Source organism: Myodes glareolus, chromosome 6 (genome assembly GCF_982192425.1).
Source record: "Myodes glareolus chromosome 6, mMyoGla1.1, whole genome shotgun sequence".
In the NCBI taxonomy this organism is placed as follows: Eukaryota; Metazoa; Chordata; class Mammalia; order Rodentia; family Cricetidae; genus Myodes; species Myodes glareolus.
Genome location: NC_142031.1, coordinates 10,566,939 through 10,639,027, shown reverse-complemented (window position 1 = coordinate 10,639,027; position 72,089 = coordinate 10,566,939). Strand labels below are relative to the sequence as shown.

Here is a 72,089-nt window from a genome sequence, read left to right as displayed (position 1 = left end):
CTTTCTGTGTCAGCTGGCCATATACTTGAGTGTGAGCTGGCAAATTTGATTGAGTTTTCTTCTTATGTGAACATAGATCTGGGAGTGAGTCAGTACAAAGTTGTACATGGCAGTATCTTTTGGTAAACCTGAAATATAAAGCAGGAGGATTGTGTGAGTGCATTAATCTTGAGTTGTTGTTCTCAAAGCCTCCATTCTGGTCACTGTAGCTTGGGAAGCCTATTGCCAGGATTCTTCTGGGAAGGATCATCACTGTCCCATCCAATTCCAACAGTTTCTAGAAAATGAACATAAAAAAATTTGAATAAGAAATAAGAAACACAAATGATTTTTAAGAATGTATTTCTTTATTATATATAGAGTATTCTGTATGCCTGTATCCCTACCAGGCAGAAGAGGGCACCAGATCTCACAACAGGTGGTTATAAGAACCGTGAGGATGCTGATAATTTAACTCATGACCTGTGGAAGAGCAGCCACTGTTATTAACCACCGAGTCATCTCTGCAACCAAGAAGCATAAATTTATATATATTCTAGTGGTGAAATTTCAGAAAGAGCAACAGTAAGATGCCTAAGACTTTACTGTTACCTGAGTGTACAGGCAAGAGGGAACATAAAAGGGTAGCCACACAGACAGTGACATTAAATATTTGCACTCCTGCCCACAGTAGAGGAGTGCTCCCCTGATTCCTCATCCTCTCCAACAAAAGCTCTCCTCAGTACTTTTGATCTTAGCCATTTTGAAAGGTGTAAGACAGTATTTCTGAGTTATTTTTATTTACATTTCCATGGTGATTAAGGAAGTTGACCAATTCCTTAAATGGCATTCAGCCATTTGAGATTCTTCTGCTGAAAATTCTTTGTTTAGATCTGCACTGTAGTTGGAGGCTGCTTGTTTGTTTCTGGCTGCCCAGCCCCAAAATAACCACACACAAACTATATTATTTAAATCCCTGCTTGGCCAAACACTTAAACATATTGCTAGCTAGCTCTTTGGTTAACCCATTTCTTTTATATTAACCAATTTCTTTTATATTGTACCATGAGGCTCAAGGCCTACTGGCAAGGTTCCAGTGGACAGCTTGTATCTTTGCTTCTGCCATCTCCGTGGCATCTTTAACACCATCTACACTGGATATATCTATATCTATATCTATATCTATATCTATATCTATATCTATATCTATATCTATATCTATATCTATATCATCTCTGTCTGTCTATCTATCTATCTATCTATCTATCTATCTATCTATCTATCTATCTATTTATCTATTCAAGACTGGCTACTTTTTTAACTTAAAAAAAATACCAATCCAAGATATTCATCAGTACATATCATATTCATCTTTTTTGGGTCTGGGTTACCTCACTCAGGATAGTGTTTTCTATTTCCATCCATTTGCATGCAAAATTTTTAGACCTGGATGGAGGAAGGAGGACCTTGAACTTCCCACAGGGCAGGGAACCCTGACTGCTTTTTGGTCTGGAGAGGGAGGGGAAGGGGGGAGGGGGAGACAAATGGGATGAGGTGGAAATTTTTAATAAAAAATACCAATCCAAATTCCCATTCCCTCCTTCCCTCCCATTCCCATCCTTTTCCCTCCACAGTCCCTCCCAGATTTGATCAAGGAAGAAATCCTGAGAAATCTCTGATAGGAGTGGATGGCCCAGATGATCCAACTTTTCAAAGAAACTCTGTTGGAGCTTCTTCTGAGTTTTATATTCAGAACAGCCTCAAGATTGCTGACTGAGATGATCAAACCTCATAGAATATTCCAGTCAGGACTTGATCATAATCCTAAATTTTCTTTAGGTCCCTATAAGATTATCAGTATCCCCAGTCATGAAGAAGTGGCCTAGAAAACTATGTCCACATTCCCAAAAATGAATGATGAATGCTTATTATTGTTTAGAGGGTTGACTTCTTGTATTCATACAAGTTGTTATGAATAATGGTCTATAAAAAAGCTAAACAAAGGAGATTAGATTCAGAGTTCTTGTTTTGGGAATAAAAAGTGGGGAGAACTGTAGAACAAGGGTCTTGTACCCTGAAGATTTGTCACTTGTATTGGTTTAATAAATTGCTCATTGGCCAGTAGTCAGGCAGGAATTATAGGCAGGGTGACCAGAACAGGTGAATTCTGGGAAGAGGAAAGGCTCAGTCTACAGTTGACAACCAGATGCACAGGATGCAAGATTAGATTGCCTCACTGATAAAAGATACCAAGCTATGTGGCTAACACAGATAAGAATTATAGGTTAATATAAGGTGTAAGAGTTTGTTAATAAGAAATCCTGGGCTACTAGGTCAACCAGTTTTTAGTTAATGTAGACATCTGTGTGTTTCTTTGCAACTGAATGGCTGTGGGACCAGGCAGAACAGAAACTTCTGTAAACAACAGCCCAGATAATAGCTTTTTAAAATGTTTATTTTTAAATGTACAATAAGATTTGAGAACAGTAGTCCTGTTTCTCTCATCTCAAATACTAAATAAGATGTGTCACCACCCACAGCGAAACACTTGCCCTAAGTTTTGTCCTACTTTCTCTGTGGTCCATTTCCACTAAAAAGAAACTCTCCAGCCTGCACTCGGCAGAACACTTTCACACTGGCAGTTCAGGTTCTAGAATGTAAACAAAGTAGATGACTAGGAAAAATGTATAAGAAGAATTTACAGATAAACACAGCATCACTTCTCAGTTTCTCTTTACTTCAAAGATACTCAGCAGTACTTCTTTGAAGGCACTACTGGATTACAAAATGAGCAAAACAATGTAGGGAATTAGAGATAAACCAGAAGAAATGGGTCAACACAAGATTTGATCTGTGAGAACTGAGGGTCAGGGAAGGAGATCACGTTTAGAAATCTAATGCTCATTTCTCATTAATAATAATTGGCTGGGAGGAAGAGTGATAGGTCTTGTGTAGTATTAAAAATGAGGCACACAGGTCTGCTTTTCTCTCTGGATCTTTCTGAATATTAGAAAATAAACATTTAGCATGTAAGCGCACTTTGGTCCTGTGATGTGCTAGATGGTTTTGGAGCAGCAGAATTCAGAAAATTTTTGAATTTGGACTGATTATTGATTTTCAAGTCAATGGAAGCACAGGCTTTTGTTAGATATTTGTACCTGTCACTGTTGTAGAATAGGCCCCACTGTGTGTGCTGTGTGGAATTCAGTTACTCTAAGCACAAATCTGCTTTTCCCTGACATGGACTTTGTGTTACAATTTCCAGTGTGGAGCAATGAATTCTGACTTTATGAGTCCACCTGAACTCACAAAACCAGAATTCGTGAACTCACAAATGCATGTCTTGCTCTGGATCATTTAATGAAATCCACAGACATCATTTCTAAAGGTCTTAACATAAACAGATTGTTAAGGCAGTCATGGGACCAAATCTTCCTAAATTGGCACCTTCCCGGAAGCTTAATTTCCACAAAAATTTATGGTGTTGTGAAACTAGTGGAACTATACTTGTATCTATCAATTAAATTTCATCACATGGGCTGTGGACATCAGATGCAGAGCCCCAGGGAAGAAAGTACAAAATTTTCTCAGTGGGTGAGGAAACAACTGCACACACACACAAAGAAAGGAATAATGAAAATTTAAGGAGCCTCTCATTTTCCACAGAAATAAAAGCAGTTGGTGATACCTGGGTTCCCATTAGATGTGGTGATCAGCATGGCATGTCACAATCCAATTGCCCAGGTTTAAAGCAGAAAAACATGCTCACTTTGATTGTTCTCTCCTTGCTCCAGAACATTTTATCTCAGGAGCCCAGTTTCGTTCATCCCAGGTGCTTCTGGAGACTGAAGCAGAGTAAAGAGAGGGATGGAGACTCGGCACATTACACCTTCTTTCTTGACCCCGCATATAATCCAGGCACGGCAGAGTATTTGAGAAACTACTTGTATAAACAGTAAGTGCCTTTGTATTTTCTATGTAAGTGTCATCATAACTATCTCATGATGTGTCAAGAGAACGAGGATGAGAACAACGTCTTGAATCTTCTGCCCTCTTCTCCCAACTTCCACACCAATAAGCAACACCAAATTATTTTAAAACTAAATGCTATTTTTCTGCCTTGAAATTTTTCCTTATAGTATTCTGTTTTTCTCCCAGTTACCCTCCAAATTACCAGACAGGAAGCTATGTGAAGAAGGACTCTATACCTTGTTCTATCACATATCGTCTGGTCCTTCATAGTTCCCATAGCACAGTAGTAGGTTATATCTCATCAAAAGAACCCATTTAATTTCCATGAATGCCATCTTAAGTGGGTATGAGTAAACGGCCATAAGTAGAGTCAGCTGATGGACATTCTGTCAGCGCGTCGGTCCTATATGCATTGCTAGAGCAACTACCATTTGTGGCACAGCTAGCTGTGGGGAGTTCTCACAGAGAGTTTCAGTTACTCTCTCAGATGCTCTGCATGTGGTCACACTAAGCCTGCTAAAGATGCATCAAGAGTGGAAGTAGAAGACCGGCCCACTCTGAGTTTCTATGAGTTCTTGTTTCTCCATACTTCACATATATACATGCAGAACCACTGGCCTTTAATTTCAAAGTCTATTTCTTTACTTATTGTTTAGAGTGAAGAAGGAATGTATGGAATATACATAGTAAGTTTGCATTCTTTGAAAAGTGAACTTGTCACTAATAGTGGTGACTGCTCACTTCCCTTTTCACTTGCCTTAGTAGCAGCTGTGGCATTTGATTGTTGTCAACACCTGATAACACGGATAGAGGGGTTACCTACTAGCTCACCTTTGCCATTATTTAAGAGGCATGTATCTTCTCTATATCTAAGTTGTTTATTCTCTGATACTTATATCACCTTTAACTCTTACATTTTTCTGTAAGTCATTTTATTAATTATATCTGTCTATTTTACCAATTTAGGCCTTATATATATTTTGATTTTGTGAATTGCTGATAGCTGGTTTCAATCACAAAACTTTAATCAACCAAGCTACTCTAAAAGCTCAAATCATAGATGTCTCTTAATATTTAATGTACAGTAGTTAGAGTTTGATTTTTACAAGTTCTATCTTGTGAAATTCCTGTTATATGTTACTGAAATTTTCTTTTTTTTCTTTTTTGTTTTTGTTGTTTTGAGACAAACTTTCTCTGTAGCTTTGGAGCCAGTTCTGGAACAAGCTCTTGTAGACCAAGCTGGCCTTGAACTCACAGAGATCTGTCTGCCTCTGCCTCTGGAGTTCTGGGATTAAAGATGTGCACCACCACCGCCCAACTAATGTTGCTGAAATTTTCAGTGAGACTTTTTCTGTGTGGAAATAAAGAATATCATAAATTATTTTTATTTGGAAAATGTATAGATAAATAATTATGTTCATATATAAAACTTTGCAATGGTACAATTTCTAAGTGGTAAACAGATTGTATTTAACTCTGAATGAATTATTCAAATTAAATATGTATGTTTAATGTTTAGTGATCAGATGATATGCTATCAGTTAGAAGGAAACAGCAGTTACTATTCATTCCATAAACATAAACACAAATTGGTATTATTCTCTTCCAACTGACTTCTTAACTGTTGACTGGCTTTTTTTTTATTAAAATACAATTAACAGGGTAGAGTCCATAGTCCCACAGCAGTTACACATTTTTATTACATAAAACTCCATAAATATTTTGTATACCTTTTACAAAAGCATCTTCTATTTTTCAAAAATGTAATACTGGCACATACAAATCTCAGGAGGATATCAACATGTGTTAGTGTAACTGGAAAGTAGTTAAAAGATAATTTCCAGAAGAAAAATTGCATTGATCAGATTCACCCAGTGTAAATATATGACATGCTGGTGTAAGCATAAAATAGGTAAACAAAACTATTGAGGAGATAGTGCAGGCCCTTAATCTCTGTACTCAGGGCCTAGAGCAGTTATACCCTGTGCATTTGAATCACATCTAGTCTACAGCAAAGGCTCATTCAAAACCCTGGAATTCAGCTGTACAGGGGTGGCACATGTCTTTAATCACAGCACTTGGGAGGCAGAGGCAGTTGAATCTCTATGAGATCAAGACCAGCCTGGTCTATAAGAGCTAGCTCCAGGACAGGCTCCAAAGCTACAGAGAAACCCTGTCTTAAGAAAAGAAAAATTAAAAAAAAACATAGAATTAATTCACTATAAATTGCCTAAATGTACACTAATACTGTCCACATGCACAGATGTATACAGACATACATCTTAACATCATGCATCTCTGGTATTTGAATATTTTTTTAAAAATATATCTTTAAAAGGATTTTATGCCTGAAATAGATAAACCAGAAACTAAAAAAGAACAAGATGAAGATTGATAGGATTGGATATGTTAAGTATATCACCCACTGACTATAAAGAATTGTAAGTACAAGAGCCAAATATTGCCCAGACTATTGTGCACTCATCAGACAATTCAGTTAATTTCAAAAGAAAATACAGAAAAGTCAATGGCTCACACATTCCATGAATTTATAATGCACAATAATTTAAAATTGAAATCATGACTGGGTTTAATGTTTGGTTAAAGCCTGTGGCCTTATCTTTACCTTCTGAGCAAGCGCTCAAAGCTCAAACACCAGAGATGAACAAACCTCTCTGTGGAAGATGACATTGGTTCATCTTCTTTATTGGATTAGCACTATCATGAAATTTTAATTTCTTTTCAGGCTTCCAGCGTTTTATGTGTTCTGAGTATCACAACATAGAATATTCATTTCAATCATTGGCGGGGGGAGGGGGTTGGGAATACCATGAAGTACAGATAGTTCTTGTACTGATTGCGCATGATTTTCTGTAGATCTCTGTCCTTATTAAAAAAAGTGTATCATTTTACAGAACACCAACGGAAAACTATCAGTTTGTATTGGCCTTAACATTTTCCTTGGATGAAGTCAACAGGGATCCTCTTCTTTTACCAAATATGTCTTTAGTATTTGACTTTCTAGCAAGTGGTTGTAAGACTGTGTCACAATTATGCAATTGCATTCAATCTTCTCTCAATTTTCATGATAATCTTCCTAATTATATCTGTATAATATGGAACACGTGTGTAGTTGTGCTCTCAGGACCAAACTGGGTAGCATCTTCAATAGTTGGGAAAACCTTGGACTTCTACTATTCTCAGCAGGTGAGGATTTTTGTGATGGTTATGCAAGAAATCCTTTCTTCATTGGCGCCATCCTCAGATGCTAAGATTAGTATGAGGAGCAGACTGGCCTTACACTTATTTCAAACTGCATAGTCCATGGAAACAATTCAGAGACTTCATGGACCATCTATATTTACATTATTGAAATAGAGATGAGGGAAGAAGTAACAGGAAGGGGGTGTTTTAGAATTCTTTGCAGAAAAGTGTGTTTAACAAGTCCTTAGCAGTGTACGCTACTTCACGCTGTTCCTTGTTTCCTAGATCCTTCAGCTCACCTATGGACCCTTCCATCCTACCCTGAGTGACCATGAACAATTTCCTTTTCTGTATCAAATGGCCCCTGAGGACACATCTCTACCCATGGCCATGGTCTCCCTCATACTTTACTTCAGCTGGAACTGGATTGGGCTTGCCATCTCAGACAATGATCAGGGTGCCCAGTTTCTCTCGTATTTAAGAACAGAGATGGAAAAAAATATACTCTGCTTTGCCTTTGTGAATATGATTCCCCTCAACCTACATTTGTACATGTCAAGAGCTGAAGTGTATTATAACCAAATCTTGTCGTCATCCTCAAATGTTGTTATCATTTATGGTGACCCAGACAGTACTCTAGGTGTCAGCTTTAGAACGTGGACATCTCGAGGTATACAGAGAATCTGGGTCACCACCTCACAGTTCGATGTCACTACAAGTAAGAGTGACTTCTTGTCTGAATTGTTCCTTGGTACTCTGACATTTGCACACCACCATGCTGAGATTTCTGGTTTTAAAAATTTTATCCAAACAGTGAACCCTCTTAAATACTCAGATGAATACCTGGCAAGGCTGGAGTGGCTGAACTTTAACTGTGAAATCTCGGATTCTATGTGTAAGACACTGAGGAATGGCTCATCCAACAGCTCACTGGAATGGGTGATTGCACAGACATTTGACATGGCTTTTAGTGATGACAGCTATGATATATACAATGCTGTTTATACTATGGCCCATGCCTTCCATAAGACTCTTCTTCAGTCAGTGGGCAATGAAGAAGTACCCCATACTGACTGCTTGAAGGTGATATTTCTATTTGTTGATATTCGTTGTCATCTATATCAGCCTTTAATAGAGTCTCAGATGCCCCATTTTAGTAGGTTAGGATATATTTCCCCAAATACAAAGATTTCTGAACATTTTTCTCTTGAGGAAGAAAATCTAGTGGTTTGTAAAAGTCTCAAATGCAAAGACAGTGGAGTGGGAGACACAATTTATCAATCAAAATCCGTGATTTTGTTACAGAGCACTGAATACCATGACCCCTGCTCTAATACTGGAAACATAGGAGTCTTCCTCATCAATCCTCTCTATCATAAAATAGAGCTTTTGTTCCTTAATTGACAAATATGTGGTAGTCAGTGTAGGGGATGGTTGTCACAAGTGTTTTAAACTGATTCTGCACTAAATCTAGGCTCTGGAAAGCTCACATGTGTTTGAAGGGATAATTCTTATTGTTTATGAGTGGATATTTGTGTGTTTCTATGTATCTGCGGGTTTATCTGTGTTGAAGTTATGTGTGTGCTTCTATCTATCTGAATATCTTCCTGTCTGTAATAAGTGATAATAAATTTGTCTTTTATCAATATCTTTCTCTATGAGTGTGTTTCTTTGTATCTCTCCCTATGTGTATTTGTCAGTGCATATGTCTGCATATGCCTATGTGTGTGTGTAATTTGTGTGTTTTTGTGGATGTGCTTGTACATATGTATATCTGTGTTTCTGTGTACATGTGTGTGTTTTAGTGATTGTGTTTGTACATGTGTATAGCTGTGTTTCTGTTCCTGTGTATGTGTGTCCGTCTTTGTATTTGAGGATAAATTTGCCTGTGTCAATGTCTCCTTTGTGGGAGTTTGTGTCTGCTGTGTCTCCTTGTGCATGTTTATCTATAAATTGGTGAAAATTTTCATTGGCCTGTGTATGTTTTGTGGGTTTCCGTTTCTTTGTGTCTGAGTGCATAAGTCTGTTTGTGTGTGCCTGTGTGTTCATATCCTGTCTTGGCTACATGTGTATATGTGTGTGAATAGTATGTGCCTGTATTATGTATGCATATGAGTCTGTGTGTATGTGTTTGTGCACATTTAATACTTATAATTATAATTAGTGTCTGCATGTATGCCTGTGCTTATGATTGGTAATTCCTCTGATACAAAATAAAATTCTAGGAACATTATGATAATTTTATTTATTTACTTGCTTTCACTGAGACTTCTCACTGGACATCTTCTATAAAGTTGTATTTAAGATGAAGTCATAATATATTTTCTGACTTCAAGGAGGGGCAGATTCACTAAGGAATGCTGCCTGTCTTTCAGCTAAACTCCATACTTAGGAAGACCCACTTCACTAATCCAGTTGGGGACAGAGTGAATATGAACCAGAAAGAAAAACTGCAGCCAGAGTATGACATTTTCCAGATTTGGAATTTCCCAAGTGGTCTTGGACTTAAGGTGAAGATAGGAATGTTTAGCCCATATTTTCCACACGGTCAACAGCTCCATTTATATGAAGACATTCTAGAGTGGGCCACAGGAAGTAGACAGGTAGGTCTGACCTGATGAACTGATTTACATTACACAGCAGTAACGCTGTCACGTGGGTTCACCTGTGCTTCCATGTAACTTAGTAAAAGTAGATTGTCACTTTAGGAGCCATTTTCTAGCCTCCTACAAAATGTTTCTTCTTTTCACTTTTTTGATGTGATATTGAATGAATTGTTTCAGGATTTCATACATGCATACAGTGATTTTTATCATACCAGAACATGTTTCTGGTTTCTAATATAAATATAAAACTGTTTTTTAACCACTGTTTAATCTTATTTCCTATAATTGAGAAATGTTCTCTTGGTACCATTCTGATTACTACACAGTGATTTTTTTTCTTTTCTGCTGCACCTCTGACAGATGCTGAAAGAATGTGACTAATTGTAAGGGAGGAGTAAAGTAAGCACATGCAAATTATTCATTTTATTATAAAATTTGCTTTAAGCCTTTTTACCAACAGGTCCTAACCATGTGTTAATATAACAGTTTCCTAACCCATTTAGAAACCCTGTAGATTATAACGTTGTTGTGGATGTGATTGATTTGTCTGCATGTATTTCTGTGCAGTGCTAGAATGTGTGGTATATGTTCATGTCAGAACAATGATTTGGATTTCTGGGAAACTGGAGACAGTGTGATGCCACACAGGGGGAACTAGAAGTCAAACTTGAAACTGTGTATGAGGAGCAATTGTAATTGACATTTGAGCCTTTTTTCTAGTCCTGATGTTTATCCTGTAAATGAAATTGTTCACTAGAGGAACATTGCTCGATTTCATTACTTCTTTCGTAGTTCACTCAAACAAACAAGTGAACAAGTGTGTGTCTAGTTTCCTTATCTCTGTGGGTGGGAGGTATTGGTAGTAAAGTAATTTGGCTTCTGAAAGTTTATAAATGATATGTTCCATTATGGGTTTTAGGCATGATATAGATAATAATTCTCATGAGGGTGGAATTTAGGTATCCAATTCAAACTTCCCAACTACAAAGTGACTTTTGATCTGAGGGTTTCACTACTGAATTTGATCTGAAGGCTTAACTACTATCCATTTAAAGACCACCAATGAAATTTCACATGTGCTCTAAACAAGCCTCAGTTGAGCATTACAAAAACATCCACTGGAGGAATATAGAATATTAAGAAAGTTTCAACCATTTCTATACTTCCAAATGTGCATATTTCAATGCAGAAACAAATGAATAAAATATGAAGCATGCAAGCAAGACAATTATTCATGTCAGAGTCATATATTTACATGAGAACAAATTCAATGGTTTAATTGGCTGACGAATAAAGCTGTTTTGGCCAATAGATTAGCAGAGCAGGGCTAGGCAGGAAATCTGTACAGAGATAGAGAGAGTAGGTGGAGTCAAAGAGATGCCATGTAACTGCCAAAGGAGGAAGATGCTGAATCTTACCAGTAGACCACAACCTCATGGTGATACACAGATTAATAGAAATGAATTAATTTAACATGTAAGAGTTAGCTAAATGATGCCTAAGCTACTACTCAAACAGTGTTGTAATTAATATAGTTTCTGTGTAACTTTTCGGGTTTGGGCAACAGGGAGACAAACAGGAAGTTTCTGCCTATATAAACTAATACAGAGACAGAACAAAGTTCAATGATGAACATAAATTACAGGAATTAAGAACCACTCTAACACCGCTATAGAAGACACTTGAAGAACTCCTACAAACTGAAAAGAAAGAAAAATACAAGTGATAAAGGTATGTAAAGACAGCACTAGAACACCAGACAGAAAACCGTTAGAAAAGTATCAATATTGTGATAACGACAATGAATAATATAATTAATAAATAATTCTCAATGACAATTTATTGCTAAACTTTATATTCTCTAATCAAAATACACAAATATCAAGGTTGTCTGTAAAGGCAGCAGTCATTTTGTTTCCAAAAACACACCTTAGTTACAAACATGAAGAGAGACCCCTTTTATAAATATGGGGGAAATAATTTTGAGGAAATGTAACATAATAAAGAAAATTAGAGACCATTCATTTTGATAGACATGGATGTAAAATTCTCAACTAAACCTGAGTAATAAAACTCAACAACACAACAGAAAGATCTGCTCCTGTGACAAAAATGACTGAATTCCAGGGACACAAGCTTGGTTCAACAAATGCATATCAGTTATATAAATGTGGCACAGAAATAGACTCATGAATAGAACTAGAGGAGCATCCGAGTATGTGCAGAAAGTGCTCGTAAGAAACAATTTCAGCATTCATTCAGAGTTAAAATTAAAAAATAAAACCTGACACAAAAGAAGGAGCACATCTTGACTTAATAAGGTTTTCTTTATAGTAATTAATATTTTCCCAGCCTAATCATATGAAATAAAATAAAAATCAATAAATAAGAAACTTAATATGGAGCTAGGCATCCCTTCAGGGCTGTTCACCTTCTACTCTGGAATGTAAGGGAGATCCTAGTGGCCTGCAGGTGAGGTAAGAATAGGAAAATGGCTGGGAGGTACTGATAGCTGCCTTTGCTTCTGCAAAACCAGCTTTCTGCTATGGGAAAGGGATAAACTATCTTTTTATTACTATATAGTAGGAAAGTAAGAAACAACTGAGGAAATAAAACAGTTTTCCTGCCCAGCTATGGATTTCACAGGTAGCTGTAATACACACTTTTCTGATTTCTAGCTTAAAACCCCATCTTAATCTCCCTTCTGCACCTGCATGCTATTTGGCTCTAAGGCTGCCATCCTTTTGCAGTAAGAATGAATTCATTTCCTCTAAAAGAAAAATGTTTTCTATGACAATCTACTATATGAAGAGAAACTCAAAGAATTGTCACTAAAATCCTAAGTGAGGTCAGGTGTATGTGGTGGTGCACATCTTAATCCAAATTCTTGGAAGTCAGAGAAAGAGAATTTCCTGTCTCTTTATGGCAAGTCTGGATTACATAGCAAGTCTAGGTCACCTATGATTGCATATAGTAGAGACCCCACCTGAAAATCATGGGCAAAATTGGACAAGGTTTTAACATTTTCTCCACTCTTCTTCAAAATAGTCCTTAATATCTTAGCAAGTATAAAAGTAAGCTGTGCTGAGTCAGCTCAGCAACATTCCTGATCAGCAAGGGGCCCTGACTTCTAGCAGAGGGCCATCGGAGGGCTCAGCTGCCTTCGTGCTGGGCCTGGGCTGTAGGTGCTTCCCGGCAGGAGGCAGTTCCTGTGTCTTAAAAGCCTGCCTGAGAACAGGTGGGGCCGGAGTCAGCTCAGTGACATTCCTGACCGGCAAGGGGCCCAGACTTCTAGCAGAGGGCCATCGGAAAGGTGAGTTTGCTTCTGGCCTGCTGCAGGGGCCTGGTGAGGAGGAGCTCGGACTTTCACCGACCCCATAGACTCCCAGGTCACCTTGCAGTGCTGGCTCCACCTTGCTAAGCTCTCCCGCCTGCCATCCCAGCTTCCATCCAGGTACAAATTCCTATATTTCTCCCTTCCCCCTGTAGCCATAAAATTTCCCCAGCTCAGGTGCCTTCAGGCTGGGCCTGGGCTGTAGGCGCATCCTGGAAGGAGGGAGTGCCTGTGCTTCAATAACCTGCCTGAGGAAAGGTGGGCATTCTGTCAGTGAAGTCCATGCCCAACAAGGTAACCTGACTGGTACCAGAAGATCCAATAGGGAACATTTGAAGGAAGAAATGGGCAGACACCAAGGCAAGACCTTGTCCAACAATCTGAAAATCAACATGAAAACACCATATCCCAACGACCCTACAATAGAAGGACTTGAACACCTTAATCCAGAAGAAGTGGGAAAAAGTGCCATTATGAAAACATTAGAGTCCCTGAAACAGGATATGAATAACTCCCTTAAAGAATTGGATGAGAAGTATAACAAAATTTTGAAGAAATGAATATAGAAATGATTGAGAAATATAACAAAAAGTTTGAAGAACTAAGTAAATCCGTGAATGATACCCTGAGAAACCAAGAAAAAACAATCAAACAGGTAAAAGAAACAGTTCAAGAATTGAAAACTGAAATGGAGGCAATGAAGAAAACACAAACTGAGAACCGGCTGGATATGGAAAACCTAGGTAAATGAACGGAGACTACAGAATCAAGCATAACCAATAGAATACAAGAGATAGAATCTGAGAATGAATCTCAGATTTTGAATATACCATATAGAAAATAAATGCTCTGGTCAAAGAAAACGGCAAATCCAACAAATTCTCTTCACAAAACATTCAAGAAATCTGGGATACAATAAAAAAAAAACCAAATCTAAGAATAATAGGGATGGGAGAAGGAGAAGAACTGCAGATCAAAGGCCCAGAAAATATATTCAACAAAATTATAGAAGAAGACTTTCCCAATCTAAAGAATGATATTCCTATGAAGGTTCAAGAAGCATACAGAACACCGAATAGACTGGATCAAAAAAAAAAAAAAATCCCCTCGCCATTTAATAATCAAAACACAAAACATACAGATTAAAGAAAGAATATTAAGAACTGCAAAGGAAAAAGGTCAAGTAACTTATAAAGGTAAACCTATCAGACTTACACCGGACTTCTCTATGGAAACCATGAAAGACAGAAGATCCTGGATAGAGGTACTGCAGAAACAAAGAGACCATGGATGCAAACCCAGACTGCTATACCCAGCCAAGCTATCGTTCACTATCAATGGAGAAAACAAAATATTCCAGGATAAAAAAAAATTAAACAATTTGTAGCCACAAATCCAGCCTTACAGAAAGTAATAGAAGGAAAATCGCAACCCAAGGAATCCAACATTGCCATCACTGCCTACAATAACCCAGACATCTAGCGACCCTTCACAATCACAACTCAAAGAAGAGAAACACACAAACTCTACTACACACACACACACACACACACACACACACACAAATAATAACGGGAATCAACAACCACTGGTCATTAATATCACTTAATATTAATGGATTCACCTCACCGATAAAAAGGCACAGACCAAGAAATTGGATAAGAAAACAGGATCCAACATTCTGCTGTTTACAAGAAACACACCTCAACCACAAAGATAGACACCTGCTCAGAGTAAAGGGTTGGGAAAAGGTTTTCCAAGCAAACGGACCTAAGAAACAAGTGGGTGTGGCCATTCTAATATCTAACAAAATTGACTTCAAACTAAAATCAATCAGAAGAGATGCAGATGGACATTTCATACTCATAACAGGAACAATTCATCAGGAGGAAGTCTCAATCCTGAATATCTATGCCCCTAATATAAAAGCACCCACTCATGTAAAAGAAAAACTTTTAGAACTCAAGGCAGTCATCAAACTACACACACTAATAGTAGGAGACTTCAACACTTTTCTTTCATCAATGGACAGGTCAATCAGACAGAAACCTAGCAGAGAAATAAGAGAATTATTTGAGGTATTGAATCAAATGGACTTAACAGATATCTATAGAACATTCCACCCAAATAGGAAAGAATATACCTTTTTCTCTGCTGCTCATGGAACCTTCTCGAAAATTGACCACATACTGGGTAACAAAGCAAACTTCCACAGATACAAAAATATATTAGTAACCACCTGTGTCTTGTTGGATCACCATGGAATAAAGTTAGAATTCAATAACAATTCGAACACCAGAAAGCCTACAAATGCTTGGAAGTTGAACAGTCAACTACTGAATCATCCCTGGGTCAAGGAAGAAATACAGAAAGAAATTAAAGTCTTCCTTGAATTTAATGAAAATAAAGACACAACATACTCAAACCTATGGGACACAATGAAAGCAGTGCTAAGAGGAAAGTTCATAGCACTAAGTGCCCAATTAAAGAAAACGGAGAAAGCACATATTGGAGATTTAACAGCAAACCTGTAAGCTCTGGAAAAAAAAGAAGCAGACTCTCCCAGGAGGAGTATAAGACTGGAAATAATCAAACTGAGGACTGAAATGAACAAAATAGAAACACAAAAAACAATCCAAAAAAAATCAACTAAACAAAAAGTTGGTTCTTAGAGAAAATCAACAAGATTGACAAACCCCTAGCCAAACTAATCAAACAGCAGAGAGAACACTCAAATTAATAAGATCAGAAATGAAAAGGGGGACATAACCACAGACACAGAGGAAATTCAGAGAATCATTAGATCTTAGTACGAAAGTTTATATGCCACAAAGTTGGAAAATATACAAGAAATGGATTGGTTTTTAGATAAATACCATTTACCAAAGTTAAATCAAGACCAGGTGAACAATATAAATAGACCTGTTAGTCGCGAAGAATTAGAAGCTGTTATCAAAAACCTTCTGACCAAAAAAAGCGCAGGGCCAGATGCTTTCAATGCAGAATTCTACCAGAACTTCCAAGAAGAGCTGATACCTATACTCCTTAAGGTATTTCACAATATAGAAACAGAAGAGTCATTGCCAAACTTTTTTTATGAAGCTACTGTTACCTGATACCAAAACCACATAAAGACACAACCAAGAAAGAGAATTACAGGCCAATCTCACTCATGAACATTGACGCAAAATTCTCAACAAAATCCTGGCAAACCGAATCCAAAAACACATTAGAAAAATTATCCATTATGATCAAGTAGGCTTCATTCCAGAGATGCAGGGCTGGTTCAACATACGCAAATCTATCAATGTAATTCATCATATAAATAAACTGAAAGAAAAAAAAACATATGATCATCTCGTTAGATGCTGAAAAAGCATTGACAAAATCCAACATCCCTTTATGATAAAGGTGTTGAAGAGATTGGGGATACAAGGAACATACCTAAATATAATAAAAGTTATTTACAGCAAGCCGACAGCTAACATCAAACTGAACGGAGAGAAACTCAAAGCCATTCCATTAAAATCAGGAAGAAGACAAGGCTGTCCACTCTCCTCATACCTCTTCAATATAGTGCTTGAAGTTCTAGCAATAGCAATACGACAACATAAGGTGATCAAGGTGATTCAAATTGGAAAGGAAGAAGTTAAACTCTCGTTATATGCAGACGATATGATAGTATACATGAGCGACCCCAAAAACTCTACCAAAGAACTCCTACAGCTGATAAACAGCTTTAGTAATGTGGCAGGATACAAGATCAACTCCAAAAAATCAGTTGCCCTCCTATACACAAAGGATAAAGAAGCAGGGAGGGAAATGAGCGAAACTTCACCTTTCACGATAGCCACAAATAGCATAAAATATCTTGGGATAACTCTGACCAAGGAAGTGAAAGACCTATTTGACAAGAACTTTAAGTCTTTGAAGAAAGAAATTGAGGAGGATACCAGAAAATGGAAAGATCTTCCTTGCTCTTGGATTGGGAGAATCAACATAGTAAAAATGGCAATTCTACCAAGAGCAACCTATAGATTCAATGCAATCCCCATCAAAATACCATCAAACTTCTTCACAGACCTTGAGAGAATAAAAATCAATTTTATATGGCAAAACAAAAAACCCAGGATAGCCAAAACAATCTTATATAATAAAGGAACTTCTGGAGGTATAACCATCCCTGACTTCAAACTCTATTACACAGCTACAGTATTGAAAACAGCTTGGTACTGGCATAAGAAGAAAGAAGTCGACCTATGGAATCAAATAGAAGACCCAGATATTAACTCAGAAACCTATGAACACTTGATTTTCGACAAGGGGGCTAAAGGTATGCAATGGAAGAAGGAAAGCATCTTTAACAAATGGTGCTGGCATAACTGGATGTCAACCTGTAGAAGAATGAAAGTAGATCCATATCTATCACCGTGCACAAAAATCAAGTCCAAATGGATTAAAGACCTCAACATTAATCTGACCAATTTGAACCTGATAGAAGAGAAAGTGGGAAGTAGTCTACAAGACATAGGCACAGGAGACCACTTCCTAGGTAGAACCCCAGTAGCACAGACAATAAGAGAATCAATGAATAAATGGGACCTCCTGAAACTGAGAAGCTTCTGTAAAGCAAAGGACACTGTCAGTAAGACAAAAAGGCTACCTTCTGACTGGGAGAAGATCTTCACCAACCCCTCATCAGATAAAGGCCTGATCTCCAAAATAAAGAAAGAACACAAGAAACTAGACACTAAAACTCTAATTAACCCAATTAAAAAATGGGGTGCTGATCTGAACAGAGAATTCTCAACAGAAGAACTTCGAATGGCCCAAAGACACTTAAGGTCATGCTCAACATCCTCAGCAATCAGGGAAATGCAAATCAAAACAACTATGAGATACCATTTTACACCAGTCAGATTAGCTAAAGTTAAAAACACCAATGATAGCCTATGCTGGAGAGGATGTGGAGAGAGGGGAACTCTCATCCATTGTTGGCGGGAATGCAAACTTGTGCATCCACTGTGGAAATCAGTATGGCAGTTTCTCAGGAAACTAGGAGTCAACCTCCTTCAAGACCCAGCAATTCCACTCTTGGGAATATACCCAAGAGATGCCCTATCATACCACAAAAACATTTGTTCAACTATGTTCATAGCTGCACTATTTCTAATAGCCAGACCATGGAAACAACCTTGGTGCCCCTCAATAGAAGAATGATTAAAGAAGGTGTGGAACATATACACATTAGAGTTTTACTCAGCGGTAAAAAAACAATGACATCTTGAATTTTGCATGCAAATGGATGGAAATAGAAAACACTATACTGAGTGAGGTAAGCCAGACCCAAAAAGTGGAATATGGTATGTATTCACTCATAAGTGGATTCTAGCCATAATTAAAGGTCTTTGAGCCTATTATTCGAGATCCTAGAGAAGCTAAATAAGAAGGTGAACCTGAAGAAAATCATGTACTTATCCTCCTGGAGATTGGACATAGACAAGAGTGCCAGGTAACCTCGGGTGCATGGGGGGGGTGGGAGGGTTGTTGGAAGGGGAGAGGGTTAGAGAGAAGGGAGTAGGGGAGGAAGGGGGAAAGCTTGGGGCACTGGGATGGGGAGAGGGAGGAAGGATGGATATGGGATCAGGGAAGAATAAATTTCAACTAAGGGAGTCATTTTAGGGTTTACAAGAGACTAGATTATAAATGGGATCCCAGATCCAAGGAGAGATCCCAAGATTGTTCTCTGGACAGAGGAGAGGATGCCTGAACCGGCCTTGGCCCATAACCATACTGATGAATATTTTGCTTATCACCATAGAACCTTCATCTGGCGATTGATGGGATAGAGACAGAGACCCACATTGGAACACTGGACTTAACTCCCTAGGTCCAAACGAGAAGCAGAAGGAAAGAGAACGTGAGGAAAAAAAGGCAAGACCAGAGGGAACCTTCATCCGACGATGGATGGCAATACAGATGGAGACCCACATTGGAGCACCGGACTTAGCCCCCCAATGTCCAAATGAGGAGCAGTAGAAAGAAGAACATGAAAAAGGAAATCAGGACCGCGAGGGGTGCGATCACCCACTGATACAAGGGGACTGAACTAATGAGAGTTCACCAAGGCCAGTTGGACTGGGACTGAACGAGCACGTGATCCAACCAGATTCTCTGAATGTGGCCGGATTCTCTGAATGTAGCTGGCCCGGAGTCTTTCTGAAAAGCCATTGACAATGACACTGGGATTTGTTTCCTCTGCATATACTGGATTTTTGGGATCCAATCTGGATACTCACCTTCCTTGACCTGGAGGGAGGGGGGAGGAACTTGAACTTCCCACAGGGCAGGAAACCCTGACTGCTCTTAGGGATGGAAAGGGAGGAGGAGAGGGAGTGGGGGGAGTGGGAGGGTTTTGGGAGGAGGGGCCGAAATAGAAACTTTTATAATTTAATAAACTTTGAAAAAAAAAGTAAGCTGCAACCATGAAAAACAGAAAAGAAGGGAATAAATGTGTCCAGTGGTAACACACATGTTTAACCTCTGCATTCAGGATGCAGCAGAGGGAGATCCCTGTGAACTCTAAGTTAGCCTAATCTATACTAGGAGTTGAGATCTACCACCATTACACAGTGAAACCCTGTTTCAAGGAGAAAGAAAAAAGGGGGAAGATTTGTGCATAACTAGGTTGTGAAGAATATGAAAAAATCTATGTATAGGAGACACTGCAGTTTCAATACAGAACTCGGCACTGTGCAATGGATGGAAAGTAAAAATGTGATATTAGCAGATTTCCAAAGCAACATATAGATCCCTGTCACCAGGTTTTTGATGATATGGAGATATTTTTATTATAAATTTTAAGAAATCTTTCAATTAACTTTAAGTTATTTAACTTTTATCCAGGTTCTGCAGTATCTGCAGACTTCTGTAAATCACTTTATTCTCAGGAAACACTCAACCTTCCAGCTCAGTGCACATCAACTCAGCACTTCACTAGAAATACACCAGGCTTTACCTAGTCTTCTGTCTCTTTACACTCTGTCATACTTTGCAGGGTGATTTTAGTGGAGTTCATGTGTTCTATCTCAGATTTGAGGAGTATTTCCCTGTTTTAGATTTCTCCATTAGTCCTAGCTTGTTATGCTATTGCTGTGATTAAACAGACCATAAGCAAAGTGAGAAGGGTGGGTTGGTTTGACTCATGGGTTATAGTAGAGGGAAGACAAGGCAGGAATCTGAAGACTGCAACTAAAGTACAGATCCTAAAGGAACACTGCTTACTGGTTTCTTCTACTTGATTTCTCGTACAACTCTGTCTAGGGACAGCACTGCCCACTGGGCACTCCTACAGTAAATACCAATCAATAAAATGTTTTACAGATATTGTGACAGGCTACTCCAATGGAAAGAACTTTTTAAAGTTCCCTCTAACTTTCAAATGTACTTTGTGTCAAGTTGCGAAAAATTAAATAGAAAAACCAGTTTGCATGCTCTGTAGTGTTTATCCAGAGGAAACACATCATTCTTCTTCTTAAATTTCCAGCATTGTGAAGCACTGAACTTTATACTAAATTGATTCTACGCATTCATATAATTTGGCATTCTATAATATGATAAGTGGAAAACTTATTGATATTTTAACACAGTAATTTAAAATAGTTATGGAAGGAGTAGGCAAAACTCCTAATAACAGCATGTTTTCTAATTTTCCTCAGATGCCGCCCTCTGTGTGCAGTGCTGACTGTGGTCCTGGATTCAGAAAGTTCAGGCAGCAGGGAATGGCAGCCTGCTGTTTTGATTGCACCCCCTGCCCAGAAAATGAAGTTTCTAATGAGACAAGTGAGTATTTGCTGTTGAGATAAACCCTTCACGTGGATCATCCTCTCTAACATACACAGGGCTGACCAAAGGGTCTAAAAGTCCACTGTAAAAATCAAATCTATCACTTTCCTACATTTGATTTATTGGAATGTAATCAACATCAATGTCCCTCAAATTACACCATATAGTATCACATACATCTTTGACTCAGAAAACTCATAGTATGTGTCAGTTTCTCAAAGAAACAGTTTTGATAATCAAACTGTAGTGCAAGGAAATTCTAAACACAGCCTTTCCTAGTGATTGTTTAATCTATTTCCATGTGTGTATGTGTCTCTACAGACATTTGTAGACATCATGGATATGTAATAATCAGTGAGAACCAGAATAGGGAAACTTTGATTATTTCCTGTCAACTACTCCTTCTGTTTGAGTTTGCTTCTTTTTGCTTGGGAGCTTTCAGGTGTGCTGTTAAGTTGGTATGCCAGATTTTTCCAAATTCTTTATGGGGACTCTTAGCACTGCGTTCAGAGTATTTCATAAGTTTGGATATGTTGCGGATTCATTTTCATTGAATTCTAGGGCATCTTTAATTCCATTCTTTATTTCTCTGTTGATCCAGTGGTAGTTTAGTTGAGAGTAGTTCAATTTCCATAAGTTTTTAAGATTTTTTGCTTTGTGTTGCTGTTGAACTCTAATTTTAACCCATAGTGGTATAATACAAGGGGTTGTTTCAATTTCTTTGTATCTATTCAGAATGTTTTTTATGTTCAAGTACATTTCAATTTTTTAGAAGGTTGCATAAGATACTGAGAAGAAGGTATATTCTTTTATGATTTGGTGAGAGGTTCCATAGTAGTCTATTATGTCCATTTGTGTTATAAATCTGTTAGTTCCATTGTTTCTCCATTAAGTCTCTATCTGACAGACCTGTTCATTTGTGTGAGTAGGGTGTTGAAGGCTTCCACTATCAATGTGTGAGGTCACATGTGTGATTTATGCTTTAGTAATGTTTCTTTTACAAATGTTGGTGCCCTTGTATTTAGTGGATAGTATTTCAAAATTGATACTTCATCTTGATGGATTTTTCCTGTGATGAATATGAAGTGTTCTTTTTAATCTCTATTGATTAAACTTAGTTTGAAGTCTATTTTGTTCGATATTAGGATAGTTATATCAGCTTGCTTCTTAGATCCATTTAGTTGGAAATCCTTTTCCCAACCCATTACTCTGAAGTAATGGCAGTCTTTGAAGTTGAGATATGTTTCTTGTATGTAACAAAAGGATGGATTCTGTTTTCATATCCATTCTGTTCACATGTCTATTTTCATTGTCTAATAAAGTCCATTAACATTAAAAGATGTTAATGACCAGTGATTATTAATTCCTGTTACATTTTGGCTCTAGTGGTGGTGGTGGTAGAGTGTGTGATTTCCTACTTTGGGTTTGGCTGTTGTGAGATACCATTTGCCTGTGTTTTCATGGATGTAGCTACATTCTGTGAGTTGTAGTTTTTATTCTAGCACTTTCTGTAGTGCTGCATTTGTGGATAGGTATTGCATAGCTCTGATTCTGTCATGAAATACCCTGTTTTCTTAGTCTATGGTGATTGAAAGTTTTTCTGAGTATAGCAGTCTGGGAAAGCATCTTAAAAACATTGGTTCCTTAATGTTTGTAAAGACTCTGTGCAGGACCTTCTGGCTTTTAGGGTCTCCATTGAGAAGTCAGGTGTTATTTTGATATATCTGCTTTTATATGTTACTTGGCCTTTTTCATTTGCACCTCTTAAATACTTTATTTATTTTGTATGCTTAGTGCTTGGTTATTACGTGATAAGGGGACATTTTTCAGGTCTAGCCCATTTGGTGGTCAGTAAGCTTCTTGTAGTTTTGTAGGCATGTTCTTCTTTAGGTTGAGAAAGTTTTCTTCTATGATTTTGTTGAAAATATTTTCTATATTTTTGAGTTGGGCTTCTTCTCCTTCTTCTATTCCTATTTTTCTGAGGGTTGGTCTTTTCATGGTGTCCCAGATTTTCTGAAAGTTTTATGTTAGGAATTTATTGGACTTAATATTTTCTTTGACTTATGAATCTATTTCCTCCATTGTATCTTCAAAGCTTGTAATTCTTGCTTCTATTTTTTGTATTCTGTCTGTGTTGCTTGAATCAGTAAGTAGTTCCTGTTTATTTACCTAGATTTTTCAATTCCTGAATTTCCCCTGCTTGTGTTTCCTTTATTGTTTCTATTTCAATTTTCAAGTCTTGAACCATTTCCTTCCCCTGTTTGACTGTTTTGGCTTGGCTTTCTTTGTTTCTCTAAGGGATTTATTGGTTTCTTCTAATTTTTGTTTGTCTTTTCCTTGATTTCTTAAGAGAATTTTTTATTTCCTCTTTAAGAAGCTTCATCATTTTTATAATGTTATTATTAAGGCTGTTTTCTTGTGTTTCTGCTATATTGGAATATTCAGGTCTTACTGTTGTAGGATCGCTGGTGATTCCATATTACTCTTTCAGTTGTTGAATATATTCTTATTCTGGCATTTGTTCATCTGTTCTTCCAACAGGTGTGGGTCATGCCTGTGCCTTAATAGTCTGTTGTTCCAACTGGTATAGCTTCTGTCTGTGCCTGTTTTCCAAATGGTGTGGTTTGCACTTGTACCTATGTAATCTTTTATGGTTAAGGGGACTGCTGGCCATGGAGAGGATGTTCAGGTGCCTGTTTGCTGTCTGATAGGACTGATGGTGTACCACAGCAGGGAAGTTCCATCAGAATTGAGGACAGGATCCAGCTGCCTTTCTGGTGCTGCTTTTTCCAACCGATGTGACTTGTGACTGTGCCTATGTAATCTACTGGGTGGGACTAGCCATGGGGAGGATGTTCAGATATGTGTGGTTTGTTGGTGGAGTATGCTTTGGAGGGACAGAGTCCAGAGGGTCGAAGGAGTAGTAGTGTAGCCTGAAGGAAGGTCTCTGACCTACTTGCCAGCTCTTGAGAATTGCCTGGTTGTAATACAACAGGTGGGCAGGGCCCAACTGCCTTGCTCGTGCTGGAATGAGATTGGGAGGGTCATGCATGGGATTTGCCTTAAGGTTTAATTAGGGTCTGAATATTGGGATTGTCCAGCTCGAATGCTGATCACTCACTAGTTTTCCCAACTGCAGTGGTTTGCACCTGTGCCTATGTAGACAGCTGGCATTATGAGGAAGGACTGGCCATAGGTGTTCAGGTGCATGGGATTTGGAGGTGGAGGATGTCTTGGAGGGACAGAGTTCAGTGGGTGGCAGGGGTAGTGGTGAAGCCTGGAGGCAGGTCTCTGACCTGCTTGCCAGCTCTTGAGAATTGCCTGGTTGTTGCTTCTTATGAACAATACTCATGAGTGCAGCATCCTTATTATCAGATGAGGATACAACTAAGGGCATATTTATTTAATTACTTTGCATTTTCAAAGATCAAAATTATATTTTTATATAATCTTCCTTTCTCATTTTCCCTCCAACTTACCCCATATAAACATGATCAACCTCATGTTCATGAACTCATTATTTGCTTTACATATACACATATAAAACTTAATGATTCTGAAGGTGCTTTACTCCTTCCAAGCATTGCAGACATGTCTCTAGCAATCTCTGCCCTTCTCCTGCATTCTCTTTGCCTTGCTATAAATAGTTAGATTACATTGTTAGTTTGAATATAATTTGCCCCCATAAGACCATGGGGAGTGGTCCTATTAGGAGGTTTGACCTTGTTAGAGAATATGTGGTTTTGTTGAATAAAGTGTGTCACATTAAAGGCAGAGTTTGAAGTCTCTTATTTGCTCAAGTCACATGCAGTGAGTCTGTTTGCTTCCTGTTGCCTATGGATCAAACATGTAGAATTTAAATCTGCTTCTTTAGCAGCAGGTCGATCTGCAAATCACCATATCCTACCATGATAATAATGGATTGAACTTCTGAACTATAAGACACCAATTAAATGTTTTTCTTTAAAGAGTTGTCATGGTCATCATTTCTTCTCAGTAAATTGGGAACATGGGAACCATGGAAAAAGGTAGAAGGAGAGGAAAGAGAAAGGGAGGAGAGCAGAGACAAATGTGTAGCCCAATAAAAAAACTAAAACATGAATCCAACTCAAAAACAAAAACAAAAATAAACAAACAAACAAACATAAAACTAAGACAATTACATTCCTAAAGTTAGCCACCAAGGTCTATTGCCTTCTTAGCCACTTCCTCCTCCTGAGGCTGACTATTAAGTCCAGCTATCAAAGTGTGAAGTCAAGCTAGGGAAAATCTCTCATGACTGGTGCCCTAATTAACCTGATAACCAAAGTGCTAGGAAGATAAGCACTTCTTCCTAGAATGTGGTAACCTTTTTACATTTATAAAATGCAATTTTCCTACAGGGTATGCCCGTTTCTACTCTATCCATAGGAAGCTCTTTGCCCACCTGACCCAAATACCCCTTCCTCCTCGCCTTTGTTTCTTTTCCTTATCCCTCATCCTCTATCTCATGTCTTTCTACTACAAATATCAGTACTTTCTTTATACCATGACAAATGGCATCATTAGCATGCATTTAGTAGACAGTGTAATGATTGTTTGCTTTTCATTTCACTAAAAGATAGTGAATGAGTATTATGAAATGGAAGCATTGCTTTGCAGCAATATCTTCCAACTACATCCTCAGCATGAGTGCAGATATTGCAATGCTTTATCAACACACATAAATGAAATGTCCTGTGAATAAAAGTGCTCAAGCTGCACTAATCATACATTCCTTTCTCCATCAGATGTGGATCAGCGTGTAAAGTGTCCAGAGGACCAGTATGCCAGTACAGAACACGTCCATTGCATTGACAAAGCTGTGAGCTTTTTGAGCTATAAAGACCCCTTGGGGATGGCTATAACCTTAATGGCCTTGTGCTTCTCTGCACTCACATCTGTGGTTCTTGGGGTCTTCGTAAAGCACCATGACACTCCACTAGTGAAGGCCAATAACCGGAATCTCAGCTACACCTTGCTCATCTCACTCATCTTTTGTTTCCTATGTCCCTTGCTCTTTATTGGTTATCCCAACACAGCTATGTGCATCCTGCAGCAAATCACCTTTGGAGTGGTATTCACTGTGGCCATTTCCACTGTGTTGGCCAAAACAGTTACTGTGCTTCTGGCTTTCAAAGTCACAACTCCCGGAAAAAGGATGAGGTACTACTTGATTTCAGGGGCACCCAACTTCATCATTGTCATCTGTACCCTCATCCAAACTATTATCTGTGCAGTTTGGCTTGGAGTTTCTCCTCCATCTATTGACATTGATGCCAAGAATGAGCATGGCCACATCATCATTGTATGCAACAAGGGCTCAATTATTGCATTCTACTGTGTCTTGGGATACCATGGCTCCCTTGCATTAGGAAGCTTCATTGTGGCTTTCTTGGCCAGGAATCTCCCTGACACATTCAATGAAGCCAAGTTGCTGACATTCAGCATGCTGGTGTTCTGCAGTGTCTGGGTCATCTTTCTTCCTGTCTACCATAGCACCAAGGGCAAGGTCATGGTGGCTGTGGAGGTCTTCTCCATCTTGGCCTCTGGTGCAGGCTTGCTGGGGTGTATCTTTATTCCCAAGTGCTACATAATTTTGTTGAGACCAGAGAGAAATTCTCTTCAAAAGTTAAAGGAGAAAATGTCCTCCTGAACTATTTCATAAATTGAAAGTGACAGCTATAGTTTTGGGACAAAACCACCTATTAGAATACAACATAAGATGTATACATTAGCTAGTGAGCCCCCAAGAGCCCTACTTGCTTGAACTTGGGAGTCATGTTTTTCTGCTGTCTTAATTCTGTTGCATCCTTCAATCCTTCCTTTTCCCCCCATGGTTCCCAGTACTCCACTTAATGTTTAACTGTGCATCTCTGTGTCTGCTTCTATCAGCAACAAGAGGAACTCTCTGTGGTATTGATTGGACTAGGCACTGAACTATGAGTATAGCAAAAGAATTAGGAATAATTTCACTGATTTTTGCTTCTGTTTTAATCATTTGTGCTTTTTTCTACCCTAGTAAACTGAGTAATTCAGCTTCTTGTTTCTGATAATCCTTTTCCTGGATTTCTTTAAAGGATATATAAGCTTCATCTTTAAGAACCTCCATAATTTTTTTTTACCACTAAGTAGTACCATTTTGTATAGATGGACCACATTTTCCTCATCCATTCTTCTATTGGGAGGCATCTAGATTGTTTCTAGATTCTAGCTATTGTGCATAATATTACTATGAACATAGGTAAGCAAATGTCTTTGTGGTATGATTTTGCAGCCTTTGGGAATATGCCCAAAACTGATATTACTGTGTCTTGTGGTAGACTGTTTATCAGTTTTCTAAGAAACTGTCATACTGATTTACAAAATGGCTGCACAAGTTTTCACTCCAACCAGCAGAGGGGCAGGGAAATCATTAAATTTTCAGGCAAATGGATAAAACTAAAAAAAAAAAAAAATCATCCTGAGTGAGATAACCCATACTCAGAAAGACAAATATAGTATGTTATCTCTCATTGGTGGTTATTAGGAGTAAGGTATGGGACAACCAAACTACAATCCACAGACCCAGAAAATGTAGATAACAAGGTAGGTCGAAAGAGAGACTCATAGATGTTACTGGGAAGAGGAAGTAGACAAGATCTCTTGGGTAAACTGAGGCCTTTGGGGTGGGGAGAGGGATTAGAAGTGGAGAGAGTAGATGGGTAGGCTGGTTGTGTTAGGTAGGTTAGGGGCAGTATAGGGGGTAAGAGTAAGAAAAGTGACGTATTGATAGCAGGGGCCATTATGGGGTTGAGAAGAACCCTGAGGTCGGGGAAGAATTCTGAGGTCAGGGTAATCCTCAGGAACCTACAAAAATGGCCCCAAGCAGAACTCCTAGCAATAGTAGAGAGTGTGCCTGAACTGGCTATCTACTCTGATCTGACTGGTGACTACCCTAGTTGCTATCCAGTAACAGGGAAGCAGATGCAGAGATCCATAGAGAAGCCCTGTGCTGAGCTGGAGAGTTTTCTAGAAGGAAAGAGGAAAGGACTCTATGAGCCAGGGGAATCATGATGGGGGAACCCACAGAGACAGCTTACCTGAGCTCACAGAAGTTCCAGGATGGTGGACCCACAGTTATGGGGTTAGAGAGTAACAGCATCTAAGTAAAGTATTCCTCACTGGCAGGCTGTGTATTGTGGTTACAAGAAAGAACCAATCACTTTATTACTTACCTTCAAAGGTAATCTGATAAGCAATCTTAAAGGAATCACAAACCTAAACATTTACACATTTCTTTAGGGGTTTTAGGTCTATTTAAATTGTTTATCTGGTTATTTGATTGTTTTTTCGTGGTTTTCTTGGCTTTCTTTAAGAGATTTCTTCAAGATTTAAGATAAAGATTTAAGATTTCTTTAAGAGATTTCTTTAAGAAATTTCTTTAAGAGATTTCAATTTTGTAGGAAGAGGGGAAATAGGAATAGTGCTATGAATACTGTATAATTTAGAACCCAGGATATAACCTGGGCTTTTATGAAAAAACTGCTTGTCTTCCTGCATCTGACACTGATGAGGGTATGGAAGCATTCACCCTCTAGCCTACTCTATTGTTAATGGTCAAATATGCTTGTCTAGGTCAGTAATTTTCTTCTGTTTTTGTAAGATTATAATTTAATTATATCATTTGACCCTTTCCTTTCATCCCATCAAGCCCTCCCATCAAGTTCATGTCCTTTTCTCTCACTAATTGTTAATGCATGCATATATGCATTTGCACATATATTCCTAAATAAAACCTGTTTAATCAATATAATGTTACCTGTGTTGATGCTGTCACGACTGACTATTTAGGAGAATCAATAGCCACTAATTTGCTGAGTACAATTTCTAACAATACCCTATAAACATTGGCCTTTTATCTATTTGTCTTTATAAGTGTATTCTTACACTTCATCAAGGAAACTACTTTGTAATATACAAAGACCATAACAAAAATATACAAATCAAAATGCAGAGTCATGGCACTCTGTCCCGGTTAATGCTTCTACAAAACAGTCCATTCGGGATTGGAGAGATGATTCAGAGGTTACGAACACTGGCTGCCACACAGAACCTCATAGAAGAGAAAGTGGGAAGTACACTTGAACACATTGGCACAGGAGACCACTTCCTAAATATAACTCCAGTACCACAGACACTGAGAGAAGCAATTAATGAATGGGACCTCCTAAAACTGAAAAGCTTCTGTAAAGCAAAGGACATGGTCAACAAGACAAAAATGACAGCCTACAGAATGGGAAGAGATTTTCACCAACCTCTCATCAGACAGTAGACTGATCTCCAAAATATAGAAAAAACTCAAGAAATTGGGAACAAATGATCCAGTAAAATAGTGGAATACAGAGCTAAACAAAGAACTCTCAACAGAGAAATCTAAAATGTCTGAAAGACACTTAAGGAAATATTCAACATCCTTAGTCATCAGAGAAATACAAATCAAAACAACTCTGAGATTCCACCTTACACCTGTAAGAATGGCCAAGATCAAAAACAGTGATGACAACTTATGCTAGAGAGGTTGTGGGGAAAAGGGAACACTCTTGCATTAATGGTGGGAGTGCAAGCTGGTACATCCCTTTTAGATATCAGTGAGGCAATTATTCAGAAAATTAGGAAACAACCTTCCTAAAAACCCAGTTATACCATTTTGGGGTATATATCCAAAAGATTCTCAATGATGCCACAACGACTTGTGCTCAACTATGTTCATAGCAGCATTATTTGTCACAGCCAGAATCTGGAAACAACCTAAATTCCCTTTGACGGAAGAATCGATAAGGGAAATGTAGTATATTTACACAATGAAGTACTACACAGCAGAAAAAATAACAGCATCTTGAATTTTGCAGGAAAATGGATGTAGCTAGAAAACATCATTTTGAATGAGGTAACCCAGACCCAGGAAAACAATTATCACTCATAAGTGGTTTTTAAATATAAAGCAAAGAAAACCAGCCTACAAATCGCAATCCTAGAGAACCTAGATAACAATGAGGACCCTAAGAGAGACATACATGGAGCTAGTCAACTTGGGAAGTAGAAGAAGACAAGATCTCCTGAGTTAATTGGGAGCAAGGGGACCTTGAGAGAGGGTTAAATGGGAGGGAAGATGCAGGAAGGGGAGTAGAGAAAAATGTAGAGCTCAATAAATCAATAAAAATAAATAAATAAAAATAAAAAGAGCACTGACTGCTCTTCCTGAGGTCCTGAGTTCAATTCCCAGGAACCACACGGTGGTTCACAACCATCCATAAGGAGATCTGGTGGCCTCTTCTGGTGTGCAGACATACATGCAAACAGAACATTGTAAACATAATGAGTAAATAAATCTTAACAACAACAACAACAATAACAACAACAAAACTACTCCCAAGAGACAACTCAGGGAGCACTGCAGAAAAGAGGGGTAAAAATATTGGAAGAATCAGAGAATCAGAAAGTTTGTTGATGGAACACACCTTTAATCTCTATGTTTTCCAGTTCAATAAGTCTCTCCACTAATATAATAACCCAAATCAAACCAATTTTTTTTAAAAAGTCCAGATTTAATGGATCCCAGTGCTCCCTGATGGCCCTCAGGAAACACATGGAGACGGGGGGCGGGGGGAGGAGAACTGGAAAGACCACATGTTCATTCTCTGGGAGGGGGCAGTTTCAATATCTTGTGGGAGTGGTCTTGACCCTCTCTGGGGAGGTGTCACCTTTTGGCAGACTGTCTTGGAGGTGGAGTCTGAACTGGAGCAACTCCTAGGTGAGGGGGCCTTCCAACCAAACATCCCAGACTCCTTGGATAAAAGGGTGCCAGTGGGCTGAGGTGACATACCTCAGACTCAAATTTTGGAATCAGGATACCTTTATGTTGGTTTAACTTAGCAGTCCATACAATGAAATGTCTCTCTGTACTTGGTTCATACACAGTCAAAAAAAATTCAAAGATAACACAATAATATACATAATCCAGACTCTTTGTGAATTTTCCATCTTTATGTGGCTTATTTTTCCTTACTCCTTGTGATCTATGACTGTCTGTACTCTGCCTCTATAAAGACTTCTTTTTACTTCTTTTTCAACTCTCTATGTTTTTTTCCTCTCTTCCAAGATTATATACATTTTTCTAACACTGTGACCCATTTAGAGTTCTTTTATGTCTGAATTTGTCCTTATTGCATTATCTGTAATTCTCTCTTGTGTTGAAGAGCTTTTAAAATGGTAAGCAGCGTGGTTGCAGCTGCTCTGAATGCTGGCTCCACCCATCTCCAATTTTAAAATGGTGGGAGCATGGCCACAGTTAGCTCTGGGGCCACCAGGCAGGAGCCGTGCCCAACACTCCAACTCCAAGAAGGAGCGTGCAGTACATAAACCTTTTTTATCTGAGTAGTAGCTAAGTCTGCCATGCAGCACACTGTGTGGCCTGGAAATATATCTGTGTATGGTGGCAGGAATCTGCCCTGCCCTCCTGTATGTTCATGTGTAGTAGATCCAATCACACTACCTGTCCAGGCAGGGAACCCAAAGCCATGGGCATGGTTTCAGCTACTTTCCTTCCAACCCCAAGTGGCACACAAACACCCAGTCCCATAATTGCCATTGAAATGCTTCATAGCCAGAGCTCGCGCTGGCAGCACAGTCAAAGAAGCCACATTTTAAAACCACATAGCTTTTTTCCTGCTATGGCTGAATCAGAAAATCATCTCTTAAAGGAGCCATACCTCTGCTTCTAGCAAACAGAGCCCATCCAAGAAAACGCTGCTAGCAAACCATGCTTAACCCTGTTCTTTTGTGTGGAGAATTAATTTTTAAAATTTCTCAGGTTTTTACATGGATTTTTGTTGGCCACATGGGGTGACAATATTTGCAGGGAGTAACTTATTCGTCCCAGTCAGCCAGAACCAGAATGATCACACAGAAACTGTATTCATTAAATCACTGCTTGGCCCATTAGCTCTTTCGTCTTATTGGTGAACTCTTACATCTTAATTCAACCATTTCTATTAATCTGTGTATCACCATGAGGTTTTGGCCTACCAGGAAAATTTCAGCACCTGCCTCCAACATTACTTATATAATTTTGTATTAGGCTTAGAACTCTCTTATTTAAACAAAAAGGGGAGGTGCAGTAGGAAATTATTCAGCCATTAGCCTTTAAGTTACCAGCCTACTTGGTTGTGGCTTTTTATACTCTAAATGCTAATGTAAAGCTTGCACTGCTCTTTCTCTTCCAGCTGCTGAATTTGGTTCCTGTTTCCCCATTTTGTGCAGAGGACTGTGATCTGTGAGTCTAACCCTAAATAAATAATCCTTTATTATGCTCATTTCTGAGCTTGTGTGGTATTTCTTTTTAACATTCATCTTCAACCAACAGACAACAGGAAGCAGTTTGGAGAAAGCAATGCTCAAATTCCTAAAAAGGCTATTTTTATAAATGTTTGTTTTCATTTAAAAGGATTGAGCATAAATACTAAAATGGTCACAGTCATTTTCCAAAAGAAATGAAAGATACAGGAGCATATGATACAGACATGAATACTTTGTATTGGTATGGATCTTTGTCTATTGATACAGATTTAAGGTCAATTTTGGTACACTGTGTATATGTATTTCTGTCGTGTTTAAGGTATATGTGTTTGTACAGATCATTTAAAAATGTAATGTATAATTAAGAAAAGCAGATTAATAGAGAGTAATTTATAATAGTCAAGCTTGTAGTCATGTTACTTAAGTTTTCTAGATATATAGACATATATTTCTGTTAGGTAGATAATCTTCCACACTTCAAAGACCTACAGAAATGACATTAAAAATGTTTTAAGAACTTAGACTTTTCTTGACAGTGAGACAGGCCTGTCTCTGGCAACACTAATTACTTCAGAGAGGTTGATGGAATTTGAAGAAACTCATTATGGAATTTGACTTTAGTGTGACAAAGCTAGCAATTTGGGCAAAAATCTGTTCTTGCATGAACTGATTGATTGTTGGCTTTGAATTGGACATGCAAAGCATACAGGTAAGTGACTACTGAACTTTCCAGAGGAAAGATGGTCCTTTAGGGTTCCTAATTCACATAAGAAATGATCAGGCTTTGTTCAGGACACAGAAAAAGACAGCTGATGTACTTTAACAACACTAGGCAGAACAGAGCTTCAAATTTCTTACTTCACTGAAAAGTCTGCCAGATATTATGGACCTGTATGCCAAGGATGAATGCCCCAACGTTGCAGAAGAACTTTGGTGACTGTCCAGACAGTGAGATGCCTCTGTTAATTCTAGAGTTTAAGAAGTTGTTGATGAAGCAAATCCTGTTCACTGAGGTAATATAATGCCTTTCTAAAGTCTTTGAAGACTTGAAGACAGATAGTTATAGTTTTCCTTAGTTATGATAAAAGATAAATTAGTTATAAAACTTTAGACTCACAAAATAGAATAGATGATAGAGTGTTTTCCTTAATTTGCCAAATGTAAATGAACTAAATATTGTAACTATAATTCTTGTTTCATAACTGTTTTGTATATATAATTTTACTATGTTAAAGTTAAAACCATCCTTTTTAATTAGGCAGAAAAAGGGTGATGATGTGGGATGTCTTTCTGTATATCTGTTGCCTTTATTGGTTAATGAATAAAGCTGCTTTGACCTATGGAAGGGCAAAATATAGACAGGCTGAAAGAGATATATAGAGAGAGCAGGCAGAGTCAAGACGAAACCACGTAGCTGCTAAAGGAGAAAGACACCTACCATTAGTCCACAGCCTTGTGGTGTTATATAGATTGATAGAAATGTCTTAATTTAATATATAAGAACTATGGATCTTTGTCAGCTCAAGGCAAGCCTGATCTACCACAGTTAGTTCTAGGTCAGGCTCCAAAGCCACAAAAACCCTGTCTCAAAAAACAAAAAAAGAGTAAAAAATAGAAATGCACCTGAGATATCAGTCAAACAGTAATGTAATTGATATACTTTCTGTGTGATTATTCAGGCTGGGCAGCCAAGAACAAAAGAGAAGTCTCCATTTGCATTTGTCAGAAATTTATTTTTATTTTATTTAAATAGCATTTTTTCATTTATTTTACACACCAAAACTTTGTCTTTTTTCCTCTCCTCCTGTCTCTTTCTCCTGACCCCACTCCCCATCTGCTTCTCCTCTATCTCCATGCAGAAGGGGGCTGGCCTCTCATGGGCTTGCACAAAAAATGGCATATGAAGTTCAGGCATGTTCAAACTCCTGCCCTTATGTCCAGGCAGGGTGAAGTAATCCAGTGTGTGGGACAGGTTACCAAAAGCCAGCTAAGCACCATGAATAGGCTTGATCTCACTGTGCTTGGACACGTCCAAGCTACATGATTGTCACACACATGCAAAGAGCCTTGGTTGGATACATGCAGGCTCTGTAACTGCTGTGATGGGAACGTCAGCCAATCACATTCTGCTTAGGGTGTGTCCCCCTGGGGCCACACAAAACAAATAAAAGATCTAAGTGCACTTGCCACTTCCTCTCTTTGCCCCTGCATTTGGACTGTTGGGACTGTGGTGTAAGTTTTCCTTCATTCTGTTTATTAAAGCTGTATCTTTTATACTAAACTAGTCTGGTCAATTTTTAACTACCAATCGACCTCACCCCTTCAATTGGCGCCCAACCCAAAGTCGCGAGGCCCTTTGGAGACCTCTACAGAGGGTTCCCTGCTGATTAAACACAGTGGGTCCCCACATCTGATTTCTATCACAGCTGCCTGCAGTCTGCTCACCGGAGACAAGCAGTTTTTTTTATTAATTAATCAATGAAAGCAACAAAAATACAGAAGACCCACCTACAGTATTTTCCCTTTTTCTGTTTAAACAAAAAAGAAAGGCTTTCATTTTAACATAGTAAAATTACATATAGCAAAATAGTTATAAAGCAAGAATTATAGTTACAATATTTATATCTACTTTATCTTTTATCATAACTAAGGAAAGCTATAACTATAACTAACCATTCTTCCACTCCATCAAAGACTTCAGAAGGATATACTATTACCTAAGTGAACAAGAAATAAGCAACTTCCAAACTCTAAAAATGACAGAGACATCTCGCTGCCTGGACAGTCACCCAAAGTTCTTTTGTACCATTGGGGCATCCATCTTCAGTATACAGGCCCATATTATCCAGCAGACATTTCCATGAAGCAGGAAATTTCAAAGGCAGTTCAGTCACTATCTGCTGTGTCCTGCAGAATGTCTCACAGATTCTTTCATGAATCAGGAACCCTGAAAGGCAATTTTACCTTTAGGCAAGTTCAGCTGTCCTCTCTCTGCAGGTTCTTTGTGTCCAGTTTATACAACAGTCCAGGCAAGAGCAGTTTCTTGCCCAAATGGCTATCAAACTCCATAAGGAACCTCTTTGATGCCCATCTTCCTCTTGAAGTAGATGGTGCTGCCAGGAGCAGACGTGTCTTATTGTCATGAAAAACCCTAAGTTAACATTAAATGCCATATTCTGTAGTCTTTGAAAGATATAAAGAATGCCTATCTAACTGAAATACATCTCTATATATCTAGAAAATCTAACTAACATGACTACAAGCTTGACTATTATTGATGATTATACATTAACAACCTATATTTCCTAATTATACATTACATTTTTAAATAACTACATAATCACAATACCTTAATCAAGATCAGAAATGCATATACATATAACAAAATTGACTTTAAAGTCCATACCAATGCAAGTTATTCATATCTATATCATATCCCCCTTTAAATGTAAAAGAACATTTATAAACAATATTTGGGAATATGAACGTAGTTATTTCTCTCCAAACTTCTTCCTGCTGTCTGAGGGCGCTGTTTTTCAAGTCTTTCATGGTATAACCAGTGTGCAAGATTCATCTCAGTCAGCAGTTGAGTGAAGTAATTTTTTGAGGGTGTTCACAGCAACCATTCAGGAGGACGTGGTCTATCACACCATATTGTGATAAAAGCAATCCACAGTGTCTCATCCTCTGTGAAAACAAAAGAAGGACCTCCTTTCCAAAGCATCATATTCTCAGACCCAAATCTTGAAGTCAAGATATCTTTAGAATATGTATGTTGGATCATTTTAGCAGCCTACACAATGAAATGTCTCTCTGTAAGGTAGTTCTAAAAAGTTTCTTGCCTTTGAAAATGGCATGTCAGTTATGTTAGGCCTTAGCCAAAGTTGGTTGCCTCAACATTGCAAATGAGATTTTGGGTGATTTCCCAGGTAGCCAGTTGTCTCAGTCATTTGTTTCATGATTTGGAGGTTTCTCATTTGTACTTCCTGGCTGCTTAAGTAAAATTATTTCCCTTCTAAGATCTTTGATGGAGTTGAAGATTAGATAGTCGTAGTTACCCTCTACATTATTTAGACTCCTTAGTAAAACTTTTTTTATATGTTTCTTGCTTAATACTGTTGTTTGTAATTTTATATTTGCTGTATATAATTGTACTCGGTTTAGTTCAATCTTGTTTAGACAAAGGGGGAGATAATGGGGAACCTCATCCAATCACATTCTGCTTAGGGTGTGTCCCCCTGGGGCCACACAAAACAAATAAAAGATCGAAGTGCTTTTCCACTTCTTCTCTTTGCCCCTGTGTTCTTGAACTGTTGGGACTGTGGTGTAAATTTTCCTTCATTCTGTTTATTAAAGCTGTATATTTTATATTAAGCTAATCTGGTTAATTTTTAACTACCGATCAACCTCGCCCCTTCACTGCTGGTACAGCATTCATGAGCCTCCATGAACTCAGGTCAGCTGTCTCTGTGGGTTCTCCCCATCATGATAAATCTGACTCATCTCATACAGTCTTTTCTCCCTTTCTTCTGTAAGACTCTCAAACTTAGCATAGTGTTAGACTGTGGATCTCTGCATCTGCTTTCATTAGATAATAGGGAGAGTGTCTCTAATAGCAATTAGGGTAGTCACATGTCTGATTACCGTAGAAATTCAATTCATGCACACTGTCTACTATTGCTAGGAGTCTTAGTTGGAGCCATTTTGTTGGTTCCTGAAGATTAACCTGGCAACATGGTTCTTCCCAACCCCATAATGCCCCCTTCTATCAAGATATATCTATCATTATTGTTCCACTCCAATCTGCCTCTAACCTACCTCACATATCCAGCTTGCCCAACCAACTCCCTCTACTTTCCGTTCCTTGATCGTCCAACACCCAGGACCCAGTTTATCCAGGAGACCATTTTTACTTCCCCTTCCCAGTAAAACCCATGGGTCCTTCTTTGGGCTCACCTTGGTATCTAGATTCTCTGGGGCTGTGGATTATAGCTTGGTTATCCTATCCCTTACTCCTAATAATTACCTATGAGTGATCACATACCATGTCTGTCTTTCTGGGTCTGACATCACTAGAAGAACTTTTACTAGTACCTTCCATTACCTGCAAATTTAATGATTTCACTGCTTCAGTACTGGTCATAGTGCAAACTGGTGCAGCCACTTTGGAAATCGGTACTGCAGTTTCTTAGAAAATACAGAAACAATCTACCTTAAGACCAAATTATACAATTTGGACATATACTGGGGAAGAAGAGGAGGAATGATTGTAGGAGGCAGATGGTCAAGAACTCCAGAAAAACATGGTCCCCCAGGATCAATTATGCAGAGTTCAAAGGGACTCACAAAGAATAAACTGGGAAAAACTGAGCCTTCATGGGTATGTTTCAAATTTTCTGCCTACAGACTGTGGTTGTTTGTTGGTCTATATTTCTGTCAATTATATTTTAAATAAACATTGATTGACCTAGTAGCTCAGATTTTCTTACTAACACTTATAACTTGTATTAGCCCATTATTCTTGTCTATGCTAGCCACATGGCTCAGTACCTTATTCAGTGAGGCAGTCACATCTTGTCGTGGTGGACCAGGACTACAGAGGAATGGACTTACTCATTCCCAGAATTCTCCTGATATCATTGACTGGCCTCTACTTCCTGTCTGGTTGTCCTGCCTATACTTCCTGCCTGGCTACTGGCCAATCAGCATTCATTTAAAATATAATTGACAGAATATAGACATTTGTCTCACACCACTTACCCCCCTGTTTTTAATAACAAGAACTCTGAATCTAATATTCTTTGTTTAGTTTTTCTCCTGACCATTAGTCAAAACAACTTGTAAGCAACATACTAAAAAAAGAAAAAAAAATCCATAGTCCATTTTGGGGGAATGTGGGCATAGTTTTCCAGGCTACTTCCTGCTGGTTGGGGGTACTGATAATCTTATGGGGACCTAAAGAAAATATAGAATTATGATCAAGTCCTGACTGGAGTATCCTGTGAGGCTTGATCATCTCAGGCAGCAGTTTTGAATCTGTTCTCAATGTATAACTCAGACATCTGGGCCATCTGTTTCTACTGGAGACTACTCAGGTGTTCTTTCTTGATCAAACATGGTATTTTTAAATTCAGAATAAATCTGTAGCTTCTCATTTTCTGTGGAAACAAAAGAAAAACCTCTTCACCAAAGTAACATATCTTTTCACTTCAATTTTGAAGTCAAGGTATTTATGAAATACCTATCTTGGATTAATTCAGCAGCATTTATAAACATATATCTTTCAGCAGCTGTTGCTCCTTCCTCAGCATTCAAAATTTAAAGAGAACATAATAACATACAGTATCAAGACTCTCTGTGTATTTTTCTTCATTATGTGGCTTTATTTTAACCTCTATTTCTTTTATTTTTATTTTTAATTTTTGGCTTTAAGACAGAATTTCTCGGTGTATCTTTGTCCTGGTCAATTTACTCTGTATACCAGGCTGTCCTTGAACGTACAGAGATCTGCCTGTCTCTGCCTCCCAAGTGCTCTGCTTAAAGGTGTGTCCCACCTCTCTTTGATCTCACAGAGATCTCTCTGCCTTTGTCTCCCAAGTGTTGGGATTAAAGTCATGTGCCCCTACACCCAACTACTCTCTTTCTTTTTATTTTATAGACTTTAAACTTTCTTTTTTCTATGCCAAGCCTATATATATTTTTAAACACACTGTAAATCATTTAGAAGTTTCCTTCATCTTTGACTCTTGCTTTACTATATATCTCTCTTTTTCTGACCACATGAATCTCTAATTTGCTAAGCAATATGGAGAGGATTAAAGCCGTGACTTTGACAGCTGAATCCAGCCCTTTCCTTAGCTTTCTGAGATTCCAGCCTCATGGCAGAGGTATTGGCCTGAGCTGTGTTCATTGCCATAACTTTACGGTGTTTCAACACCAACAGAAAACATGGGATCAGCTTTTCATCAACACCATTTAAGTGTTTTGTGGCAGGACCCCTTTAAAGAGCTGCAAGGTTTTTCCAGCAAAAGCTGGATCAGGAAGCCTCACTTGAATGAGAGCACTTGCCTCTATCAAGCAGAGCCCACCTGAGAAAACGATGCTATTAATTAGCTGTGTGTGCTTAACTCTATTCTTTTTTTGCCTAGAATTACTTCCCAAACTCTGTCAGTCTTTATATAGATACAGTGGTCCACACGTTGGGCACCATTTGTTGTTGGGGTGTCTGTTTTGCCTGTTCCCACAACCATTAAGTCTCAAGAAAATCACACAGATGTCTACATTGATTATAAACTGATTGACCTAGTAGCTTAGATTTCTAACTAATTCTTATAACTTATATTAGCTCATTTTTCTTGTCTATGCTAGCCACATGGCTTGGTACCTTATTCATCGAGGCAGTCACGGTTGTGTAGCATGAGATGCTTGTGGGATTCCTAAGAGTGGGAGATGTTTGCCTCTCACTCTTTTGCCTGAATTTGGCATATTTCCCCATAATATGTTGTGACATCCAGCCTTTACATGAGTGTTTATGCCTAGATTTATTTTTATGTGTTAAGCTGTGTTTGGTTATTATCTCTGGATGGCCTTTTCTTTTAAGAATGGAAAAGGAGAGGCAAATAATCTAGAGGATAAAGGAGGTGTGTATATTGGGGACAGGGAGAGTATAGGGAGGGAGAATGCTAAAGTCGGAATGAGTTGTATATGACAAAATTAATAAGGTAAAAAAGAAAACCAGAAAGCAAGAAAAAGAGGGGAAGAAAATTAAAGAAACATTCTAAGACCTATAAATCTAAATGAAGGAAATAATCAGAAAAAGAATCCTAAGTGAAGGATATTAGGAAGGCAAAAAATTTGGAACTTGTACAGGAACAACAGAGCTAAGCTTAACCATCAGAATGCTCCATTCCAACTGAATTTTTCACAACTCTTCAAAGGAAAATATTCAGTTTCATATTAATAAAGAAGAACAAATCCAGAATAGCTTAAATAATTGTGAACAATAAAGTAACTTTTAGAAGATTCAACATTCCTGATTTCATGTTGTACTAAATTCTTATAGTATTAAAACCACAATATTGGTATAAAAAGAGACAAGTCATAGAATGGAATTGAATTGAACTCCTAGGTTTAAATTCACACAGCTTTGCACACCTAGTTTTGATAAAGAAGACAAAAATGCAGAGTTGTAAAATATGGTATCTTCAACAAATGGTGCTGGCCTAACTGGTTGTCTCTGCATATAGAATAAAATAAATAGATCCATATTGGTCATCCTGCACAAAACTCAAGCCCAGATTTATCAAATCTTCAGTACAAAACAAGATACACTTAACCTAGTAGTAAAGAATGTGGGGAAAACCCACAGAATAATTGAATTGAAAGAAGGATTTCTGAAAAGAACTTTGGTAGTGTACAGATTAAGACCAACAATTAATAAATAGAGACTCACAAAACTTAAAAGCTCCTCTAAGGCAAACTTAATAATGGAAAAATGTTTTTACCAACTGCAAATGTGACAGAGGAAAAATATCCAAAAATATATAAAGAAATGAAGAGACTATATGTCAAGAAACAAATAATACAGTTATAATATGGGGCCCAAGAATAAAGTGAGAATTCTTAAAAGGGAAAATTCAAACTGCTGAGAAACACTTATTGAGATATTCTTTTGCCTTGTCTCACTCTATACTTTTTCCCTGTATGGGGGTTGTCTCTTTGAGTCCTTCATTTCTATTATCCTAAAGGATAATAGAAGAATTACTTCTATTATTTGGGAGAAAGTTTAGTGATGGGGTAGGTGTGTCTTTAATCTCAGAATTCAATGATTGTCAAAGTCACACATTCACTCAGATATCAATAGAAGGATTTTGAGCTTATTTTAAATCTTATTGTATATTAGAGAAAGAAAAAGTCTTCGACTTGTCAGTAATGTCCAATAGCCAGATACTGTAACTTAATTGGTTGAGTTCAAGTTTACAAGAGACAACATACATAAAAGTAGTGTATATGTCACTTCTAGGCATCCTCATTAGAAGAAACAGTGAGAGTCACTAGTTCATGCATACATCTCTCATTGCATCATAACAGGTGATTTTGAACCAAAAGTACAGCTGTCACTTTTAATTTCAGAAACGGTACTTCAGTAAGATGTTTTCTTCTTTAACTTTTGAAGTGAATTTCTCTCTGGTCTTAACAAAATTATGTAGCACTTGGGGATAAAGATACATCCCAGCAAGGCTGCACTGGAGGCCAAGATGGAGAAGACCTCCACAGCCACCATGACCTTGCCCTTGGTGCTGTGGTAGACAGGAAGAAAGGTGACCCAGACACTGCAGAACACCAGCATGCTGAATGTCAGTAACTTGGCTTCATTGAAAGTGTCAGGGAGATTCCTGGCCAAGAAAGCCACAATGAAGCTTCCTAATGCAAGGGAGCCATGGTATCCCAAGACACAGTAGAATGCAATAACTGAGCCCTTGTTACACACAACCATTATGTGGCCATGGTAATTCTTGGAATTGATGTCAATTGATGGAGGAGCAACTCCCAGCCAAATTGCACAGAGAATAATTTGGATAAGGGTACAGATGGCAATGATGAAGTTGGGTGCCCCTGAAATCAGGTAATATCTCACCCTTTTTCCAGGGGTTATGACTTTGAAAGCCAGAAGCACAGTAACTGTTTTGGCCAACACAGTGGAAACAGCCACAGTGAATACCACTCCAAATGTGATTTGCTGCAAGATGCACATAGCTGTGTTTGGATAGCCAATAAAAAGCAAGGGACAAAGAAAACAAAAGATGAGTGAGACGAGCAAGGTATAGCTGAGATTCCGGTTATTGGCCTTCACAAGTGGAGTGTCATGGTGTTTTATGAAGACCCCAAGAACCACAGATGTGAGTGCAGAGAAGCCCAATGCTATCAAGGTCAGAGCCATCCCCAATGGGTCTTCATAGCTCAAAAAACTCATAGCTTTGTCAATGCAATGGATGTGTTCTGCATTGGCATACTGGTCCTCTGGACACTTTACACACTGATCCACATCTGATGGAGAAAAAAGTGTGATTAGTGCAGTTTGAGAATTTTTCTTGACAGGACATTTTAAATATGTATGTTGAAAAACATTGCAGTGTCTGCATCTTTTTTTCAGGATGTATCTGAAAGATTTTGCAGCATAGGAACTCTTCCATTTCACAATATTCATTCATTATTTTTAGTGAAATGAAACCAGACAACCATTATATTGTCTACTAAATGCTTGTTAATTATGCCATTTTTCATATTACAGGAAAGCACAACTATTTTTAGTAGAAATACATGAGAAAAAGGATGAGAGAGAAGAGAAGGAACAAAGGAGAGGAGGGATGGGATATTTGTGCAGGTGTGCATGGAGGGCTAAGATCCTTGTATGGACAGAGAAGAAACAGGCACAATGTTTATTAAAATGGCAATTTATAACTTAAACGGGTTACCCCATTTTAGTATGAAGTGTTTAATTTGATTATCAGGTAAATTGGGACAGCCACAAGTGGGTGTTTGCTAGGTTAATTTCACACATTGATAGCTGGACCATGATAATCAGCCTCAGGAGAAGGAAGTGACTGAATAAGGAAATAGAACTTGGTGGCTAGCTTTAGGAATGTAATTTCTTAGGGTTCTTAGGTTTTACATTGCTTTGAAGAGAAATGATGACCATGGCAGATCTTTAATGAAAGTCATCCAATTTGATGTCTTATAATTCAGATGATCAATCCATAATCATCATGGTGGGATGTGGTGGTATGCAGTTGGACCTGGTACTGGAGAAGGAGATTTGATTTCATATTTTTTGAACCATAGTCAACGGGATGTAAACAGACACACTGCACATGGTTTGAGCATATATGAGACTTCAAACTCTGCCTCCATATTGACACGCTTCATGTAACAAGATCACACCATCTTCAACAAGGCCACATCTCCTAATAGTAACACTCCCCGTGAACCCGTGAATATGGTGGCAAATTATGTTTGAGGTACCATAATAATCTAATGGTTTATAGCAAGGCAAAAGAATTGCAAGAGAAGGACAGGGTTTGCTAGAGACATGTCTGCCATGCTTGGGCTGGCTAGAATCACTTCAGAATCATTGAGTTGTATGTGTGTACATGTAACCTAACAAAGGAGCTCATGTATTTGAGTGTAATTTGGCTTATATGGGGTAAGTTGGTGGGGTAAATAAGAAATGAAATCTTGTAAAGATAATTTTGATGTTTGAAAATGTAAAGCAATTAAATAATTGTGCTCTTAGTTTCATCCTCATCTGATAGTAAGGATGTTGCTCTCCTGAGTATTATTCATAAGAAGTTTAAACCTGCCCGTTGTCAAGCCCTGACAAGCAGGTGAGAGACCTTTCTCCAGGCTGTACCACCACCCCTGCCACCCACTGAATCCAGTCCCTCCGAGCCACACTCTACTACTAAACCCCATGCACCTGACAATCCTCCCCATTGACAGCCCTTCCTCATAATGCTGATAGTATGCACTGGGACAATATTCTTGTACCTTATAAAGATTTGTCACTTGTATTGGCTTAATAAAATCATGATTGGCCAGTAACCAGGCAGGAATTACAGACAGGGCAACCAGAATAGAACTCTGGAAAGAGGATAGTGTATAGCCATCACCCAGCAGAGGATGCAAGATGAGAATACCTCAGTGATGAAAGGTACCAAGCCACATGGCTAACAGACAATAATAATGAGTTAACATAAGTTGGAAGAATTAGTTAATAAGAAAGCTTGACCTACTAGGCCAATGAATTTATAATTAATGTAGATTTCTGTGTATTTTTTGGGACTGCACAGCCGTGGGACCAGACTCGAAAGAAAACCTCTGTCAACAGTAATCTACATCAACATGAGTGCAAATCACACTAGTTGGAAAAAAACAGGTGAGCAACCACCCTTCCAGCTGAACCATCACAAAATTCAGAGTCTAATCAAACATCAAGGCATATCTCATGAGTTTCCAAATTCCACTCCATTACTAGCAATGCAGTTGGGCACTGCCACAACCTCTGGTGGAACTCCACTGTTCTGGTGCCTACCTACCAGCTGACAAGAAGCTGCGAGAACAGCCTCCAGGCTGCTCCACAACTCTTGTTACACACTAGATTCTGTCCCTCCAAGACCCACTTCACCACAAAACCCCAATTCCCAGAACATCCTACTTGTGGCCAGCCCTCCTCTGCAAGCCCAGCAGACTACATAGGCACAGCCAGAAGACACATCAATTGGAAAAAAGCATCAGCAAGACAACTGGATCCTGTCCCTAACACTGGTGGAACTTCACTGCTGTGGTGCAGTCCCCATCAGTTGACAAGCAGGCACCTGAACATTCTCTCACTGGCCAGCAGTGTCCTGTAAACCTAGAAGACTATATAGACACAAGTGCAAGCCACACCATTTGGAAGAAGAGGCAGAGACAAAAACTATACCAGTTAGAAGAACAGACTATTTAGGCACAGGCATGACCCACACCTGATGGAAGAACAGATAAGCAAATGCCAGAACAAGAATTCATTCAAAAACTAAAAGAGCAATATAGGATCACCAGTGATCCTACAACAGTAAGACCTGAATATGTCAATACAGCTGAAACACTAGAAAACAGCGTTAATATAACACTATGAAGATGATAAAGGCTCTCCAAAAGGAAATGAAAAATTATCTTAAGAAATCGAAGAAAAGAGAAACAAAAAATTCGGAAAAATCAATAAATCTGTTAAAGAAAAAAAGAAAATCAAAGAAAAAAAAACCAAATAACTAGTGAAGGAAATGGTTCAAGACCTGAAAATTGAAATAGAAACAGTAAAAAATACAAATTGAGAGAATTCAGGAAATGAAAAATCTGGGTAAGTGAACAGAAACTACTGATTCAAGAATCACTGACAGAATGCAAGGAATGGAAGAGAAAATAACACTTTGAAGACACAATGGAGGAAAATGATTCATAAGTAAACATAGTTGAACACATGCTTTTGTAGTGTGATTGGGCATCTCTTGGGTATATTCCCAAGGGTGGTATTGCTGGATCCTGAGGTAAGTTGACTCCCAGTTTTCAGAGAAACTGTTACACTGATTTCCAAAGTGGTTGCACGAGTTTGCATTCCCACCAGAAATGGCTGACTATTCCCCTGCCTTACTCCACATCCTCACCAGCATAGGCTATCATGGGTGTTTTTGATTTTAACCATTCTGACAGGTGTAAGATGGTATCTCAGCATTGTTTTAATTTGCCTTTCCCTGATCGCTAAGGAAGCTGAACACGTCCTTAAGTATCTTTTGGCCATCTGAACTTCTTCTATTGAGAATTCTCTGCACAGTTCAGTACCCCATTTTTTAAATTGGGTTATTTAGAATTTTAATGTCTAGTTTCTTGAGTTCTTTATATATTTTGGAGATCAGACCTTTGTCTGATGCGGGGTTGGTGAAGATCTTCTCCCATTCAGTAGATTGCCTTTTTGTCTTAATGACAGTGTCCTTTGATTTACAGAAGTTCTCAGTTTCAGGAGTTTCATTTATTCATTGTTGTTCTTATTGTATGTGTTACTGGGGTTATATGTAGGAAGTCGTCTCCTGTGCCCATGTATTACAGGCTACTTCTCACCTTCTCTTTTATCAGGTTCAGTGTGGTCAGATTTATACTGAGGTCTTTAATCCATTTGGATTTGATTTTTGTGCATGGTCATAGATATGGATCTATTTTCATTCCTCTACAGGTTGACATCCAGTTATGCCAGCACTGTTTGTTAAATATGCTCTCTTTCTTCGATTGTCTGTTTAAGCTTCTTTGTCAAAAATCAGGTGTTCATAGGTTTGAGAATTAATATCCAGGTCTTCCATTTGATTCCATTGGTCAACATCTCTATTTTTACGCCAATATCAAGCTGTTTTCATTACTGTAGCTCTGTAAAAGAGTTTGATGTCAGGGATAAAAATGCCTCCGGAAGTTCCTTTATTGTATAGCATTGTTTTGGCTATCCTGAGTTTTTTGTTTTTCCATATAAAGTTGATTATTGTTCTCTCAAGTTCTGTGATGAGTTTTGTTGGGATTTTGATGGGGATTGCATTGAATCTACAGATTGCCTTTGGTAGAATTGCCATTTTTACTATGTTTCCTGAACTGGCCTTGTCCCGTACTCCACTCATGAGTATCTTGAATATCACCATAGAAGCTTTGTCCTGTGATGGATGAAGAGAGAGACAGTGACCCACATCGGAGCACTGGACTACACTCCCAAGGTCCAGCTGAAGAGCAGAAGGAGGGAGATGATGAGTAAGGAAGTCAGGATCGCGAGTGGTTGGTCCACCCACTGAGACAGTGTGCCTGAGCTAATGGGAGTTCACCAAATCTAGCTGAACTGGGACTGAATGAGCATGGGATCAAACTGGACCCTATGAATGTGGCTGACAATTGGGGCAGACTGAAAAGCCAATGATAATGGCACTGGGATTTGTCTATACTGCATGTACTGGCTTTTTGGGATCCTATTCTATTTGAATGCATACCTCCCTAAGCCTGGATGGAGGGGGGAGGGCCTTGGACTTCCCACGAGGCAGGGTACCCTGCCCTCTCTTAAGACTGGAGGGGAAAGAGGGGAGGAGCTGGAAATTTTGATTGGTATTATTTAAAAAGTAATAAAAATAAATAAATAAATATTTCATAAAAAGACTCATAAGTCAAAGAAAATTTAAGTCCAATGAACTTTTTACATAAAACATTCAGGAAATCTGAGACACCATGAAAAGACCAATCCTAAGAATAATAGGGAGAGAAGGAGGAGTAGAATCCCACCTTAAAGACACAGAAATATTTCTATATTTATAGAAATATAGAAAATAAAATCATAGTAGAAAACTTTTCAAAGCTAAACAAGGACATGACTATAAAGTTACAAGAAGATTACAGAACATGAAATAAAGTAGACCAAACAAAAGTTCCCTCACCACATAATAACCAAAGAGCATACAGAATAAAGAAAGAATTTTAAGAGATGAAAATGAAAAAGGATGACCAATATATAAATGCAGATTTTTCAGAATTATGCCTGACTTGTCAATGGAAACCCTAAAAGCCAGAATGTCCTAAACAGATATCTTACAGAAATTAATAGACCATAAATTCCAACCTAGACTGCTATATTCAGCAAAACTTTCAATCACTATAGATGAAGAAAACAAGATATTTTATGACAAAACCAGATTTAAACAATTCCCATTTACAAATCCAACACTACAGAAAGTGCTGGAAGAAAAGCTCCAACCCATGGAAGTTAGCTACATGAAGACAGGCAATAGATACTCACAATAATAAAACCCAAAGAAGGGAAACACATACTCTACAACCACCACCAAAAACAAAAAAATAACAAGAATTAATAATCACTGGTTATCAACATATTTTATTATCAATGGACTCAATTTGCCAATAAAGAGACAGTCTAACAGAATGTATACAAAAACTAGATCTGTTCTTCTGCTGCATTCATGAAACACACCACAACTTCCAAGACAGACATCACCTCAGAGTAAAGGGTTTGGAAAAGGATTTCTAATCAAATGGATCTCAGAAGCAAGCTGATGGAACTATCCTAATAACTAACAAAATAGACTTCAAAGTAAAATTAATCAAAAGAGAGGGAGAAGAACATTTCATATTCATCACAGGAAAATTCCATCAAGATAAAGTCTCAAATCTGAACATCTATCACCTAAATACAAAGGCATCAACATTTGTAAAAGAACATTACTAAATCTTATATCACACATCAGACCCCACATATTGATAGTGGGATACTTCAACACCTCATTTTCACCAATGGAGAGGTTTGTCATACAAAATCTTAACAGAGAAAGAAGGGAACTAACAGATGTTTTGACTAAAATGGAATTAGTAGACTACTATAGAACATTTCACCAAAACATAAAAGAATATACCTTCTCAGAACCTCATGAAACCTTTTTTAAAATTGACACATATTTGATATTAAATAAAATCTCAACAGATACAAAGAAATTGAAATAACCCCTTGTATTATATCAGACCTTTATGGGGTAAAGTTAGAGTTCAACAGCAACACAAACAGAAAAAAACAGACTCATGGGAATTGAACCACTACTGGGCCAAGGAAGAAATGAAAAATTAAAGACTTTCTAGAATTCATTGAAAATGAATCCACAACATACCCAAACTTATGGGACACTAAGAAGGCAATGCTAAGAGGAAACTTCATAGCACTTAGTGGCTACATAAAAAATTTTGAAAAATCTCACACTATCAACTTAACAGTACACCTGAAAGCTCTAGAGGAAAAATAAGTAAACTCAAGCAGAAGGAGTAGAAGACAGAAAATAATCAAACTTGGGGCTAAAATCAATAAAACTGAAACAAAAAAACAATACAAAGAGTTGATTTAAAAAAAAGAGCTTTTCTTTGAGAAAATCAACAAGATAGACAAACCCTAATCCATACTAAGCAAAAGGTAGAGAGAGAATATTAAAATTAACAAAGTCAGAAATGAAAGGGAAAATTGTTAGGTTATACTTCAAAAACCAATACTGCAAAATGTAGGAAAATCTAAAAGAGATAAAAAACCTTAGTTGAGAGGGAATATGTATCAAAATTAAATCAAGACCATAAGAAAAGAACAACAGTCATTAAAAATCTCACAACCAAAAATACCCCAGGGCCAGATGATTTCTCTGCAAAATTTTATCAGAATCTCATGAAAGAGCCAGTATTTACCAATATATCCCTAAATTACAAATCACATTGATTCTTTGAAAAAGGGGTCTCTGGATATGATTTGAAGTCTCCTTTTTCATATTTAACTCTTTCTGATAATGGTACAAGTAGTTATTCCTGTTTTTATTAACCTTACAGAGAACTTGCAATTGGTTCCCAGCACACGCATAATAGAGTTCAGTAGATCTGATGCCCTATTCTCATCCTCACTGATTCTTACATATACATGGTGCTTATGAATGCCTGTAGGGACACATACACACATAGAAATAGATTAAACAATCACTAGGAAAGACCTTGTTTAGAATTTTCTTGCAGTGCATTTTGATTACCAAAACTGTTTCTTTGAGAAACTGACACCTGCCATGATTTGTCTATGAGTCAAAGATGTATGTGATAGCATATGGTGTGACTTAAGGGACATTGATATTGATCACATTCCAGTAAATCAAACTTAGGAAAGTGATAGATTTGATTTGTGCAGTGGACTTTCAGAACTTTAATCATCCCCATGTATGTTAGAGTGGATGATCAAGGTGAAGGATTTATCTCAACAGTAAATACTCACTTGTCTCATTAGAAACTTCGTTTTCTGGGCAGGGAGTACAATCAAAACAGCAGGCTGCCATTCCCTGCTGCCTGAACTTTCTGAATCCAGGACCACAATCAGCACTGCACACAGAGGGTGGCATCTGAGGAAAATTAGAAACATGCTGATATCAGGAGTTTTGCCTGCTCCTTCCATAACTATCTTAAATTTCCATGCTAAAATATCTATAAGCTTTTCACTTAGCATCTTATAGAATGCCAAATTATATAAATGTGTAGAAACAATTTAATATAAAGTTGAGTAGCTTCACAATGCTAGGAATTTAGGAAGATGAATGAGTTGTTCACATTGGACAAAGAAACACTACAGAGCATGCAAACTGGTTTTTCTACTTATTTTTTGACAACTTGTGACAGAGAATATTAAAAGTTAGAGGTAACCTTAACCAAAAAATTCTTTCCATTGTACTAACCTGCCATAATATCTTTAAAACATTTTATTGGTTGTTATTAAATGTAGGAGTGCCCAGTCCACTGTGGGCAGTGCTTTCCCTAGGGAGGTCTGTATAAGAAATCAAGCAGAAAAACTCAGTAAGCAATGTTTCTTCAGGATTTATGCTTTAGTTGCTGTTTTCAGATTCCTGCCTTGTCTTTCCTCAACTATAACCCATGAGCCAAATCAACCCTTTCTCGCCACTTTGCTTATGGTCTGTTTAATCACAGCAATAGCATAGCAAGCTAGGACTAATGGAAAAATCTAAAACAGGGAAATAACTCCTCAAATCTCAGATAGCACTCAAGGACTTCACTAAAATACTACTGCAAAGCATGACAGAGTGTAACAAAGACAAGTAACTAGGCAGAGCCTAGTGCATTTCTACTGATAAAGTGCCGAGTTGTTGTGCAGTGAGTTAGCAAAAGATTTCTCAAAGTTTAAAATAAAATAACTTTATATCATCAAAAAGCTGGTGATAGAGATCCATATGCTGCTTCGGAAAGCTGCTAATATTGAATGCTCACATTGTGTGCTAAGTTCAGGCCTGAGTTCTGTGTTGAAACTGCAGTGTCTCTTATTATAAGCTCTTTCATATTCTCCACAATATAGTTAGGAATGAATCATTCCTCTCTTTTGCTGCCTCCTTGAAAGAGGGTAACACAATGTAGTGGTGATAGACCTCACTCCTTCTATAGATTAGGCTGACTGAGATCCTACAGGGATCTGCTTCTTCTATCTCCTGAATGCTTGAGACAAACATGTATTCAACCAGTATACCCATTTTTTTTTTACTTTCTGTCTCTGTCTCTGTCTCTGTCTCTGTCTCTGTCTCTCTCTCTCTCCCTTTCTCTTTCATTCTTTGTGTTATTCTGCTCATCTGTATGTCTCTCTATATTTCTTCTTTATTTATTTAATTTTTTTGTTTTGATCTTAAGGACAAGATTTATCTTTAACCCTGACTGTCCTGGAACTCACTCTGTAGACCAGGTTGTTCTCTGCCTCAGAGATCCACCTGCCTCTGTTTCTGGAGTTCTGTGATTAAAGGCATGCAACACCACTGCTCATTCTAAGGTGTGTCTTCCTATGTCAATTATGGGTGATAAGTGGATCTTCCCAATTTAAATTAAGCAAAAATCCCTTTCAAATGTACCCTGCATATTTGGGTTTTATTAAATTCTAAATATTGTCAGTTTGATACTAAGGAAGAGACAATACAATCTCCTTCCATTATAAAGGATAACTTTGTTGTACATAATAACTGCGTTTGACAGTTATGATGCTAACTTTTCAATTGTATCACAGATACTGTCTCATTTTAAGAAACTACGTGAAGAAATCTACTGTAATCCCAGTGGTGAGATTCTATGAAATGGGATTCTTTCCTGAAGCCTTCAGCTTCTCCTCTTTGTCCTTTAAATTTCAAATTTTAAGTAAAGTATGTCAGGGAAAGGTTCTTTTCTTTTAATATGTGTTTGGTATTTAAATACCCCCTGTTTCTAGATAGCCACATGTCCCCCTGTATTTTGGAAAATCACTTTTACATTTTACTGGACAAACTTGATTCTTATGGTGTGTCCTTCTCTTCTGGCAATAGTTCAAAAAATGGATCCTTTAATTGTATCCTCTCAGTCTCATACGTTTTTTATTTTTACCTATTTTTATCTTTGTCATATTTTCATATTTCTACTTTCAACCTGGTCTTCAAGTCTTACCATCCTGTCTTCAACTTGAAGCATTCCTTTAGTGAGACTTTTCACTGAGATTTTTATTAGATTTCATTTGTCTTTCTTTTACATATTTTAGTTTAAATATTTGTCATTATTTTGTACATTTTGGAATGTGTCTGTCACATGTTCACACTGTTCCTTATTTTATGCAAGTATTTATGAGTTCATGCATTGCTCTGGAGGTAATTTGACTTTCAGAATCATCTTTTGGTTCTTTGCTAGTATGCAATTGAACACACTCTTGTTTAAACCTGTGACTTTAACATTATGAGTTGTGTTGCTTTGATGTCTTCATATTCTTCTTCATTTGTTTCTGCACTGAAATTTGCACATTTGGGAGTATAGCACTGGCTGTATAGTTTGTAATCTTCTGTATTCCTCCAGTGGATGTTTTTGCAATAATCAAGTGAGGCTTGCTTAGAGCACACGTGAAATTTCATTGCTGCTCTTTGAATGGCTATGTATCTCAGTAGTTAAACATTTAGATCAAATGTCCTTTTCCCTGAGAATGACATTGCTCATCACTCTGAGACAGGATATTAACTGTAGATTTCCTACTACCTGGGATAGCTGAGATGTAACTTTGGATCAAACTTCAAGTCTGTCTTGAAGTTCTTTAAAATTCAAGTCACTTTGAAGTTGGGAAGTATGAATTGGACACCTTAAAATCACTCATGTGAGAATTTTTATCTATAACATACCCGAAACCAATAATGGATCATATCATTTATAAAATTTCAAAAACCAATTTCTTTACTAGCAATATCTCCACTGTGGAGGCTCCAAAATGTGAATCTATTTCTACCTTGACTAAAGGTCAGAAAGTTTGACGTTGCTCAATATTGTTGGCAACAACCAGGGTTAGACATGCTGGCTTTGGCTACACAACATATCTAGGGTGTGGATACTTGGTTCTTTTGACATTAATAAGGCTCATACAGTCAGATCCACTTCAGCCTGACTAATGGTCAAAATATTTGAGCATACTTCTACTTGTATTGAAATAGAAAGTTTGACCTTAGGAGTAGCTGGTGGCCTTTAGGATACTTGTTCTAGGGTAGGTCCACTGCCTAACCAACAGAATGTATTTCTCATGGATCAATTGTTTGAATCTCATGATCAATGGTTGAAAGTATTGAAGCAAGTAACTTTTCCAATTGTCCTTTGTATCATGTTGAGCAGTCTTTTGTTTTCTTCATTCTGTTGTATTGGAATATAAAAGTGTATGGAAAATTAAACGCAGGGGGATTTCACTATTCGCTGGAACTCCCTCTTGACACTACCCTCTGTTTTCTGTTTTCTTATTTTTACTCATGCCTTCATATTCGTTACTAACTTTTCTGATCCCCAAGCCCCTATCTTTTCAAGTGGTATTTTTATCAAAGCTGGTCTCTGATAAATGGTGCCAAGATGTGGGGCAACAGGTGAACCCTGAAATGCACACAAATGTGGCCAGCATACAAGGAAGTACATGAAGGACCCTGCATGAAGAAAATTGCACTACAGGTGGAGAGATGAGTGATGAACACTCAGAAATAAGTAATAATAGATAATAAAGGAAGGGAAGGGGCAAAATATTGGGAGTAAAATTGGTAAATAATAATTGTAAACATGGAACAAGAAATTGTATTCAACTATCTGTACAGTTACTTGGATATATATATATTAATAGCCCGAGGAGATGGGGTAAAGAATAAGCAAATGCAGAGATTTTTAGAATTTGCAGATAGTGTAAAAAATACACTTCCTCTATCATGCTGTTGGCATATCCTTCTCCACCTTTGAGCTGCCCTGGGACTTGAAGAGGTCAAAGTGTGGGCTCACACTCAATCCTGGAAAATGATGCTGTGGTCAGGGAGCCACACCAGTCAATATTGAATGGGTTAAAGAATAAAGGAGGTGCAGGGAAACCATATATGACTTTGCCACCAAGCCAGTGCTGCAAAATTGTAATACTGTGGTGTGGTCATTGAGCCACAGCCTCTGCAGCTGTTGAGCAGTTGGGAAATATGAAGGGAATACGGCGTGTGTCCCAGCAATGACATGGGTTATTACTGAGATTGTGGCAGTCCACGCACATGCACTATAGCTAGCTGAGTCTGAGTCTGACCCATGCTATGCTGTGTGGTGGAGCCAGGAAATGCATAAGACAGAAAATTTGAAAGGTTATACCTCCCACGGTCAGTGCCAGTAGCTCATCAGCAGAAATGACTAGAGGCTAATTGGCCCATGAGCCAAGGAGATGATATGGATAAATCTGTGTCTTTAAACAGTGGAGAGGATTCAGAAATATTCTTCTAATTTTAAAATAAAAAAGCAGAGGTAATAGAAAGGTCTACATGGCTATACTAACTTAAGCTTGTTGTCCACATGGCAGTCTCAGAGCCACTGCAATGACAGGCATCTGAGGTACTGAGTTAAATTTGTTAGTTGACCACAGTCTGTGGCAAAACCACTGAACACGGCCCGTGCCCCACCCAGACACAAAAACTTATGATCGACCAGAGATTTCTGGTCAAAAGTCCACAGAAGTACACAACCAAGCAGTGGAGAGCATGACTTGTAAACTGCCATGTGGTCCAGCTTCAGCTGAACTCAGAATCTGATGCCTTTTCAGATAGCCAAGCTGCATAAAAAGTAACTTCTGGGAGCTGCAGCTTCAGGTCAGTCAAGTGTCTGTGAAAATGTAAATGTACAAGTTAAATTTGTCAGCTAGGCAGATTTGCAACTTGGATTAGAAAGATAGTTTACTGCCCCTCACCAGAGAATGAATTTAAAAAATGTGGTACATTTACACAATTGAGAACTACACAGCAGAGAAGAGTGACATCTTGAAATTTGCAGGAAAATGGATGAAACTAGAAAACATATTGAGTGAGGTAACCCAGACAGAGAAAGACAGTTATCATATGTACTCCCTCATAAGTTTTTAAAACATACATCAAAGAAAACCAGGCTACAAATCACAATCCCAGAGAACTGAGACAACAATGAGAACCCTAAGAGATATATATGTGGATTTAATCCACATGGAAAGTAGTAAAAGACAAGATCTCCTGAGTAAATTGGGAGCATGGGGACCATGGAAGATGACTGAATGGCAGGGGAGAAGCACGGAGGGAGAAAGGGAAAATAGTACAGCTCAATAAAATCAATTAAAAAAAGAAAGTGACTCCATAAAAAAAAGAAAGATAGTTTACAAACTTTTAGGAAAACTTCTGATGGCTGAGAACTTTTTAAAATATCCTATGGAAGACCTTGAGCCACTAGTGAACTTCTTAAAGGGAACAGTGATGCAAGTTTTACTAGCTATCTTACAGAACCTGCCAGACAGGTACTCATGAAGGTGGAATATGATATACAGAAACAGCAAGTACATTGTATGAATTATGATCAGCCTTGGCAAGCCTGCATATTACCTACAAACTTACCCTACAGTAGTATTACGACAAAACCGTCTGCTTTTATGACTTCACCTCCCCATTTCACCAGTTAAGGTACTAAACTCTTATTTGGAAGCAGTGGCTTGCTTAGCACAGAAGAGCAGGATGGGAGTAAATCCCCCAAAACTACTTCCTAATCATTTATGGCAAATAAATGTTATTCATATTGCAGAATTTGGTAAATTAAGATATGTGCATGTGACAATTGATACATTTTCAGGATTCCTGATGGTCACTGTACAAACTGGAGAATCCACTACCCATGTAACAACTCATTGCTTAAAATGCTTCTCATACATGGAAATCCCAAAAATTATAAAGACAGATAATGGGACCAGGTATGTTAGTAAAACATTTCAACAATTTTGTTCCCAATGTAGTCCAAACATAAGAGAGGTATTCCTCATTATCCTCAAAGGCAAGGAACTGTGGAATGTTCCCATAGCTTCTTAAAAACAAAAATTCAAAAGATCAAAACAGGAGAATTATATTCTCAAATGCCACATAATGACTTGATTCAAGCACTTTTTGCTCTAAATTTCTTGAAAATGGATGTCCATGAGAAATCTGCTGTGGACAGATTTTGGCATGATGGCACCAAGGTGACCTTTTCTAAAGCAAGGTGAAGAGACCTTTGTACTGGATTATGGAGAGGACCTAATCCTGTGTCAGTCTGTGGTCGAGGGCATGTCTCTTTTTTGACAGGATGAGGATCAAGCAAATGGCTTGCAGAACACCTCCTTAGATGTGTCCAGCAGAAGGGTACCACCCCTGATGCCATCGTAGGTCCTAATGACTCCACAGAAGAGTTAGAGGGGGAGCCTGTGTTCCTGACTTCCTCATACCACCACGCTGAAGGCTGAGGAAAGGGGTACCTGAACCAACGTTCCTGGCTTACAACATCATGCTGCAGAATGAGAAGGGAAAGAATATCGTTGTGAGGACTAGTGAGTGATTCCTAGCCTCTTGGTGGAGTTACTGTGCAAAATTTCTGACCCAGTCAGTCCTGTTTACCTTGGAACCAGACCATAAACACAGACTGAACATTTGGCTGTTTTATATATTGGGGCACAGAACTTAGATCACCAATGAGATGTTCAATCTGCTGTTGAAATGTTGAAAGAATGTGAGAACTGAGATATCAATTTTTTCATCAGGAGAAAAAAGACTCCTTATAAGGAGTGACTGAAACACCTCTTCACAGATGTTTCAGCTTAAGGGTTTTTGCTGCTGCTTTGAGACTGGTACACTTAAAAGCAGCATTGCAATTTGATTCTCCCCCATCACAAAATCCTTTTCTTGTCTTTTGAACAGAATGGATTTAACAGAATTGTGACTTGACAAATTGGTTGTTTGTTGTGAATTTCCACACTAGAGTTATGGTATTGGCCTGTTAATGTTTGTAACTGCTTTAGTTCACTATAAGATGTTAATGGTTAGAAAAGGATTAAGACTTGTCTAAGAGAAGTTTGACATTTCCAATAAATTCTTGGATTTAACATGTTTGATAAAACAGATTTAGATTTTGATAGAGCTGAAAACTTTTAAGAAACACTCTAGATCAATTCAGGTGGGCATTACCATCCCTGGTGATCCTATTCTTCTTTAATAAGGACATACTGGAGCCATAGAAGCTTGTGTATTGCAAATCATTATCTGCTTGCACATGATTATCTCATTACTGGTAAATTCTTTTGATAAATAGTTAGCTCAAAGGGACAGGGCACCAACAGATGCTTTCTCCCTTAACCCTTTTGTTTACAGTGGTCAGCAGTCAAAGATGGGTTTGATCCTTACCCTGTCACAGAAATCTATGACATGGACATGCATGATTAGAATGCATGTACCGAAGATTAGTAAGTCTAGAAAATGTGAAAGTGTTCACCTAAGGGAGACACAATAATTTGTCCCATAGCAGAAGCTCAAACTTTATTAAAATTAGTAAACAGGGAGGAATTGTGAATGCCCAAAAATGTGAACCTTGTCTGAAGGTCATAGAGTTTGAGAACACTCAAAATTGTTGACAACATCAACAGGGCAACACATCCTGACCTAGGGTGTGGTTACTTAGTTCTTTGACATTCAGATGTCTCATAGAGTTGGATCCACTCCACCCTGTCCAATGGTCAGGATATTCAAGTATACTTCTGCTCCCTCTTTTGAAATGGCAGATTTGACCGTGGTAGTGGGTGCCTTCAGCATGCTTGGTCTAGAGTGGATTTGCTGCCTAAAAAACAGAATGTTTTTCTCATGAATTAATTGCTTGATGGCTCAAAATATTGAAGCAAGTAACTATACTAATTGTTCTTTGTATTGTGTTAAAGCAGTCTTTTGTCTTCTTCCCTCTGTTGTATTGGGGTATAAAAGTGTATTGAAAATTAAATGCAGGGGAATTTCAGTATTCACTGGAACTCCCTCTCAGTAATATCCTCTGTTTTCTATTTTATTATTTTTACTCATGTCTTCATATTCTTTACTAACTTTTGTGATCCCCAAACCCCTACACTGGAAGTGGTATTTTTGTCAAAGCTGATCTCCAATACCCTACCCACACAGATAAGAATACTAGATACACATGTGTTTGCTTGAATGAACTGTGAAAAAATTAATGGGACCAAACAATGGTCCTCTAGTGAGCAATTTTTTTTTACAGGATAAACATCAGGGCTAGAGAAATGGCACAGCTGTCAATAGAAATTTCTCTCCATGAACAGATTCCAGCTGGATTTCTAGTTACTTCTGTGTAGCAACAACCTGTCTCCATTTTCTCAAATCATTGTTCTGACATGATTATGCAACACATATTTCAGTACTGCACAGAAATACATGCAGGCAAAACACTCCTTCCCATAGAAAAAAAGAAAGAATGAAAGAAAGGAAGAAAGAAAGAAAGAAAGAAAGAAAGAAAGAAAGAAAGAAAGAAAGGATGGACAAGGGTATAATATACAGAGTATCTAAATGGCATCAGGAAAAGGGTACGCTAATGCATAGCTAGAGATGTTGGCAATTTAGAATCTGTTTCTAAAAAGACTTAAAGCAAACTACATAAAAAAATGGATTATTTACATTTGTTTCCTTTACTCCTCCATTACCGTTATCCTTAATCTTTCAGCATCTGTGTGAGAGGTTTAACAGAGTAGAGTAAAATCACTCTGTAGTAATCACAATGGTACCAAGAGAATATTTCTCAATTGTAGGAAATAAGATTAAACTGTGGTAACACCCAATTTCATACTTACATTTAAAACCAAAAACCAGTTATGGTATGATAAAAATTCACAGTATGCATGTCTGAAATCCTGAAACAATTAATATAATGTCACAAAAAAGAAAAGAAGAAACTAATGGAGGAGGCTAGAAAATGGCTCCTAAAGTGTCAGTCTACTTTTACTAAGTTACATGGAAGCACAGGTGGACCCACGTGACAGTGTTACTGCTGTGTAATGTAAATCAGTTCATCAGGTCAGACCTACCTGTCTACTTCCTGTGGCCCACTCTAGAAGGTCTTCATATAAATGGAGCTGTTGACCATGTGGAAAATATGGGCGAAACATTCCTATCTTCACCTTAAGTGAAAGACCATTTGGAAAATTCCAAATCTGGAAAATGTCATATTCTGGTTGCAGTTTTTCTTTCTGGTTCAGAGTCACTCTGTCCCCAACTGGATTAGTGAAGTGGGTCCTCCTAAGTAAGGACTTCACCTGAAAGACAGGCAGCATTCTTTAGTGAATGTGCCCTTCCTTGAAGTCAGAAAATATATTCTGAATTCATCTTAAATGCAACTTTATTTAATGAGCCCTAGTGAGAAATCTCAAAGAAGGCAAGTAGATGAACAAAAATATATTAACATTCCTAAAATTTTATTATTTCGCAGGAACTATCAAACATAAACACAGACATACATGAAGATACCAATTATAAATATTGAATATGCACAAACACATGTACACCCAATGTACATATGTACATGTACATATCCAAACATAAATAAATAAACATTATAGCCATATACTATTTACACACACATACATACAATGCCAAGACATGATATGAACAGATGGGCATACACAGACAGACTTATGCACTCAGACACACAGAAAGAGAAACACACAAGAACATACACAGATTCACACACAAGCACACAAATTCATAGATAAATAGACACAAGGGGACATACACAGATATAAACACCTACACAGGCAGATATTGACACAGACAAATTTATCCTCAAATACAGACAGACACACATACACAGGAACAGAAAAAGATATACATATGTACAAACACATTCACCAAAACACACACATATACAGAGAAACACAGATATACATTAGTGCAAGCACATCCACAAACCATACAAATCACACACATAGGCACATGTGGATACATGCACTGAAAAATACACATAGGGAAAAACACACAGAAACACACTCATAGAGAAAGATATTGACACAAGACAAATTTGTTCTCACTTATACAGACAGGATATGCAGATATGTACAAACACATATATAACATCAACACAGATGCAACACCCACAGATGAAGAGAAACCTCCAAACATCCACCCATTGACAATAAGAACCATTCATTCACACACATGTGAGTTTTCAAGAGCACAGAATTGGATCAGAATCAGTTTAGATCACCTGTGAAAATGATCCCCTACACTGATTGCCACATATTTGACAGTTAAGGAACAAAATCTCATGTTTTATCATGGAGAGGATTGAGGAGGAATACTCCTATATTTCCAGTATTAGAGCAGGGGTGATGACATTCAGGTGCTCCATAACCAATTCAACAGATTTTCATGACAAAATTCCCCACTCCACAACCTTTGTTTTTGAGATTTCTAAAAATGTCTAAATGTATTTCCTTAAGAGGAAAAACATTAAGAAATGTTTTCTATTTAGGGAAATATAACAGCCAGAATGAGACATCTGAGAATCTAATAAAGATTAATATTGATGGCTCCAAATATCAAATATAAAAATCACCTTCAAGCAGTTAGTATGGGATAGTTCCACATTGTCCATTGGCTTAAGAAGTGTCTCATGGAAGGCATGGGCCATGGTATACACAGCATTGTATATGTCATAGCTGTCATCACTAAAAGCCATATCAAATGTCTGTGCAATTAGCCATTCCAATGAGCCATTGGATGAGCAGTTCTTCAATGTCTCACATGTAGAAGCTGAGACTTCACAATTAAAGTTCATCCACTCCAGCCTTGCCAAGTATTTATCAGAGTATTTGAGAGGGTTCACTCTCTGGATGAAATTTTTAAAACCAGAAATCTCAGCATGGTGGTGTGCAAAAGCTAGAGTCCCATGGAACAATTCAGGTGAGAAGTCGCTCTTACTTGAAATGACTTCCCACTGTGAGGTGGTGACCCATATTCTCTGTATCCCTCGGGAGACCCACGTTCTAAAGCTGACAGCTAGAGTACTGTCTGTGTCACCGTAAATGATAACAACATTTGTGGATGACATCAAGATTTGGTTATAATACACTTCAGCTCTTGACATGTATAAACGCATGCTGGGTGGAATCATGTTCACAAAAGCAAAGCAAAGGATACTTTTTTCCATCTCTGTTCTTAAATACGAGAGAAACTGGGTACCCTGATCATTGTCTGAGATGGCCAGCCCAATCCAGTTCCAGCTGAAGTGAAGTATGAGGGAGACCATGGCCATGGGTAGAGATGTGTCCTCAGGGGCCATTTGGTACAGAAAAGGAAATTGTTCACGATCACTCAGGATAGGATGGAAGGGTCCATAGGTGAGCTGAAGTAACTACAACATAGGGAGCAGTGTGAGGTAGCATGCACTCCTAACAACTTGTTAAACACACTTTTATGCAATGAATTATAAAACATCCCCTTAACTGTTACTTCTTCCCTTATCTCTATTTCAATAATGTAAATATAGAAGGCCCATGAAGTCTCTGAGTAGTACCCATGAACTACAAGTTTGACTTCAATGTAAGGCCAGTCTCCTCCTCACACTTTTCTTAGCACTGAGAATGCCACCAATGGAGACAAGATTTCTTACAAACCCACAGCTACATAACATCACCTGCTGAGAATAGTAGATGTCCAGGGCTTTCCCAACTATTGAAGATACTACCCAGTGTGGTCCTGAGAGCACAACTGTACACATCTTCCACTCCATACAGATATAATTAGGAGGATGTTGATGAATGTTGAGAGACGATTGAATGCAACTGTGTAATTGTGAGTCCGACTTACAATGACTTCGCAGAATGCCACATATTACAGACATATTTGGTAAAAGATCGGGGCCCCTGTTGACTTCATCCAAGGAAAAAATTAAGGCCAATACAAACTGATAGCTTTCCGTTGGTGTTCTGTAAAAATGATATAGTGCTTAGTAGTGACAGAGATCTACAGAAAATCATGTGCAGTCAATACAAGGAGATTCTCTGCTGGATGGTATCTCTATCGACCCCCCAAATTTGAAATGAATATTCTGTGTTGTGATATTCAGATGAGATAAGAAGCTGGAAGCTTGAAAAAAAAGTTTAAAGTTTTGTGAGAGTGCGTCCCAGTAAAGAAGATGCACCATTGTCATCTTTCACAGAGAACCTTGTCCATCTCTGATTTTTGAGTGCTTGCTCAGAAGGTAAAGATAAGACCGCTGGCTTTGACCAAACAGTAAACCTACTCATGATTTCATTTTTTAAAATTATTGAACAATAAAAAGTGCATGTGATGTTTGAGCCATTGGCTTTACTGTATTTTCTTGTGAAATGGATTGACTTGGCTAAGGCAGTCACAAATGTTTGATGCATGCACACTATTCTAAGTAATATTTGATTCTTGTACTTATAATTCTTTATAATGAGTGAATGATATACTTAAAATATCCCATCCTACCCATATTAATCTTGTTCTTTTTCACTTGGTCTAATGCAGGCATAAAATCCTTTTAAAGATATATTTTTAAATATATTCAAATACAAGAGATGTATTTTGTAAAGATGTATGTCTATATGTATCTATGTATATGGACAGTAATAATGCACAATTAAGTGATAAATAGCGAGGGAATGTCTTCCATGATTTTGCAGAATCCTTTGCCTTAGCCTAGACTCACCTCAAATGCACAGGGATATCCTTGCCCTAGGTCTTGAGCGAAGAGATTAAAGTCATGAGCTACCTCCCCAATATTGTTAACTTATTTTATGTATACACCAGCATGCCATATATTCACACTGTGTTTATCTGACACAACAAAGCTTTTCTTTTGGAAAATATCTTTTGACTTCTGTGCAGTTACACTGGCATAATTAAAAATAGAAGCCCTTAATTGTAAAAGGTATGGAAAATATTCATGAAGTTTTATGTAATAAAAATTGGTAACTAGTCAATTGGAAGTGAATGATACCAGTGTGTGTTTCTGTCTATGGGAAGATTAATAACTGCTGTTCTACCTAGTCATTACATACTGTATTCAATAATCATCAAACACATTTGTATCATGAATAATTCATTCAGAGTCAAATATAGTCTGTTTACCACTTAGAAATTATACATTGTGGTGTTTTTATGTATGAAAATAGGTTTTTATCTATACATTTCAAAAATAAGAATAATCTTAGAATACTCTTTATTGCCACATAGAAAATGTATCATTGAAATTTACAGTAACATGTAGCAGGAATTTGAGATAGAATTTGTGAAATTCAAACACTAACACCTGTACACTAAATATGAAGAAACATCTATGACTTGAGCTGTTAGAGTGGCCTAGTGGACTAAAATTCTGTGTTAAAACCATCTATAAGCAATTCACAAAATCAAAAATATGTATAGTACCCAAAATAGTAAAACTATGCAGATATAAATCATTAAATGATTTACATAAGAACATAAGGTGTAAATGTGATATAAGTGTCAGAGAATAAGCAACTTATACTTAAAGAGAGAAGACACATGCCTCGTAAATAATGACAAAGATGAGCTAGTGGGTAACCCTAGTAGTTATCCCCTCTATCCCTACTATCAGGTGGCACCAACTATAAAATACCACAGCTGTCACTCAGGCAAGTGACAAGGGTAGTGAACAGTCACCACTAATAGTGACAGCTTCACTCTTCACAGAATGAAAACTTATCATTTATTCAATACATTCTTTCTTTATTCTAATTGTGGGTGAAGAAATGGACTTTGAAATTAAAGGATGTACATGTATATATGTGAAGTATGGAGAAACATATGGAGTTCAGAGTGTACGCATCTTCTACTTCCATCCTTGATCCATCTTTAGAAAGCTTAGTGTGACCACATGCAGAGCAACAGAGAGTAACTGAAAATATATGTGCAAACTCTGCACAGCTTGCTGTGCTGAAAATGTTAGTTGTCCTAGCAATGCACATAGGACCTACACATTGATGGAATTTTCATCAGCTGACTCTATGGCCATTTACTTTTACCCACTTAGGATGGCATTCACTGAAGGAAAATGGGGTTTCTTTTGATGAGACATCACCTGATATTGCACTAAGGAAACTCTGATGCGGCAAGCTATATGTGATGGAACAAGATATACAGTCCTTCTTCGCAGAGCACCCTGTCTGGGAATTCGGAGGATAACATGGAGAAAAAACAGCACACTCTCTGTGCAAATCAAAAGTGTGAAAAGCATCATTTAGTCTCTAAAATAATTTGGCGTTGTTTATTAGTGTACAGGTTGGGAGAATAGGGCAGAAAATTCAAGGCATTGCTATAATGCTCATCTTCATGACTCTTCATGGAATATTCATGATGACATTTGCATAGAAAATACAAAGGAACTTACTTTATATACAAAATGTCTTCCAAGTCCTCTGTCATGCCTGGCCCATACGCTCTGTCAAGAAAGAAGGTGTAATATGTCAGTGAGTCTGAATCCTTCCCTTCATTCTGCTTCATTCTCCAGAAGCACCTGGGATGAACAAAACTGGCATCCTGAGGTGGAATGTTCTGGAGCAAGACGAGTAAAACCAAAGTGAGCATGTTTTTCTGCTCTAAGCCTGGGCAGTTGGACTGTGACATGCCATGCAGATCAGCACATCAAATGGGAATATGAGTATTCCCACCTGCTTTTATTTGTGTGTCCAAATGAGAAACTACTTATGCAGTCACAAATCCTTTCTTTTTGTTTCCTTGTCCATTCAGAAAACTTTGACACTTTCTTTCAGGGACTCTGAATCTGATTTCCATGGTCTATGTGATGAAATTTGGTTGATAAGTAGATATGAGGATAGTTAAACTAGTTTCATGACATCATTTAGTTTGTGGAAATTATACCTCTGGGGAGATAGCAATTTGGGAGAATTTGGTCCCATGACTGCCTTATCAATGTGTTTTTGTTAACACTTTTGGAAATAATGTCAGTGGATTTCTTTAGATGATCCACAGTGAGACATGCATCATTGGTTCAGGGGGACTCACAATGTCAGAACTGATGGTTCCTCACTGGGAATTGTTTCACCAAGTCCATGTCAGGGAAAAGCAGTTTTATGTTTACAGCAACTGAGTGCCATACCACACTCACAGTGGCCTATTCTACACCAGTGACAGGTACAAAATATCTAATCAAAGTCTGTGCTTCCATTGTTTTTAAAGCAATTAATCAAGCCAAATCCTGAAATTTTCTAAATTCTGCTGCTCCAAAACTATCCATCTCATCATAGAACCACAGTTTATTAACATGTTAAATATGTATTTTTAAATAGTCACGGAGATCCAGAGAGAAAAATCAGACCTGTGTGCCTCATTACTAATACTAAATAAGACCTATCTCTCATTCCTTCTCCAAGCCAATCATTACTAATGAGAAAAACATTATATTACTAAACATGATCTCCCTCTCTCATTTTCAGTTCAAGCAGATCAATACTGTGTTGATCCATTTTTTTCTGGTTTATCTCTGATTTTCTACATTGATTTTCTCATTTTATAATCCAGTACTGCCTGCAAAGAAGTCTTGTTTGATAGCTTTGAAGCAAATAGAAACTGGGAAATGATGCTGTGCTTATTTTTGATCTGGTCTGTCCAGTTGGGATACTGGTCACTCACCTGTTGAAGAAAAATATATTTGTTGATCAGATACATGAAGTATGGATATAAGGGATGTCGATGTAAATATAAAATAGGTGAACAATATTGAGGATGTAGTACTTGCCCTTAATCTCTGTACTCAGGATCTGGAGCAGATGTGTCCCTGTCCAACTGAGGGGAGTCTAGTCTACAGAAAAGGATCATTCAAAACCATGGGATCCTTTCCCAATTAATGCCACAAATGAGTATACTCTCAAAATTTCACTAATTGCAGTTGTACATTAGTGACCCCATAATCTCTACCATGGAACTCCTACAGTAATGTGGCAGGATACAAGATTAATGAAAAAACTCAATAGTCCTCCTATATAAAATTGACAAATGAGTCAAAAAAGAAATCAGAGCCCTTTTGTCTGTGAGGTCCTTGGTCCAACAAGAATCCTTGCTCCTACACTGAAGAGATCCATCCAGAGGGGTAAGTGAGTGCCTGCCTGGCTGGTAGGTCCCAGGAACAGAGTACAGGACCCCTCCAGCTCCTACTGCAGGGGCTTCTTTGTTCCATATGACCCTGACCCCTCCCCCACTGTCCGCCCTTTTATCTGGGAGGTCCTTGGCCCAGCAAGAGTTCCTGTTCCTGCACTGAGAAGATCCATCCAGAGGGGTAAGTGTGTCCAGCTGGCTGGAAGGTACCGGGGATGGAGTACAAGGCCCCTCCAGCTTCTGCTGCAAGGGCTTCTTTGTTCCACACGACTTTGCCTCCCCCAAGCCTGCCCTTTTGTCTGTGAGGTCCTTGACCCAGCCAGAGTTCCTGCTCCTGCACTGAGGAGATCCATCCAGAGGAGTAAGTGTGCCCACCTAGCCTGGAAGTCCCAGGAATGGAGTACAGCCCCCTCCATTTCCCTAAATTTTTCTGGCCATTCAGTGGGTTGTCTCCTCTGCTACTGGCTTTCTCTAGTTACCTCATCCCATCTTGCCCCCAAGCATTCCTTTCCATCTGTGGGGTCCTTAGATCTACCAGCACAGCCTGCTTCAGGGTGGAGGGGATCTGAGAGCCTGCTCCAGTGCTGAGGGGACCTAAGAGAGGGCAGACCAAGAAAATCCTCCAAGTACACAGTCAGTCGCAGAAAAGATTGGACCAAGACACCAAGACTCTCCTGACTGCATTTGAAGGAAGAGATGGGCAGGCACCAATGCAAGAATTCCTCCAACAACCTGAAAAGCTGCATGACAATACCAGAAGTCAGTGAACACACAACAGGAAGACTTGAAAACCCTATTCCAGAAAAAGTAGAAAAAAGTCGACTTTAAACATAACATTATGAAAATAATAGAGGCCCTTAAACAGGATGTGAAAAATGCCTTTAAAGAAATGGATAAGAAGACAAACAAAAAGATAGAAGAAATTAATAAATCTCTCAAAGATACCCAAGAAAAATAAGAAAAAGCAATAAAACGGGTAATGGAAATAGTTCAAGACTTAAAGACTGAAATGATGGCAATAAAGAAAACACAAACCGAGGGATGGCAGGATATGGAAAATCTGGGTAAATGAACAGGAACTACAGAGACAAGTATAACCAACAGAATACCAGAGATAGAAGAAAGAATCTCAGGCACTGAAGATACTAAAGAGGAAATAAACTCATTGACCAAGAAAACAGCATATCCAACAAATTCTTATCACAACACATCCAGGAAATCTGGGACACCATGAACAGACCAAACCTAAGAATAATAGGGGTAGAAGAATGTGAATTCTACAGCTCAATGTCCCAGGAAATATATTCAACAAAATTACAGAAGAAAACTTTCCCAACCTAAAGAGGGATATTCCTATGAATGTTCTGTATACAAGAAGTATACAGAATGCCAAATAGACTGGATCAAAAAAATCCCATCACCATTTAATAATCAAAACAAAAAACATACAAAATAAAGAAAGAATATTTAGAGCTGCAAGGGAGAAGGGTCAAGTAACATATAAAGGTAAACTTATCAGAATTACACTTGACTTTTCAATAGAAACCATGAAAGCCAGAAGGTCTTGGATAGATGTGCTGCAGAAACTAAGAGACCATGAATGCAAGCCCAGACTACTATACCCAGCAAAGTTTTCTTTCACCATCAATGGAGAAAACAAGATATTCCAGGACAAAAACAGATCTAAACAATACGTATCCACAAACCCAGCCATACAGAAAGTACTAGAAGGAAAACTACAACCCAAAGAAGCCAACAGCATCAATAATAATATAGACATTTGACATTCTTCCACCAGCACAACTCAAAGAAGGGAAACGTACAAACACTACCACCAAAAATAAATAAATAAATAAATAAATAAATAAATAACCGGAGTTAACATCCACTGGTCATTAATATCAATTAATATCGATGAACTCAATTCACCTATGAAAAAGCACAGGCTAAGAGAATGGATCCAAAAACAGTATCCAACATTCTGAGGTTTACAAGAAACACACCTCAACCTCACAGACAGACACTACCTCAGAGTAAAGGGTTGAGAAAATATTTTCCAATCAAAAAGACCTAAGAAATAATAGTCACCACCTGTGTCTTGTCGGATCACTATGGAATAAAATTAGAATTCAATAACAATTCTAACACCTGAAAGCCTACAAACTCATGGAAGCTGAACAATTAACTACTGAATCACCCCTTGGTCAAGGAGGAAATAAAGAAATTAAAGTCTTCCTTGAATTTAATGAAAATAAAGACACAACATACTTAAACCTATGGGACACAACGAAAGCAGTGCTAAGAGGAAAGTTCATAGCACTAAGTGCCCAATTAAAGAAAACAGAGAAAGCACACATTGGAGACTTAACAGCATACCTGAAAGGTCTAGAAAAAGAAAAGAAGCAGACTCACCCAGGAGGAGTAGAAGACTGGAAATAATCAAATTGAGGGCTGAAATCAACAAAATAGAAACACAGAGAACAATCCAAAGAATCAACGAAACAAAAAGTTGGTTCTTGGAGAAAAACAACAAGATTGACAAACCCCTAGCCAAACTAATCAAACAGCAGAGAGAGAACTCTCAAATTATGTCATTGCAAGCTCTTCATTCTCACTGTGATGTGGGACTCCTATCTCAACTATAGTTTACCATTTCTACAGTTAAAACATTTGCACTCATATTATCTTACAAAATTAAAAAAGGGAATTAAAACTACTTGTTATGAAGAAGTCAGCATTACAAATTCTTAATGCTGCCTCCGAACTTGCTATGAACTGCATTCATCAGACTGAGGCATGTACCTTATATTCTTATTGTTTCCAGGGCTTTTAAGATTAATTGGTGGTTGATTTTGTCAAAGGCTTTTCCTCATCTAACGAAATGATTGTGAACTCTTTCTTCTTTCTTTCAGTGTGTTTATATTGTTGATACATTACTTTGTTTTTTATATTGAACAGTGCCTGCATCTCTTATCTCAGATAATTTTAATGAGATAATGGATTTTGTTTACAAGTATTTTATTGAATATTTTTACACTGTTTATCACAATGATATGGTTTTGTTATTCTTTATTGGTCCCTTCTATTTCTTTGTATCAGAATAACCGTACCTCATAAAATGAATTAGGCAATATTCCTTTTGTTTTAGACTTATGAAATAATTTAAGAATGGTTTTTAATTCTTATTTGAAAATTTAGTTCAAGTCTGCACTAATATCATATCACCACAAATCTATCCATCACCTTGGTAGACTTATAATTACAGCTTCTATTTTATTAGGACTTGTAGGTCTATTAAAACTGTATATCTAATATTGAGTTTGGTATGGAAACCTATTGAGAAAATTATTCATTTATTTTAAATTTTCAATTTCCTGGAATATGTTTTAAAAGTATGCTCCTATGATTCTCTGGATTTCTTCATTGTCTGTAGTTTGCCCCCTTTATATTTCTCATTTTTAAATTTTAATTACATTTATTGACTTGCAAGTATTTTTTTTAGTTTTTTAAAAAAAATATTTTATTTTTTATTTATTTTATTTTATTTTTATTTTTTTGAGAGTGAAATATTTATTCGGGGGTTATGGAAGAAAAGGGGAAGGGGACAGAGAGAGACAGAGAGAGAGGGAGAGAGAGAGAGGGAGAGAGAGAGAGAGAGAGAGAGAGAGAGAGAGAGAGGGAGAAGGAGAGGGAGAGAAAGAAAGACAGAAACAGATAAAGGGAGAGAGAAAGACAGAAACAAATGTGCACACGCCAAGAGGGAAAACAGCAAGAGGACAAAATAGCGACAAGAGGTCAGAAGTCACTGGGAGTGGGCATGGCTTGTCCCTTAAAGGGTCCCGAGACCAAAAGGAATAACATTCCCGGATCCTTTTTATAATAAAAAGCAAGAGATTAGACACCACAGTTTGAAGGAATTGGGGCACCGAAATCTCAAGACTGCTTCCGGCTGATTTGTGGGTGTCGTCTTTTGGGGGAGGAACCCGAGAGAAGGCTAGGTGCTGGTCACATCCTGGCATAGTTGGTTTTTGCTCACGACAGGTGTCTGTGGCATGGAAATGTCTGGTGATCCTTGTACCTGGTAGGGTATTGGCAGAACAGAGGACAAAGTTAAACTAAGGAAAAAAAGTTTTTAGGACCAGGGAATTGAGGGGGATGTATCCGACCTGTTTAAGGTGTATTCTTTAATTCAGCACCCTGGAACTCACAAGAACTCCTTGGGTTTGTAAAAACAGAAGTTTTAGACATATACATTGTATAATGACTGTGACATATTTTTGTACAATGAAAAGTATTTTTTATTTGGTGAGACAACCTGGCAAAACCTCTCAGCTATCAAACTGTCAGAGATCTTTGAGAAGGATAAGGTTTTTATTTGAGTTATTGATTAAAAAATGGCAGAGACCTTACTTGGTTGGGACCCAGAGCTACTCTTTGGATTCCTCCATGGTCGCGAAGGTTGCACTTGATTCCAGTCGATTCCAGCGATTCTGTCCATGTCTGGAGGTCTTCAGTTTAAGTGAAATGCAGTTTTTCCCAATAGTCAATGTTTGCCAGTCGAAGCAAACTGCAGATGGACGCTGCTCTGCAACTGCAGATGGATGTTGTTCTGTGTCCATTTGTCTTCTGTCTTCTTGGAGGAAACAGAGTGCTGCTGCTAGGAGCCAACCTGTCTCTTTTTGTTACGAAAAGTTTTTTTTTAAATAATTAAATACTTAAATATCACATTCTCCAGATCTCTGAGCAGTTGAGGCTGTTTATTAGGTATACATTATAGAATCTGTCTGGAAGGTTGGGTCTCAGCTTGACTGTACTGGCTCTTAACAGGTAAGATCCATACTTGTAAAAAGACAGAAAGAAAGGAAAAAAACTGTAATATAAGATTAGTGGCAGAACTGACAATGGTAGAGAACAGCTCAGTATTAAATATAAGAAAGTTAAAAGTACATACCAGTTTAAAATATGAGACTTATGATTTTGTAGCCTGAAATGAGATGTAGTGAACAATTATTATACATAGAAAGAATGAACAAGAATTGGGCAACATGCATGCTTTTGATGGGCCCGATCAAAAGCATGTCATTGTGTAAAACATCTGTAACAGAGTTAATGAGAGGATTTCAGAGAACAATGAGGAGTGGGGGACAGGCAGGGCATACATAAGAATGGGAGAGCTTGGTCACGTGACCTGGCTCTCAGTCAAGATAGCGATAAAGTCACCTGACCCCAATGAACATGGTGGCGGCCACATGTTGTAGGAAAAAAGTTACAATTTTTGAGCTGTAAGGATTTTAAGTTTAATGAGAGGGACCTAAAGGCATGATCTGCCCTGTTGCTGAGCTGCCATGCCATGCCACAAGCTGCAGAGGGAAGCACAAGTCTGGAACCAGAAAAACTGCACCATGCCATGGCTGGAATGGAAAAGCCAGCAAGAATTTTAAAAGCTGGGGGCCACCCGCCATGGGCAATTGCTATGCAGAGCCTGAATCATGAAAACCCCCGCAAACAGACAATTTCCCCCTAAGTTATAATGAGGCCATTTTTTGAAGAAAGACAGATAAGTGTGGAGGATTTTCCATAAGGCATCAAAGCATGAGGCCATATTTAGGCTGGGACGGCTTGCTTCCCATTGTCAAGGCTGTGAAAAACCCTCAAAAACCATGGCATCTCAAACCTACAGCGAGAACGGCTCCCCGTTCAGGTGAGATGCGGATGGAGTGAACTCCCAGGACAATGTGGCCGGTCATTCGCGGTCCACATGTGGGGTGCTATGGGCCTAGCTGGTTCCGGGCAGATTGCTCAGAAGGCAGCAGCTGGGCTGGACTGTAGCAGCCAACCGTGAGAACAAAAAGAAGGAAGGAAAGGAATGAAAAAAGAGAAAGAGAAAGAACTGAGGATCCCGGGCCCCCAGGTGTGGGTGTGCTGGGTTCTGGCCACAGCCAAGCCATCCCAAGCATGGGCTTAACAGAGGATGCAAGCCATAATTGAAGGCAAGCAAAGGGAGCATCCACGGCCTTGAAGACCCACGGTTGGGGATAGTCTCCCTGACCCTAGAAATACTGGGGTTGCTGTGAGCTCAGCAGTCAATTCCCAAGTCAAAAGGGGCAGTTGAGCTGGCTAAAATGGGGACACTCATGATTAGAAACTGGTGCTGTTCGTAGGAACCTGCCCAGGCAGATGAAACATGTGGGTCATTGTAGAGGAGGTCCTTGGTTCTGATAGTGTCCCAGGAGGGAGGTC

General features: G+C 38.1%; 2 protein-coding genes across 11 annotated transcripts; one reads left to right on the top strand and one right to left on the bottom strand.

The window, feature by feature from the left end:
- The first annotated feature begins 3,740 nt into the window (after window positions 1-3,740).
- LOC148121627 (vomeronasal type-2 receptor 116-like) lies at window positions 3,741-26,614 on the top strand. 3 transcript variants are annotated; one of them, XM_087906682.1, is made up of 6 exons: window positions 3,741-3,934; window positions 6,867-7,158; window positions 7,441-8,238; window positions 9,531-9,758; window positions 20,814-20,937; window positions 25,710-26,614. In XM_087906682.1, the coding sequence occupies exons 1-6, from the start codon at window positions 3,741-3,743 to the stop codon at window positions 26,612-26,614; spliced, it is 2,541 nt and encodes an 846-aa protein (XP_087762808.1). The 3 variants fall into 3 exon arrangements, with proteins under 3 accessions (XP_087762808.1, XP_087762810.1, XP_087762809.1); XM_087906684.1 differs by lacking the exons at window positions 3,741-3,934; window positions 6,867-7,158 and having other exon boundaries at window positions 7,450-8,214; window positions 9,501-9,758; XM_087906683.1 differs by lacking the exons at window positions 3,741-3,934; window positions 6,867-7,158 and having other exon boundaries at window positions 7,450-8,238; window positions 9,492-9,758.
- Window positions 26,615-41,437: 14,823 nt separating this feature from the next.
- On the bottom strand, window positions 41,438-64,322 carry LOC148121626 (vomeronasal type-2 receptor 116-like). 8 transcript variants are annotated; one of them, XM_087906673.1, is made up of 6 exons: window positions 64,126-64,322; window positions 61,381-61,672; window positions 60,301-61,098; window positions 58,775-59,002; window positions 49,655-49,778; window positions 41,438-42,342 (listed from the first exon to the last, which is right to left on the bottom strand). In XM_087906673.1, exons 1-6 carry the CDS (start codon window positions 64,320-64,322, stop codon window positions 41,438-41,440), a joined length of 2,544 nt encoding a protein of 847 aa, XP_087762799.1. The 8 variants fall into 8 exon arrangements, with proteins under 8 accessions (XP_087762799.1, XP_087762801.1, XP_087762800.1 ...); XM_087906675.1 differs by lacking the exon at window positions 64,126-64,322 and having other exon boundaries at window positions 41,438-42,216; window positions 61,381-61,659; XM_087906674.1 differs by lacking the exon at window positions 64,126-64,322 and having other exon boundaries at window positions 61,429-61,659.
- Window positions 64,323-72,089: the final 7,767 nt, after the last annotated feature.

Bases quoted from the DNA above. Each gene is read 5' to 3' on its own strand.
- LOC148121626 (XM_087906673.1), bottom strand. From the start codon at position 64,322: ATGCTCACTTTGGTTTTACTCGTCTTGCTCCAGAACATTCCACCTCAG. The intron at 59,003-60,300 runs GTGATTTTTATA...CCTGTCTTTCAG, and splicing joins CCCATACTAACTGCTTGAAG to GTGAAGTCCTTACTTAGGAG. The intron at 49,779-58,774 runs GTAGGTCTGACC...AATTTTCCTCAG, and splicing joins GGGCCACAGGAAGTAGACAG to ATGCCACCCTCTGTGTGCAG.
- LOC148121627 (XM_087906682.1), top strand. From the start codon at position 3,741: ATGCTCACTTTGATTGTTCTCTCCTTGCTCCAGAACATTTTATCTCAG. The intron at 3,935-6,866 runs GTAAGTGCCTTT...ATCATTTTACAG, and splicing joins AGAAACTACTTGTATAAACA to AACACCAACGGAAAACTATC. The intron at 9,759-20,813 runs GTAGGTCTGACC...AATTTTCCTCAG, and splicing joins GGGCCACAGGAAGTAGACAG to ATGCCGCCCTCTGTGTGCAG.